Here is a 71501-nt window from a genome sequence, read left to right as displayed (position 1 = left end):
TTACATGTTGAGTTTATTGGAAAAAAAATTATGTGGGCTAAGACAAAGAACGAGAAATCATATAGGAAAGGTAACACATATTAAGAAAAAAAGATACAACAATTTTGAAGAAGCTTAAGAGACTTCCAAAGAAAATTGAGTATCCTTTCGACAAGAGATTAATAAAGCAAAGAGAATGTAAATCTAAGTCGTGCTATATTTATTTGAGACCTACTCACCAAACTCGTATCTTATCAGGATCGTTATTCCACGTCAAGGCCATGATAGTATGATACTACTGATTACTGAAATGGAAAAAGGAAACATAATCGTCCTCATTTACGAGAAACTATAAATTGACTAAAAGAAACTAAAAGTGAGGGGGCAGCGAAAGCAGTAGACACGTCAAATGAGTTCACGAGGGATAAGGAAAAGAGTGTCTTACCTTATTAGACACATTTTTCTCTTTTTTGTCATGATAAGGCACTTGTAACTGGAGGTACACTTTATTTTCTTTCTCTCTTTGTATTTGTACATAACTACCTCTTTCGCTTGGTCAAGGGAAACAAGAGATTAGTTAACGGTGGGCCATTTTTTCTTTTTTTTTAATATTATTAAATAACTGTATCACCCATGTATTTGTTTGTTGATTTTTTCTTTTATAATAAACATTTAGCTTATTTTCTCTCGTATAATAAATTATATAAAAAAATATTTATATTTTAACATCCATTTTGATATATTTTACATAATTTGTAAATCAAACTTGTGAATACAAAAAAAACGTGGACAAGAAAAACTAACAAGAAAAAGTAAAAAAATATGGACAAACAAACCGTAGAGAATAAAAAAAAGTACACACTTGAGTCTTAGACAGAATGAATACCCACTTGAGTCTTAGACATAGAATGACTAGTATTGTGAATATGAATGGATGTGGATATCGATCTGTGGACAGTAGAACAAACATACCAAACTAAAAGTTTGAACCCTTCGAATTGCAACCCACAATTGACTAAATTAACCAAACTAAACCAAGCAATAAATAACAAAATTTGAAAACAAACCCGAATCTCCAATAACGAACACATTCCTTGAATCTTTGAACCTTGACAAAAGAGAATATGTCTATGAGTTACCGTATTGAAGCGAGTCTCTCTGATATGCATATGTGTATATGTGTTTGTGGATGCTGAAAATGGTTATCGTTTGTGGATGTGGACGAAACTTCACAGTTGCCATTTGTGGATGTGAAAAACTGATAGAATATCAAGAAACTATAATCGTTCAGTTAAGAATTGACATATCCAACTAATAGAAGGTACACAAACTGCTTCTCCATTTCCTGTTTGATCTCTTGATCATCACCTCCACAATCTGTTCAAATCACAAGTCAGACAAGGAACATCTTCACAGGAGAATACAAGAGCCATAAATATATAACTAGATACATAAAGGGAGTGGTAGCGTGTTTGATCAGATATAACTATCAAAGAAACAATGAGAAAGTGACAAAATCAGGCTTATAAACCTACTCCAAATGGGATAAACTCATAAAAGTCTAGACTCAGAAGACAGAGATGGATCTTCACGGTGGCCGTGGTTGACAGAGACGAGGCGGAACGACAACATGGTAGAATCTTCAAATCGACTTGAAGACAAAGATGGCTCTTCACGGTGGTCGTGGTTGACAGAGACGATGCGGAACGGCAACATGGCAGGATCTTCAAATCGACTTTGAAGAACAGACCCATACTGCCATAAACAAAAATAATGTTTATCAGATCCAACATTCAGTAAACCAATTGAAGAATCAGCGGAAACAAAATCTATATCTTATTGAAAAAATCTTCACCTCTGCTCTCGTGAATATCGCAAGGAAAGTTTGCAAGAATAGTTCGACTTGAATGGTTGCCTATCTTTTCCATTAAATCCAAAACCAGAAAAAGTGACTCAAACGAAAGAGCCGCAATTGAGACCTTGGATTTCTTCTTCGCTTTCGATTTCGACATTGTTCGTCAGTTTTGTGTGATATCTCTCCGTCGCACTTGAGAGGTATATGAAATTAGGGTTGGAGATTTGGTAAAGTTAAAGTGGATCTACGTTTTGAATTGAAGAGAAAGATATCGTGTTTTGATTTCTCCGAGAGAAATTGAATTTTGATTAAAAAAAATGTAATCATGGTTAATTGTTTCTGGTTAGGTTAGTTTGGTCTGGTTAAGAATGAGGGTATGAAAGACAATACACAGACATAAAGTGTCTGGCCAGAAAGTGTTTTATTGTGCAATACATAAGACGTAAAGTGTAAAAAAATCTAAGGAAAATGTTACATATGTAAGTCTTAACTGGTAACGCAATGCGGGCCGACTCATTCTATTACTGCGGGCCGCCGGCCCATCCTGACAATCGATTGTCACAATCTGCGGTGAACTAGAGGAAGCCAATTCAACATTAAATATCTCCACAAGCACAATGCACAACGCCTTTCATTTGGGTACTAATACTATTATGATTGAAATGTCATAAATGTAACCATGGATAAAAAGAGGTTTCGAAAATGTATTTTTCTTTTTCATTTGGCTCTCAACTTCTCACAATAGAATCAATATCCAATTAAATTTTCAATTAGAATCTCCAATATGGACTTCAATAATATTAAATACAAAGACTTTCTACTAGTTTATTAAAATCCGTTAATAGTAGTACAATATAAAACATTATTACTATATTGATATTGTTTATAGTACTCATTCTATTATCTCTCTATGTATTATTGTAAATCCCCTCATCCACTAATTTCAAGACCATGAGTGTATGTAAATGTTCAAATCATCAAGTACGTCGACTGAATAAGATTCACTAATCTCGGCCAATAGAGACAACTTGTTACAACATTAGACGGTTAGACCCCAAAAACTTTACAACATGAAGAAAAGTAAAACAGTGAACCGGGTCTCGGTGGTATAGGAACCTCGGCTGAGGTGCCCGCCATCACGAATTCGAGCCCCGGCCACAGCGGATTTAACATCCCTTCCGTTGGGGCGCTGGACCACCTACGGGGGATAGTTGGAAATGTGGCTGCCCAGATACCAGAATTACAAAAAAAAAAAAAAAAAAAGTAAAACAGTGTTATTATTACAAGATGGGATATAAATTTAAACCCGTGCCATATTGAACCAATAAACTTTTGATTATTTACTCATGGAAATTTTTTGGTAACGCGAAAAACGTAATTTAAAAAAAAATAAAATAAAAAAGAATATATAAAGTCCCTGAACAATGGTCTCTACCTCGTGGAAATTTCGTATCATAATACAGTCAGAAAAAAAATGTACTAAACTTTTTAAAATTGAAAAAGGAATCTAATCTAACGAAGACTATCAATGGCCAACGCCCGGACTTGGAACGGATTGAAGAAACCGGTCAACGGTGGAAAGATGTCGAGATCGGGGCTTCACGGCTGAGATGGCGGCGTGACCCTTTTTGCTCGGCGTCGAGTTTGGGATTTTGCCCTTTGGCAGAGCTGCTAGCGTAGTGGTGTTAGTCACGTGAGGTACGTGACTCTTCTCTTCTTCTCTTACCGTCAAGTTCTCTTGTTTTTTCATCTCCAACAGCTTTCTTGAAGAAACCGGTGACGGCAAGGCCACGAAGATGACGGCAAAGACAATGAAAATCCCGATGGTTACTAGACGAACGGCCATGAAAATCTTTGGGGATAAATTCAGAGAAATAGAAAGAGACAGAGAGATGAATTCTATATAATTCAAAGACTTAAGGTTGGTCTAAAAGCATGAAGTATTATTTATGTATATATATATAGCCAATATAATAGAGAGAGAAAGACAATTCCTATTTTAGAATGTTGCTTAATGTATGAATTGGTAGAGTCACTATTTGTCTTTTGTGTTTGTTTTTCTTTCTTTTGAATAGAAGAAGTCTAACGTGAGACTCTACCACATGCATGCATAGCAAATTAGTATAACTTGGTTATAATTTTCAACAATATGTTTTCCATGAAATTTCATTATATTGTCATTTGGAAAAAGTGAATTGAGAAATACAGATCAAACGTTCCAAGAGTCATGTAAAAAACTAATAAAAAAATATTCTTGGAGGTTTCAATTGTACATAGAAAAATGAATTAGATTCTCAAAAGTCAAAGAGGAAATTTTAGACAGCAGCCTGAATAGGAAAAAGTGAAGTTATCATTCGCAAAAAGATGAATATTACCAAACAATTGTTATCCTTTTTTTTTTTTTTTTTTTTTTTTTGTCACGGACGGTCTCCGGAATCCCAGAAGACTCGAACCCAGGTGCCTTGGGATCCAGTTCACTCTAGTGTTATCCAAAATGTGAAATGTACTTAATTTGTAAGGAGGCTAAAGTCAAAGATCAAATAAAAACTATAAGAAACGAAGACGATCATTTTGACTTGAAAAGAGAGGGATTAGTCATCAACGAGAGTACAAATAGTTTAATCAGTATGCAATAATCAGAATAATCTTTAGTGAATCAAGTTGAGTCCTAAGTACGTATAGTGAATCAATTAAATACTGTAGACTTATTTAGTTAATTAGTTAGGTAGGCTAATTAAATCTCCGGGGATACGGTATTACGTACGATGTAACACGTGGGATGAGTTTGGTACGTGATGAAGTTGATGTTTTTCAAAATTCAGAAGCCGCCAGCCACCATTTTCAACGGTGGTCTTCACGCCACCGCCAAATGTTAGGCTCACAAGCTTCACACTTTCCGGTTGATGTTGTTATCCCAACTTTTTTGGAGTTTTCTTTTTCTCTAATCTGAGTTTTGACGACTATTAAAATCAATTTTACTAAAAATGGCTTATTAACACATTAATGTTAGTTACTCACATTCTCAAGCTTCTTGTTTAATATTATTTTGATTGATACAAAATATCATAAAACAAAACATTGAAAACACGAAATCTAATTAAATATTGGATGTTTTTCAAAACCAACCCACAATTTCTAGTCAAACCCAAAGTCAACCTTTTTTTTTTGTCATTACTATTTATCAATAAAATTTTCATACTATCCCTATGTTTTTGAATTATTCACAAAATTGCCATTTTTATTTAATTTTTTATTAATTTTGAAATTAACAAAAAACCAAATACACTCTAACCATTTCTTCTTATTTACAAAAATGTCATCATCATCAATTTTTCCAACCACCATGAACCACAATTTCTGAGCTCTAAAGCTCAAGAATTCAATTTACAACCACTTTTTTTCTCATTCTAACCCAAAAAACTTCATTTCCTCTCATCTCCTCTACATTTCAATCTAAAAAACTCTCATAACTTTCATTTTCATAATCACAAACTTCATATTTTTGAGTTTCTTCATTAGTGAATAGTCAAAGATGTTTCTTTTTGCTCATATTTGGAGTTTGGACGGTTGAAAAGGTTGGAAACGAGCTTTACACAGGAAAAATGTAACTATTTACATGGTTTTCGTTCTTTTTCAGATCTGTGTCGCGACGGTAGACTGTTTTGTATGTCTACGCCTCCGTGGAGACTTACGATGCAGTCTATTTGTCAACGCACGGGTTAGTTTTGGAATTGACTAAACAAATTTTTTTTCTAACGCAGACTTCCCTAGTAGTCTCCGTCTTTACCTTTGACAACAAAAATAAAACTTTCGGTAGACTTACTAAGACGTCTACCTAAAAGAGGTTAGTTTTTCATTTGACCGAACTTTTGACTTTTCAAAATAGACTTCAACGGAAGTCTACAAAATGTAGACTGCCAACAAAGTCTATAAAAGGTCAGTTCTGCATTTGACCAAAACTTTGACTTCGTTGAATAGGTTAGTTTTGTGTTTGACCAAAAAGTTTAAAAAGCAATCAAAAATTTATTAAATTGTAGACTTCATATGCAGTCTTCTTATCTTAGAAAAAAAATGTAGACTGCATATAAAGTCTATTTTTTTTTTTTTGGTCAAATGCAAAACCAACCCGTCGGATTTGAGAGTAGACTTCACAAGAAGTCTACACACCCGTAGACGTTCATTTCAATCTACTGATTGGAAGTCAAACTTGGTCAATTGCAAAACTAACCTCTTTCAAAAAAATTCAAACATGTAGACTGCATATGAAGTCTGGTTCTGAAAGTCAAATCTTAGATGAATTCTGGTCAATTGCAAAAACTAACCTTTTAAATTGTAGACTGAAATGAAAGTCTACATGTACAAAATCACAGTTTTTTTCAACTATAGAAAGCAACCCGTAAAATGGTCAATTGCAAAAACCAACCCAAAGAGTAAACCTATTTGACAGTCCACGTCTGTAAACTGAAACGAACGTCTAGATCTTCAGAGACTGAATATTAAGTCTGCATAGAAAAATCTATAAAAATGTGAATTTGTGTATTATTCATTAAGTTTTTTTTTAGTTTTTTTTTGTTTGACAGTGTGTGTTAGTTAATCCTAATGGGTTTGAGTGATTTTGAAAAGAAAATGTTTTATAATTATGAAAGTGTAATTCATTTGATTTGACAATATTGTTAGCTAATAATTGTAGACGTATTTGTAAGTCTTCGTTTATAGTTTTATGAAACATGAAATATTTCTTTGCTGATTATGTAAACCTGTATTTTTTTGCAGGAAATGGCTCAGATACCTGTTGTGTACGGAGAATGGGTGGTGAAAGGCTCTTTGCGGGAGTTTGTGGTCAATAATCGGAAATGAGGGAGAATGTTTCTTATGTGAACTTCTTGAAAAGGTTTTACACATGGTGAACTTCTTGAAATGGAACTAGAAGATTATGGTCTGGACAAGAAAATCGAGAAGGTGGTGCTAACATATTCCTTACCAGACGTCATTTTACAACAAATGGCTCTGGATACTCCACCTATGCATATCACGAATGATAGACAAGTGCGGAACTTGATCGAGTTAGCTAAGACACACTTTGTACGCCTTTGTGTATCAAGTCAGAGCCAACTAGAAATTTTTGGTGTTAGATAATAAGTGTAGACGCCTTTGTAAATCTACAAAGGTAGACTGCAGTTGAAGTCTACGTCGTAAATTCTATTAAAAGTGCAATTGTGTATTATTCATCATATTTTTTTTCATGATTTAATTATTTTACAGTGTATGTTAGTAATTTAATGGTCTTGGGTGAATTTCAAAAGTTAATGTGTTATAATTATACACTTGGAACTTATTGCAAAAAAAAAATTGATTAGTTTTAGTCTTGAAACTTTTTGAGAATTTTGTATAGATTTTCTTCTTTTCACATGTGTGTTAGTTATTATTTTAGCCTATGGTGGTTTTACTTGTTTGGTTGATTAGATCTTGTGAAAAAATTGATATCTAACAAAAAATTAATAATATCATACAAGTGAAACACAACTAAAAATGAATACAATCTTTATAGATTATGCATTAAACAATTATTTAAAAATTAATATTTTATTATGAGAAATTATTACAGAGCAATATATTAAAAAGTATTCTTGAGTATGTTTGATTTTTCATAATCTTGATGCCTCAAATAAAGTCTTGAAAAAAGTACCTGCAAAATAAGATAGAGTTATGAGAAAAACATAAGATAAAAAAATAAATCATATTTTAGTAGACTTTTTATTAAGTCTACGTAAAGTTATTGTTTAGTAGACTTTAGTTGAAGTCTACACTGACGTAAAGTTTTCATATCTAAAAGTGTACATTTAGAAAATTTGAAAATATTCTGTTCTGGAAGATATTTCAAAAATAATTTTTTTTGTCATCCTTGTAACAAAGCAAAAACATAAAGTATGAATCTTTAAATTTAGTTCATTATAAACACAAAATATCTTATAATGAATATATGTAAAGCTTACATTTTTGGGAAGATGATTTTAAAACTTTGGAAGAGAATACCTGCAAAAAAAGATTAAAAATTAAAATCTTATTTTGAGTAAGCTTCTAATGAAATATGCTTAAAATTCAAGGTTTGTAGACTTCTTTTCAAGTCTACCAGCTCTAACTTTTAAGTAGACTTCATTTGAAGTCTACTCTATCAAAAAAAATTTAGATCTGAAAAAAGTTAAATTCTAAAAAACTTTTAAAAATATAATTTAATAGATAAAATAGTAATAATTAAAGACATAGAATTTGAATATGTAACTTTATTTTAATATAAATACTAGAACACATATTTAAAATCTATAGATGTAAACCTTACATTTTTGGGAGGAGAAGAAAACAACTATGGAAAAAAATAACTGCAAAACAAGATAAAATTATTAAAAAACATAGAAAAGAATTAAAGTCATATTTTTGTAAGCTTCCAATGAAGTCTGCTTAAACTTTGTGGTTTAGTAAACTTCATATGAAGTCTACTAGCTTTAGTAAACTTCTTTGGAAGTCTACATTGTCTGATAATTTTCAGATCTGAAAAAATCTATACATTTTGAAATTTGAAAATAATTTTAAATCTGAAAATACTTTTCAAAATAGAATTTATAAGATAAACTAGTAGCAAATTAATGCACAGAGCTTGATCTATAAATTTATTTGAATATAAACATATAAATACATATTTAAAATCTATTAATGTAAAACTTACATTTTTAGAGGAGAAATGAAATCCATGAGTGATAATACCTACAAAAAAAGATAATATTGTTAGAAATAAATAACATAAAAATACACATTTAAAATCTATAGATCTAAAACTTACATTTTTTAAAGGAGAAGATGAAAACCATGAATCATAATATCTAAAATGACAAGATAACATTGTGAGAAAGACTTGAGAAAATTTTAGAGAGAAAGAAGAGAAATGAGAGAGTTTTTGAAAGAATTGAGAGAATTTTAGGGAGAAGGAAGATAGTTTTAGAGAGAAGGGAGAGAGTTTTAAAAACTTGTGCAGCCACTTTAGAGAGAGACTGTATTAATTTTGTTTATATAGGGAGACAAAAATGTAACTAGGTTAAAATTTACGATACTGTAGACTTCTTTTACTATAAAATTAAAATTTTGGAGTAGATTTTACTATAACATAGTAGACCTTTTAAGAAGTCTACTATAATAATTTCATTATTGTTGCTTATTCTTTATTATTTTAATAATTTTAATATATTATTTACTAAATTTATTTCTTTATTTTTTAATAGTTATAGTTTATGATTTCATTTTTTATTTTTAAGGAAATTAACTTAGTTTAAATATAATGATTTTTTTGTAAAAAAAATTGAAAAATATAGACTAAAAAGACGTCTTCAAATAAATAGACTTTATTGTAGGTCTACGATACCCTAAACCACAAATTTCAAACCCTAAATGTTTTGCTTGATAATCAAAAAGTTTCAATTATACAAAATATAAACTACTAAACATTAATATGCAGATTTAAGTTAATAAAACAAAATCAAAACAAAATCTAAAATCTAACTCTATGAAATCAACCACTAAAAGACATAACATGTTAGAACCTTTTGTTTCTAAACTATGAACATTGTCTAACACATGATAACCAAATTAGTATATATTCTTCAAAATTGTTCAATTATATGAAATTTTAATTTATTTACTTCATATTATCCATTATATTGATGATTAGTTAAAAATATCACAATAATTATTTTTATACATTTTCAAAATTAAATTATTAGATCAAATTAGAGTGTAGACTCCAAAATAAGTCTATAAGGTAGACTTTGTAGGAAGTTTATATATATGTAGATTTCTTTTATTACGTGTAGACTTCCGAAGGATAAAAACGTAAAATATATTTCTGTTTTTTTGTTTGCTCATAAGGGTTAAATAGTACTTTCACTATCCCTTTAGGTTGGCTTTGCATTTGACTGAAAGTATGGTACACTTTTAGGTTTGACTTGAATATTTAGGTTGCTTTTAGCAAATGTCCCTTAAATATTAGATGGCTTGCGAATGTATAGCTAGTGCTTACTATAATCATGGGCTAAAAACTATGAACAAACGCGAATCAGATTGAAAAAAGCAAAGAGGAAAACGAATTGAGGCAAATACTCGTTTATGATTTGTATATTATTATGTGAATAATTAATTTTACAATCCTATAGATCCCATATTTATATCAATCTCAAAACTTGATTTTTTCTCTCTTTTTAGAATATGTACTTATCTATTAAAAATCCAGCACCATGCACATATCTCAAATAAATAAATTTAGTTAATAATTAATTCTGTGAAACCCTATGAAAGTTTTTTTTGTGAAAAAATCCCTATGAAAGTTAATCATGGCATTTTGACCGATAGAACGGAACTAACCAGCAGCACCCTAGAGTTTAGAATATGAATTAACGAAGTGCTTCGAGCGATGATCAGTCATGGTTATATAGAGCTAACTAAATACAGAATGTCTATATGACTATATTAATCTTTTTACAACTGATCAATAATCCATTTGAAGTAGGGCCATTTGGATAAGTGGCTTTTCGTCAAGTGAATTTACTAAAATATAGAATTTGCAAAATTTTAACAAGAAAATATTTAGACAAAACTAGACATGCATTAAGAGAAATTTATAATGTATTATTTCTGGCTATTACACATCTAAAAAACGCTGGTGCACATTACCTATCAGTATCACATGATAATGGTGATGCAATTGTTTAAATTGCGATTTTTTCACAATTTTGGAATTTTTTTATTAATATTAATTATAAAAAAAACTGTTTGCCATATATTGATTTCACAAACATATAACACACTGTGTCTATGGTGATGCAATAATATATAGAGTTGCTACAACTTTTAAAAACGTCACAAGCTAGCTTTCTGTTATATTTATAAGATATTGTTTATAGGATATTGAATTCACATATATCTTCAGGCAAGACGAAAAATATTTTTAATAAAATAAAAAATTTGTAACAATTTTACGTTTTGGAAGAAATCCACGAATTTTTAAAATAAAAATGCTGGTGAAAACTGTAAATAATAATATTGTAAAAATCCGTCCTGTGGAAATTACCCGCTCTGTGGATTCCATGCTGGTTTTGCAGGACACCTGATCCTAACCTTTCACATGTGAATTTTCACTGATTCTTCCATGTAGGTTATTGATTTGTTTGGCGTTCTTCGAATCCAAAACTTCACTCTTTAACAATTTTTTCACAAGATAAGTTGTCACCAATTGATATAAAGATATTATTTTGATAATTTTGTTGTATTGTCTAAACCACTTCATCCTACAAAAGTAACAAAATATCTGCTTTTATTTTTGCAACTTTTCTACCAAAATACTTTTTCTCAATAAGATATCTAGTGATAGAAATCGTTCTCTTTTATATATATTATATTATAAGACCATTAAATTTGTTGACTTATATGATTTTGTCACTGTTTTATCGGTAGAACTATGCCAACTTTGCCAAGCGTGTTCGTGACATTAATGAGGTAAACACAAAATCGTGGAGGCAGAGAAAAGTCAAGAGCATGGCCGGTGCCTAAGAACATATTAACGGGAAATTCTTAGGGTGAAATTTTTATCGGAATATAAGAATCCAACCCACTCTTAGATAAGATAATATAACACCTATGGGCCTCCACTGCTCTTCCACCTTCACGTATAATCCTTTCTTTTTTTGTAACTTATAATCCTAAACCCTTGCAATCTTAGTAAATGATAATTCTGTACCGAACAAATATTATATACATCTTAATTTTTTCTAAATAATTTTTGAACAAAAATGTCAAGAAAATGGTATTATCTATATATATATAATTCCTTGTATTATAAGCATATTTACTGGTAAGCTCTCCGACTAATGTTAAGTAAAATAAGATGATAATTTTATAAATTTACTATCAAATAAAAGAAAATTGCGTCAAAATTTAGAATATAATATAATAAAATTTCTCACTGAAATCAGAGAAATAAAAATCGAATTTCAGAAATTTTTAGTTATTGGTAGTCCGTAAGATTGTTAAAAGTCTCCAAAATTAAATAAGAAACAATTCAGTGTGGATTATTCTATGATGATTTTGCAAATTTCAAAATGACTTAAAACAATATACGTATACTTAGCCAATCCATACATATAGCAATATATGTATACTTAAGACTATCGGTGGATCAAAGCAAATAAATGCGATGTCCAATACTGTTAATTAATGGGAAAGTCCTTTGGAAAAAAAGATGAATCATGCTTTCATCAATTAAAAGTTAAAACAGACGAAAAAGAAGTGTAGAAATGACAAAAAGAAGAAAAAAGAATGGGTGGGTCACATGGCCATGTTCTGGTGTCGCCGATCAACAGAGAAACATTGGCGCGTTCTGCCGTCTCCTGAACACGTCCGGCCCCATGCATCCTCTCTGCTGTATCCTCGTTTATATACATTTGATCTCTTTGTATGTAATATATGCCAACACATAATGAGTGTAGTAAATTATTACTCTTATTTACTGTAGTTACTACTTGAACAAAAGAAAACATACATTCATTATTGGGCTATTTGCAAATATAATATAACACTTAAAGTCAATCCTAAAACCAACCTATGTTTTTTTTGGATTTTTCTTTTGTCTTATTCATCATACAAGTTCATATTATTCACAAAAATATCATTAATTTTTTTTCTTTTCGAAAATAGCATTTTTACCCTCTCAACCTCATCATCTTCAAGTATTTACAAGATTGTCATTGCCATCAATACACCAACCACCATGAACAACCAATTTGAATCTCTTAATGCACATAAATCGATTTACACTCATTCTTTCTCAATTCTTACGAACTAAAATCAACATCTCTTTCACTTTCTCTCCATATTCATCCAAAATCCAAGATTTTGATTCTAATTTTTTTTTATGGTTCATAGAGCCACTAAAGCTTACGATTCTTGGCGGATCACTTTTATTTGAGATTCTAGGTGTTTGGACAAGACTTATATTTGCTAAACAAGTTATCTCACTGGTTGAAACTATGAAATCAGTTTTTTTTTTCCAGATATGTTCGCCTAGAAGACTTCCGGGTAAGTCTTCTGGCTGTACACGACTTACATGGAAGTCTTCTCTGGTCAATGCAGAGGTTAGTTTTGCAATTGAATTTTAAATGTGTTTTTAGAGACGACTTACATGGAAGTTGTCCATCTTTGTTTGTTAAAAAGAAAATGCGAGACGACTTCCATGTAAGTCGTCTAGGGTAAACGGGTTAGTTTTGCATTTGACTGGATTGTGTCAGAAATTTGAGTTTTCCTGGACGACTTACCCATAAGTTGTCCAGTAGAACATAAAAAAAATCAATATTTTGTTATACATAGACGACTTCCATGTAAGTCGTTTCATGTTAGTTTTGCAATTGAAAAATAAAACTTAAAATTTTATTTTTTTCTAGACGACTTACATGGAAGTCTGATGTCTTGAGATTTTGCATGGTTTTAAGCATCATTTCCATACTCATTTAGATCATTTAAGATGCATTTAGAGTCATATTAGGTACATAGCATATGCATGCGTAGTATGTTAGGTTTGGAAAAGCTCAAGTTGAAGTTTGGAGAATTTCATGGGCAAGCATGAAGAAAAATGGCAAAGGCATGATGATGGACCAGGCCGCAGACGACCAGGTCGGACTGGACCAGGCCGCGGAATCTCTCCCAAGAGATCAGCTGAGACGGACCATTCCGCGGACGGAAACCGCGTACAACACCAATCCGCGGAATTGGACCAGAGAGCTCGAGCCAGCGTGGATAGGCCGCGGATGTCATCCGCGGGTGAAGGCAGTTCGAGGGTCTGGACGAGACGAGCAACGCGGACGATGGGAGCGGACCAAACCAGGCAGCGGATTCTCTCCCGAGAGGTCGAGTTTTGACGGGACAGACCGCGGACCACAGCCGCGGGTTGGAGCCGTCCGCGGTCGATGCCAAGACCATCTCACTCATTTGCCTTTCGGGTCAAACCCGAGTTTGTCGGGTCGACCCAGTTCGAGTTTTAAGCTACTATAAATACATTCTAGACCTATTCTTAGGAATTATCTTATTTTCTCTAAAAATACATTGATATTTTGGAGAAAGTTGAAATCTTTAGTAATCTAATCTTTTTTTCTTGAGTAATCTGAGTCTATCTCATCTTCTTAACATGATTTTTCTTGAATCTATTATGGGTTTAAGGTTAATCATGAAGATTAGTGAGTAGACTCATTTTGGATTCATGGGTTAGAATGATTATGATGATTAAGTGATGATCTAGAATGTTTAAAGTAGATTAATATGTCTCCTTGCTTGATTGAGTGATCTTAATGCTAATCTAGAGTTGGCCAGTTAAGATTAGAAATCTAGACATTTCATTGCCCGAAAGGTGTTCGATGAAATGTCTGAGCCAAGTCAACATGCTCTTAGCTTGCCCTACCAAAGACATTTGATGTTAGGGGAGTTTAGATAGTTGAAAGATCTGTTTTTAATGATTGCTTGATTGACACAAACCAAAGACATTTGATGTTTGATCAATGAGAGTAAATGAGCATTTGTCTTGACAAAGAACGTGCTTAGGATTGTTGTCTAGACTTAGGGAAATATGTTGAATGAAACCTTGCCATTCTAGATTGAATCTTAGTCATTTGAAATCAAACTCCTATACCCATGATTCCTCATTTATCTATTTGCTTGAAAGTTTGCTAGTTAATTGTGTTAGAGTCTTGTTAGTTTAATCAAATCACTTCATTACACTGAATGCACTTAGATTAAGTTTGAACTTGTATTCTCTTTGCATTGAAACACTTAGAAATAAATTGACATCTAAAATAGTACATTGATTTGGCTTAGGATAGAAACATCCTCGGACGACTTACACGAAAGTCGTCCATGATTTTATTCCGAGATTCTGGTCAAACCTTGCTTATCTTGGACGACTTTCGTATAAGTCGTCGGAAGGAGGACTTCCATGTAAGTCGTCTAGAAAAAAATAAATTTTTAAGTTTTATTTTTTAATTGCAAAGCTAACCTGAAATGACTTACATGGAAGTCGTCTACGTATAACGAAATATTGATTTTTTAATTTTCTACTGGACGATTATGTGTAAGTCGTCCAGGAAAAGTCAAATTTCTGACACAATCTGGTCAAATGCAAAACTAACCCGTTTACCCTAAACGACTTACATGGAAGTCGTCTCGAGATTTTTTTTTAACAAACAAAGACAGACGACTTCCATGTAAGTCGTCTAGGTTAAAAGTCAACTGCAAAACTAACTTTAATGGACGACTTCCTTGAAGTCTATCAGACAACCTCCGTGGATGTCGTATGCGTCAATGTTTAATAAACTTTCATTTTCTCTAAGACTATAAAGACTTTTTTTTAACATTTTCTTATTAATTCATGTATATTAGTCGATATTTGAGCTCCTGAATGAAATTTATAACTTAATTGGTTTTAATTATGAGTTTACCAATATTCATGTGTATTAATATTTCCAGAAGACTTCCATGGAAGTCTTCTACATTAGTTTTTGTAAATTTGTTAAGTGACTTTAAGATATGTTTATTTAATTTTCAAAATTGTTAAGTAACTTCAAGAATGTCAAGTAACATGGTTTAATGTGTCTTCTTAGATCATAAGATACACTTTTTAACATTCATGAAATTTGAAATTTCAATTTTCACTTAAAATTGTGAGTTTCCCGCTTAAATTTTAATTTCCCGCATAAATTTTCCGCTTATATTTCAATTTGCCGCTTTAAATTTAAGTCTTCCGAGAAGATTTCCCAGAAGATTTCTAATGAAAGTTTTCTATCTTTGAACTTATGTAATGTTTTATCTTTTGTGAAGTTGACTAAATTTTCTTGAGAATTCTTCTCCCTTAGTTGTAATAAATTTGATTTTTTTTTTTTGTGTTATTGTGTTTTGCTATTGAAGTTGTATCAATAATTTCAATTATGTCAAGTAATTTTGGCAAGATAATATTGTGGAAAATGAACATATTTACCAAATTTTTTCGCTAATATCTCTTCAAATTTTCAAAAAAAAATCACAACTAAAGTAGTACACATACAAATCACAAAACATACCACAAACAAAACTATTATAGATCATTCCCCTACAAAGACAAGCTGGGACTCCACTTGATATGAAAGAAGACTCCGTCATAAGACTTCCAAGAAGTCTTCTATCGCATTATATTTTAGAAGACTTCCCAGAAGTCTTCCAGATCTGAAAAACCTGCATATCCAAATCCAGATCTAAAAAACTTGCATATCAAAAAACGTTAAAATGACTTAAAAACAAAGAAAATTAGTGGAAAATTAGATAGATATACTTTTATGGAATACACAACGTACATATCCAAGTGGAAGATGGGAACCATCTGATTAAAAACCTGCAACAAAAAGATAGATTAGTGGAAAAGACATGAGACAAAAATAAAAAATTCATATAAAGTTTGGTGTTTTCAAATCAAAGAGATTAGAGTGGGTTTGGAGAGTTTTTCTTTGGGAAAAAGATAAGAACTTTATGCAACAGGAGGTTACCAGGAAGTCTTCTGAAAGTCGTCGGGAAGACTTCCTTGAAGTTTTCTAGCCCATTATATTTTAGAAGACTTCCGAGAAGACTTCCCAAAATTAAAGTCTTCTAGATCTAAAAAACGTGCATATCCAAAAACGTTCAAATGACTTAAAAACAGAGAAAATGAATGGAATATTAGATATATCTACCTTTATAGAACACACAAAAAATACATATCTAAAATTAATAGATCTACCTTTAAATGAGTGGAATATGAGAACCATGTGATGAAAAACCTGCAAAAGCATGATAAATTAGTGAGAAAAACATGAGACAAAAACAATAAATTGATATAAAGTATGGTGTTTATAAGTTAAAAGAGATTAGAGAGAGGTTGGAGAGTTTTAGAAAGAGGAACATTACATTTTTGTTGCAGCCATTTGAGAGGAGGAGAGAAAATGTGTAAATTTTTCTTTATATAGGGAGACAAAAAATCTAATTAGGTTAAATATTTTTGATTCAGAAGACTTTCAAGTAAGTCTTCGAATAGAAGACTTCCTACACGACTTACTTGTATGTCTCCCAAAAGACTTCAATATTTTTACCGGGAAACTAAAACATTTTTAGCGGGAGTTAGAAGACTTTCAGAGAAGTCTTTTAACAAATAATATTAATCGCCAGACGACTTACCTGTTAGTCGTCTAGACCCTAAACATAATCCCGAAACTAAATTAACTAACTAAACACTTCATAAAAGTGGAGCTTTTTCAGCAAGCTTTACATCAAAAAGTAACGAAAAAACGGGTTTGAGCAACTTTTTCATACAGTTTTGCCCTCTGATATAGAATGAACTAACTTACGCAAATAGTAAACGTTTTATAAGTCACTTAAAAATGAATGGGCGGATAGGACCACTCCTGCTTGCTCTTGGCCTTGGCTGCTTAGAGACATCCCCTTTTTTCCGAAGGAAAGATAGATAAGGAGTTTCATCCATATTTTTCTCCCATTCGTTGTCCGCTCTTTCCGTTTTTTTTTCGTACAAAACAAAAGACATTCCACTTGCGGAATGGAATAAAGGCTGGTGCTAGTCTAAAAGACGAATCCGAACAGAATCCCCTTAGTAATAAGCGTTCCTCAGTCGAGAGACTGGCGTTCCTCGAGAACAGAATCAGGAAGACTAGCTATCTATCGATTGTAAATGGTATGCGGATACAGGTCGAAGAAGATGAACTATGAATTGGCTGCGTTAATTAGCTGCCTGCTTCTTGAACAGATCACTTCTCTAAGCAGCTTTCTTCTTATATACATATTATTATGTCATGGGTTGTTAGCTGTGTTCTATCGTAGCTATCTCTGTTCAACACTTGGAGGGAGCGAGCAACGGCCTGCGAGCGATCGTAGCTACTTCCCTTAGTTTTGTTTCAAACTCTTCTCTTTTTTCCTTTTTTCTTACTTTTCCATCTATATAAAAAGAAAGTTTTGGATTCCTGATGTGCTCCGTAGAGCTAAAATAGGGTTTCATCAAATCCTCGCTATATAAAGAAAAAGTTTTGGATTTCTGATGTGCTCTTACGAAGGAAAATTGGATTGCTAACTTTTGCATCTATATAAAATGAAAAGAAAGATTTGTGTGTAGCTCGCCGAGGTTCGGAGTGACTCTTACTCAACTTCGATGAAATCAATCTCATATGCCGAGATTAAGGTTCAAACAAAAACAAGAACATAAATAGATGAAAGTTAAAGGGAAAGAAGGGATGTTGTTCATGCGGGGAAGAAGGACATTTTTAGAAGAATTGTCCCAGTAGAAAGGCTTATCATGATAAGACAAAAGACCAGAACACAATAAGAGGAGAGTCTGCTATGGTAAAAGGAACAGAGGTCAAGCGTGTGGATGTCCTATATGCAGCTGAAGCCTTGAATATTACTGATCTTGTTGAACAAGAGTGGATCATGGACACAGGTTGTTCTTACCACATGACACCCAAGAAAGAGTGGTTTGATGAATTGGATGAAGAGATCACAGGGATAATCAAGATGGGAAATGACACAACATCATCAGTGAAAGGAATAGGAAGTATAAAGATCCTAAATGAGGATGGAACAGTGGTGATTCTGACATAAGTGAGGTATGTACCAGATTTAAAGAGAAACCTTATCTCACTAGGAACACTGGATTCACAGGGTTGTGCATATAGAGGTGAAAATTGAATCTTGAAAGTGCTAAAGGGTTGCAACAACTAGAGTTAACCTCCGAGGAACGCCTCATGCTAGCCAAACTTAGGTAATTGGTCTATGGCAAAGAGGTTCCTCCTTCCTTCACCTGATGGCAAATACAAGAAGAATTTGGCAACGCAAAAGCGGGCTTAATAATCAAATAATAAGATCAAATTAAGAGGCTCGTCCCCTGGACTATCTAGTTAACGGCGACATGATCTTCCTGTAGGGTCAGAGCTGCACCGAAGAACAGTTATTATCGACTCGATGGCTCTGATCCGCGTGAATAAGACGGTGAGTTACTGGTTCTTGAATGAGAATCCCGAGCACCAAAGAGCAGAGTGATCATGCTCAAGATAGGACCGGGTAAAGGGAAAAAGATAGAAAAGACCATAAAATAGCAATAGGAATCACTGCTATCCGACAACTTTCTCCGTGGAGCCCTAAAGGTTAACAAAAGATTGTAGAACCCATGGACTTACTATCTAAACGATACGAGTCAGTCAAGGGCCACCAGAGGCACAAAGCAGGCGAATATCCGTGAGAGCTGAAGATATCAAAGGTATAGGTAAGTAAGGCTTGCACCTCTTTTAATATCAAGGGCAATAAGACGAGCGAAGATTTTTTTCTTTAATCAGCATGTCGTCGTCAGAGACTTTCTTTAGATGACATTTCTCTCACTACCAATAGTCTTCGCTTCAAAGAAAAGCTTTGAAGCCGTCGGTTCAGGCACCATTTTTTTGAATAGGTGGAACTTCGGTGATAGGTTGTTTTTGATCCCATGAGGGATCTAGCGATCCCCCCCCCCCCCCCCCCCCCCCCCCCCCCCAAAAGGAGATTGGTTAGGAACAGGATGGGCAACTTCAGCCGGTGCAGGCACATGCGTAAGCGGCTCTTGAGCCGCTAAAGAGAACCAATAGACACGACAGCTGGGCCAGCACCTGAAGTGGATTTACTAAATCCCCCTTATCTATTTCTGGGTAAATAAGTTGGTGACTAACAACAAAGACAAAAAAACTTGCTACCAAGAAGATGATGGATAAGAGAAAAATTAGGGTCTTTTCTCCTTTTGGGTTGACTTGAGAAAAGAAAAAGAAAAAAAAGGAATAATTAACACCGACTAAGATCAAAGAAACTAGCAGACAGTTGAGAGAGTTTTCAATCGAATTTCAATTTTTCCGATATTCATAGGAATCAATGGGACAATCTCAAATTGGTCAAGTGGGGACTGCGCCACCAGCCCTATTTGATTCATAGCCTCCTTTAAGGCTGAACTTTGTGCTCCGTTTTCGCTCAAATCATCCAAAATGTGCCGAAGAAAAGCGGTATTGTCACTTCCCGCTTCGGCCGCTTCAAAAACCTTGCGAGGTCGAGAACGACGGGGAGAGTGATGCAGAATGAAACCCTTACTTAGTGCGGAGATAGGATTTGAACCTACGACATCAAGGAGGAATCTAGCTTCTTCAGCGAAGCTGGAGGAACGGAGTTGGCTTCTCCCGTTGGTCAAGCTGGCTTCGCTCCTTGCGAGCTACCAAGCTGCTCTACTGTACTCGCACTGCGTTTTTCCTCTCCAATATCTGATTTGTTTAATACGACACCCCTCCTATTCATGTTACAAGTGATAGACAAGTTCGAAACTTGCTCGAGATAACCAAAACGCATGGAGTACGGCTTTGTGTAGCAAGGTGGAAACGGTTTCAGAGTTCAGGGAAGAAGATGATGAAACTGATGAATGTTTTGAAGATGATGATGATGATTTGGTTGAAGATGAAAATCATGATGGGGAGGAGGACGATGGGGAGGAGGACGATGGGGAAGAGGATGCTGATATCTCTATTGTTGCTGAAGCGGACGAGAATGGTGAGGATTACAGTGTTTATGGAAAGGTTGAAGATGAGGATGAGGAAGATGATGATATGTGTTTTGAAGATTTCAAAAAGATTGAAAGAGGAAGATCAAATGGTAACAGTATCTATGTCAGCCAGAGTTTTGTTAGCAAGGATGCACTGCTTTCAAAGCTGCGGTTGACAGCAGTGAGGTTTAGGTTCTCCTTCAGAATATACAAGTCAACGAAAACTCTCCTTACGACAACATGTCCGGTTAGTGGTTGTCAATGGAAGATCAGAGCGAGTGTGAAACATGGGACAAACATGTTTTGGGTAACAAAGTATGTGGAAAAACATACATGCTCAGTGGGAGACCGACTCGCTCAGCGGAGACACTGTACTCCGAAGTATGTTGGTAGGCTTTTCATTGATCGTGTTGGAATCATTGATGGGTTGAATTCGCAGCATATCATTGATGCAATGAAGAACATGTTTGGCATGATGCTTGATTACACCACTTCATACAGAGCACTTTTATATGCACAAACATTGGTGAGAGGATCATCAAAAGATGGGTATTTGCGTATGACATCATATCTCGAGCAAATCTCCTTAGCAAATCCTGATTCTATCACGGCTATAGAACTTGATTCTATCAATAGATTTAAGTATCTATTTCTCTCTTTTAGAGCTTCTATCAAAGGTTTTAAGTATCAGAGAAGGGTCATTGTGGTGGATAGGACTCACCTAAGTGGGAAGTATGGAGGTGTTATGTTAGTTGCAGCCGCACAAGATGAGAATTTTCAGATATTTCCATTGGCTTTTGGGATCGTAGATGCTGAAGATGAACCTTCTTGGGAATGGTTTTTCACAAAATTGGCTAGTTGTGTATATGATGAGCAGCCTCTGGTGATAGTCTCCGACCGGCACACGGCCATTAAAAGTGTGTGTGATAAGGTGTTTCCTTGGGCAACCCGAGGAATATGTTATTATCACCTTCAAGATAACATTGTCAAAAAGTATAAAGGGAAACATCTCTTGTACTTGGTGAAAGATGCTGCTTATGCTCATACGGTTTCAGATTTTGACCGGTACATGGCTGAGATACGGAGTGCAAAGCCAGACCTTGCAACGTATTTGGAGAATGCCGACGTCAGTTTATGGTCAAGGGTTTATTGTCAGGGGGACATGTACAACAGAAAGACAATCAACATCGCTGAATCTATTAATTCCGCTCTGAAGCGAGCTAGAGGATTTCCAGTTCAGTTCCTGTTGGATTTTATAAGGGAGAAGCTAGGAAAGTGGTTTTGGAAAAGGAGAGAAGATGCTTTGAGTCTCCCAACTCAACATAGTCGAGGTGTTGAATACTTGCTTGCTGTTCGATCGGAGATAGCGGATACGATGATGGTACAACCAATTGATGGATGGCGATTCTTTGTGAAAGGTGGCAAAATGGACTGTGTGGTTGATTTGGAACATGGAAAGTGTGATTGTGGTGTCTATGCAGTGGAGAAAATACCTTGCTCTCATGCTATATCTGCTGGAACATCTGCTGGTTTGCATATCTCCACACTTGTATGTCCAGTGTCCTCAAAGGATTTTCTGTTTGCAGGATACTCAGAGAATATATATCCTTGTGTTGGACAACAAGTTGAGGAACGCACATGCTTTCCTCCGGATGTAAAGCGTGGTCCGGGAAGACAGAAGAAATCAAGATGGCAATCAATCTTGGTTGGAGTTATCCAGGATGAGAGGACGCAAACCCCGGAAGCAACACAGGGTTTATAGATGCTCAAAATGCAAGGAAACTGGCCATACGAAACCACAATGTAAGAAATGACGTGGACGACCTTCAAGTAAGTCGTCCAGAAGGTCGTCCAGTTAGTCGTCCAGGGTTTTTTCTTCCAGAAGACCTTCAAGTTAATCGTCCTGTGTTTAGTCTTCCAGAAGACCTTCGAGTAAGTCGTCCAGAAGACCTTAAAGTTAGTCATCCAGTGTTTTTTCTTCCAGATGACCTTCAAGTTAGTCGGCCAGGGTTTTTTTTTTCAGAAGACCTCCAAGTTAGTCGTCCAGGGTTTTTTCTTCCAGAAGACCTTCAAGTTAGTCGTCCAGTGTTTAGTCTTCCAAAAGACCTTCAAGTAAGTCGTCCAGAAGGTCGTCCAGAAGGTCGTCCAGTTAGTCGTCCAGTGTTTAGTCTATGTATTAAAAATTTGTGTTATGAACTTATCTGTGTCAACTTCTTTGACAAATTGCACGACCAAACAAATTTAAGAAGGTCTTGCCCTTTATATTATCCGAAAGGTTACAAAAGGTCACTGCACAGAAGACTTTCCAGACTACTTATAGGTTACAAAATTGGGATCAAGTTCAAATACACACATCAGTCTAATCTATCATACAAATAATCTAACGTAGTCTGTTTATCACCCCTCATACGCACCTAGGTTGGCATCATTGTCCTTGTTTTCGAACTCATGCGCGTCATGAAGCTCTTGAAATATATCCACCGCCATCTTATCCCTCATAGTCTTCCCGTTGGGCTTAGCAAAGTCTTTTTTACTAAACTCTATCCAAAGAGCATGACATTCAATGTACTTTAGAGGGTACACGCCACAATCACCAGCTCGGGCCGGAGGTATATTGGTCGGTCTCTCATATGTGAATGGCTCGAGGCTGTATTGGGCACGTTGTTCATCTGAGGAAGCGCACTCAACAAGCAGATAAGGGACCATGTAGAGAAAAGACTCCATTACCACATCGAGTTCTTCTGGGGAGATACTGGAACAAATGCTGTCCCAGACGACTATGTGCCTCTTAGGGATCGATATCCACATAGCAATCCAATGAGTGTCATTTTAGTTCACTGACGCATAGACATCATCAATATTAGTCCCCCAAACCTTTTTCGATTGGCAAAATGATGGTATAGTGCCTGCATAATAATTCCACGCCCCACCAGGGAGTCTTCTTCCTAAACTGTTCTGATCGAGCTCCGAGTCCTTAAAATCCTTGTAGTTGAATCTCCATTGCTGAGCAAAGAGATGATCAAATAAGCACATTCTCTCACTCCTGAAATGTGTTGGGTTAGTGTCGTACCTCTTCCTCAGCACATTAATCCAGGCATCAATATGCTGCATATAAAATAGAGTACAAGTCAGAAGATATCAGACGACTTACTGGTAAGTCGTCTACGTAGAAGACTTACCAGACGACTTACTGGTAAGTCGTCTACAAAGAAAACTTATCAGTAAGTCGTCTACAAAGAAAACTTATCAGTAAGTCATCTAAGTCATAGCAGAAGACTTACACAGTCCTCCAGCTAGTCTAAGGAGGTCCGGAGGATTTGATACCACCAAGTTCTACTTGTACATGGTTTTTTATCGAGAGGTGTTCTATAATGAATGCAAACACAAAATGTTGAAAAGCAATCAGTTTTTGTAGACTAAAACAAGCAATTATGAGAAAAGCAAACACTTACGGACAAGTTTTCAACCAATCAGCGAGCTCCTTCAACTTCTTCTTGTCAATTGGTACAAAATGATTATAGCCTGGATAAAGCTTTTTGTTTGGAATGATCACTTTGGCCGTGCTGTTTGCCGTATAAGGAGATTGCTGTGAGGCAGCAAGTTTCCTTGTTCGATCACTCTTTGCACGTCAAAGTGCCAAAGCAGCATCCCTCTTTTCCAGATATATAGCATCCTCCTTATGTAAATCCGAAACAGTGGATTTATTTTTGTCCAATATAACAATCCCCGGTTATGGAGCTTTATCTTTCGAGGAACTAGCATCTGCGGGCACATCTGGACCTTTATCCTTCGGCAAGCTCTTCCTTCCCGCGTTCGTCCCATTAACACTTTCACTCTGCAATATACAAGATGGGTTTATACAATAATAACCAAAGTTCCATTTCAAACAATAATAACCAATGACTTTGTCCAAAGATCCATTTCATACACTATAAACAAAGCACACATGTTCTGACATACAAGAAACAAAGCAAATGCAACTTTTCAGTTCTTATTCTTAAGACTTTGTCTAGTCAATCTCTTGTTGGGAGAGGATTCATTACTAACCCCGGGTTCGAGCGTCGGTTTAGGTGGAGGGGTAGTGTTTTGAGCTGATGTCCCTTTCCGTTTTGTGGTGATACCAACCTTCTTCTCCACAACTTCCACCCTTTCCGACAGATACTTGATCTCCTTAAGGCACATCCCAAACCCTTCCCTCATGGCATCAACTATGTCCTTGAACATGGTTTTAATATCCTCTTTGGTCAACCCACCAACAGTCGTATGAACCTCTTCACTAGCCTCTGCAGCTGCCTCTTCACTAGCCACTGCAGCTGCCTCTTCACTAGCCTCTTTACGAGCTTTCTTTCGAGGTCTTGGACTGTCTTCCTTCACTACCTTTTTCTTCGCTAGACTCACAGCCGCCGGCTTTGTATTGACCCAAGTACCGGTGACTTCCCAGCAATCCATGGTCCACTTCCACGGTTTCTTCACAAACATGAGTTTAATTATGTTCTCTGCGGGCGTGTCCTCAACATCAAACTCCCATTTTGGAAACATTTCACCAATGTCCTTTTGAACAAAGTTGATCACCCTAGTCTGCACTAAATAGAAGATATGAACTTAGATATTTGACGGATTAAAAAAGATGGAAACAAAAGACTTCGCAGACGACTTATAATTAAGTCGTCTGGAAAGTCTTCCAGCTGGACGACTTAGTAGACGACTTATAATTAAGTAGTCTGGATAGTCTTCCCAGACGACTTAATTATAAGTCTTCTACTAAGTCATCCAGCTGGAAGACTTTCCAGACGACTTAATTATAAGTCTTCTACTAAGTCGTCTAGTTGGATGACTTATCAGACGACTTAATTATAAGTTTTCTGCGAAGTCGTCCAGATTGCAGTAAATACCTGACTGAGGATAGCCTCTTTAAACTATTTGCGTCCTTTGCGACCTTTGTAAGCAAGTATCGGTGGAGACGGATTGCTTGGGAGAGGATTACCATAATTAGCACCCAATTCCGGCAGAGCTGTGTACACCCAGATCTGGAGAGCTTGTGTAAACCCATTAATAGTGTAACAGCCCGAAATATCTCTGCCCTTCACAGAGTCCATCAGCACCTTAAACGCGACTCTCCCCCATGGATAATTCTCAAATCGTTCTAGCTCCATCACTAGCCTTGCCAGACTAACCCGTGTAGGGGTTGAATATTTTCTCCCTTCAATGTATCCAGTGAAGATGGCAAGGTACGCGAGCCGCTTGCGATCATCCCAAGACCACCCTTCGCATCTCTCAAATGCTGCTATTATCTCCTGAGTAGATGGCTCAGCTTCGACATGAACTCCCAACATCTCCCAGAAAGAAGTCAACACCTTTGTAACAACACAGTGAGGTCTCCCAAGGTCCTCGATGTACTCGCAGTTTAGACCAGTGAGATTTTCAAACTCTAACAGTGAAAATCTCACAGGTTCTGGACCAACGAGACTCCACAGCTCATACTTCTTCTTTATGTCCAGCTGGAAACCGAGCATGTAGTGAACCATCCTTGAAGCCCAATCAAATCCCAGCTCTTGGAACTTGATGAAAACTCCCAACTTCGACTCCTTCAGCTCTTCATATTCGTCATCATGAAGAGCTTTCTTTAAAGCAGTATGCAACGTCCAACAAGTATGATACGAAATGCTATGCACTGCGGGGGGTTCTTCCCCTAATGTATGTATTTTACGGGGGAGTTCTGGTATATCCATTTTTTTTCCTGCAAAACAATCAAAGACAACCATCTCAAAACAATCAAAGACTTATAATTAAGTCAACCATCTCAAAACAATCAAAGACTTATAATTAACTCGTCTGGCAAGTTTTCCAGCTGAAAGAGAGTGGAGAGGAATCGAACCTTTGAAGACTGAGCGGGTCCTCGGAGAGAAGAGAGGATGAAGTAGAGAAGCTGTTCTCCGAGCTTCGGGTTGGAATGGCGGAATAACCCCACCCGAGGCGTGCCGTTGGAGGATCCGAGTCCGATCACGTTCGGATCCAAACCTAAGAGTAAGCAGTTGGTGTACATTGCACTCTCGAGCTCTAGGTCCCTCTCCTTCTCTCTGTCCATCGTCATCACTGATCTTCCTCTCTCTCTTCCCTTTTCGATTTATTGAATCTCGATCGAAATGTGTTTTTTCCGGCGATGTTTTTAAATTTAAGTCCCTGAACATAACTAATTTAAGGAAACTGTCCCTACATTTTTCTAACTATCTGAATAGTGGTGATAGGCGAGAATGACAGTAACTTTACCTCGAGTTTTATTTTATTTTTTCAAATTTACTTTTGAATAATAATTGTTTTCATTAATATAAAATTAACTCTTTAAATCATTTATAAATGTTAAAAGATTATTTATATAAGTTTGTAAACTTAATCTTATCCCCAAAATATTAATTCTAAATAATAATCATTAAACTTTAAAAATAATGTTATGTTATTTTTGAAAGTTGGTATCCAATTTAGGGTATTTCAAAAAAAATCTTTTGAATAATTTGTTTCTTGAAATAATAGTGCTCAATACAAAATATTCAATACAAAAACCAAATTATATACTAACATAGTTTAAAAGATTTCATTAACCAAATTTAAATCTGAATCAAATCTCAACAATTTTAAAATTAAAAAAAAAATCATATATGACTAAAATTAGAATTTAAATTGAAGCCAAAATCAAACTAAATCAAATTATGCATGATATATCATGTTTTACTTTGGATATTATCATCTGTATGTACAAAAACACAATTAAAAATTTGAAACCAAACCAAAATTCGAATTTAATATTGCTAAAGTTATTGTAGCATGGTTTGTAGACATATTTTTAACATAATAGTATAGATTTGAAACGATAGAAATATGGTTTAAAAAACAAATTTCCCAAAACATATAAAAGATGGGAATCCAACATGGTTGTTAATAAAATAAAAAAGAATCACGGGGTATCACTATAACAAAATAAAATTGGGGGATATAATCTGAGTTTAAGAAACTAGAGTGCTCATTTTCTAAAATGTTTTTGACTTTATCCCAACGACACGTCAATTAATCATCGGCATTTTTTCGTTTACGTGCGCGACCTGCGACTTGCGATTACGTTCGTTTACGTATCGCGCGACCTGTAACTTGCGACCTGCGACTAAAACTATGTTCGTTTACGTATCGCGCGACCTGCGATCTGCGACCTGCGACCAGTCGGAAAAAAGGGGATGTCTCTAAGCAGCCAAGGCCAAGAGTAAGCAGGAGTGGTCCTATCCGCGCATTCATTTTTAAGTGACTTATAAGACGCGAAAGACGACAATCAAACAACACCAAATAGTTACTTTCCAGACGACTTAATTATAAGTCTTCCAAGACTTCCAGTAGAACATTTTAAAGCCGACCTGAAAATTCGGAGAAGATATAGTCGACTTCGACATAGCGGTTATATATCTGCAAAAATAGACGTGAAAAAAAGAACGAGTGTATAAATTGATAGAGACAACGTTTTCTGTTCATCTTTTTCTCAATCAATCACTCGACAGTAAGAGATATAACTTACCGGCGGCGGAGTTCAACGAGACGCCTCTGAGAGAATGCGCGCTAGGATTTCCTCTCAGATCTTATATAGAGGAAGCGACTGTGAGAACGGTGGTGAGAACGACGGTGATAACGGCGGAGAGATAACCGGCGGTGAGAACGATGGATTAGAGAGAATCGACGGAAATCACCTTCGAAATCGCCTTTGAGAGAAACGGCGTTAGGGTTTTCTGAATTTCGCGAAACAGTGGATAAAAAAACACCTTATATATGTCCGGTAAATAATTCGGTTAGGTTTAAAAGTACATTGAAAAATTAAAGGTTCGGTCCGGTTTGGACGACTTACTAGTAAGTCGTCTGTTGAATATTGTACATTAGACGAATTACTAATAAGTTGTCCCAGACCCTAAATTTAACCCCTAAACTAAATTGACTAAATTAACTAACTAACCACGTTATAAAGCCGTAGTTATACTTAAATAGTGTTTACTATACACAGAAATAAACACACTTAGGTAAATTTTAAAGTTTTCAAAAAAACATTTATGCATTCCAAAATCTAACCCTAAGACCACATACAATACTACAACATATGTTGGCAAAACCTAAACCAAAGAATATCACGACTCGCTACTTTCACTCATCTATGTTGAAAACAATTAACTTTTGTTATATCTTAATTTATATCTCTTAAAACATATGTTAATTACATGATTTCAATTTTTCACTTATCAAAATATTTTTTACAAAATTTTTAAATTTTTTCTAAGTAGAACTAGTCCAAACGACTTACGGGGGTTACAAACGTAAAAGAATTTCGTTTTTTTTGTTTGTTTCTAAAGGGCTGGTTGTAATTTCCATTGCATTTTAGGTTACTTTTGCATTTGATTCAAGTTTGAGTTTACTTTTGCATTTGAAATCAAGTTGTGAGTTATATTTGGTAATTTTCCCATTTTTTTTTGGTAAAAGTAATACTATTTTTTTTTCTCTCCTTCCATTTCAAGGTTTTAATTGGTAACCATATTTTATGAAAAAAATAATGATAAAATTCTTATTCTTCCATTTTTGACCAATCACGTTGATTTTTTTTTGTCAAATTAGAGACGTATATGGATCCTACTCAATTCCTCTCATTTCTTTAAAAATGAAAAAAAATTATGAAATTTTTTTTCTTCTCTAATTTTGGTGGAGAATGAATTGAACATAAATTCTTATATTTCTGTTTACTCATTTTTCAATTAAATTTTTGTTCATTATTTTATTCATTTTTCCGGCCAGTGAACAGTGATCAGTTGGCCTAAATTTTCCTCTCTCTTCTTTGTTGATCTCTTCTTTGTTGACAAAGAATATTTTCCTCTCATTTTTTGTTGACAAAGAATATTTTCCTCTCGTTTTTACTTTTAATATCTCTCTCGTTTACTCTATAAATTACCAGTCCCAGCAATGTGTTTAAAACTAGTACCACACACAAGAGATGATGTATACTGTTTACCAAAAAAGTAGAACTGTTAGAAGTCGAATGATGAAAAAAGCAAAACTATCAGTTCAAAAAAAAAAAAAAAAAAGCAAAACTATCACACGAAAATTATAGTGAACATAAAATCGTTTTGATGTATGTGCATATCTAGTGAAACGACGTTTAAAATGTTAGAAGTGATACCATTGACAAAATAAACGCTTATATATCTTTGCTTAATTACACACGACAATTACGTATTAATATCCAAATTCTTCCCCCATATATATGGAAGAGTCGAATTCAAGATAAATTATTCAACTACTAAATCACCGCTTATCACTTTCTTTCAGTCCTCTTCACAAAATCTCAGCGACAAGAAATCTATATAGGTGATGCCAATCTTAATTATCTTTATACTTTCTATAATGGGGGTATCATTTCTAATGCATAAACCCCACATCCCAAACCTTTTTGGGTAAGATTTGTCTTTATTGATTTATTAGACGGAATAATATATGTTTTAGACTTTGGCAAAGTATAGTAAATAGTCGAATTGTCTTGTGCAACAAATATTCTCGTTTTAATTATTTTCCTTTTCATATATTAAATTTAATGTTTTTTTTGGTGCAAATTAAATTTAATGTTAAAGGCTTAAAGCTTGGAACTGAGTAAAAGTCTCAATTGTTTTACAAAGTCATACTAATTGACATAACGAATATTTCTCTTTTTCATGATGTATATTTGACTTCGGAGCTTCTAAAATACAAGAGACGACGTGTTTGATCTCGCTTTGCACAACCTATCACACACTGTTACACGATATACATATAAAAAGGTGAATTAAGCAAACAAGTTATGGGCTGCCGACAATAGTTGCTTCGCAGATATTGTAATTTATATGGTCTAGTCTAATAGTAAATATTGCGCCATTTTAAAGAAATATCATGTTGACAAAAAAAAAAGAAATATCATGAATAATTTATAGCCCTTTGTCTTCGAAAATGAAAACAATGTCAAATAATGAAAATAAGGTAGTCGAGTTCGATCTCAACCTACGTGTAGTATTTTTAATTATTACTCTTTCTTTTTTAAAATACTTGATGTTTTGGATATTTGTATAAGAAATAAGATATACATATTTTTTTTAAAAGTAACATTAAAAATATAAACAAAAAATTAATTTAACCAATCATTAAAATAAGTATAAAACATCACTAGCAGTCTAGCACACAGTTTTTTATAAAATTAAGATTAATATAAGAATATCAAAACATTATCTATTTTAAAACATCAAAAATTCTCTAAAACATCGTATGTTCTAGAATGAATAGAGTATAAGAATTGGTGGCACAATTTTTCTCAACTACTAAGAACACATAACGGTCTCTCACTGTAGCATTTGCTGACTTTAGGTGAGAAAAATGGGACCTGAATTGGTGATTGATGTCGGTGGCTAAGGTATCTCTGATTTCTGACATGAAATATTAGTTTGTGCCTTTTGTCACAAAAAAACTTTCATTTCCAAGCATTTTGTTTCTCTTCTGGTTAAACACGTACGAGTAATTTCTCCCAAAAAAACGTACGGGTGTTGGTCGATGAAAGAAATGGAAAAAATAAAATCAAAACACTAGTTTTTGTAAAGGTATTGTCAAATTTTCATTTTAACTAAAACAAAATGACGTTTTTCATTTTTATTTTGTTGTGTCGTCTCGTCTCGTCCCATCATTTGCTCAATTGGATAATGGATAGTACTAACCGTACGTGCATGTGCACTTTCATAGAAGAGTAAACAAAATTCAATCTCTGGCTGGGCCGAAAGATCTATTCTTGTTTAATAACGATGATGACATTTTTGGACGGCGGTTATAGTAAACAAATGAAAGAATTTAAATACTTTGTTGACAAAAAAAAATTTAAAATTCAATTAACGTAGTTTAGGCCCAACACACAAGAGCCGAAAGATAAAAAAGAGTCTCAATACTCCCTCACTGCACTGATTTATATTGAATCAATTTTCATAAAGTAAAATACCCAAAATATAGCCCCAAACTTGGCATTCATTTCTTTGTACAACTTGTAGTCGTATAGATGTTCTCCGTTGCAGCAATTTATTAGGGATACATATATATACCGTATCGAAAATTTTAAGGTACATTAAATAATATATCCCCTATATATTATTTGAGAAACATTACAACTTTTTTTTGTAGCCACATGTCATCACTAGAATGATTCTTAGAATCATTAGAGAAATATGTTGGTCCATCTAATTATATAATAAGTTTTTTATTAAACTAACAATAAATTCATCATTAATGTACTTTATTATTTCGTTAAATAAAATTTACGGAATTGCCTAATGTGGCTAAAATATATATGGCAATTAATGATTTTGAATAATAGAAATTTGATAAAAAATAGTGTATCTTCTATCATATTTGTTTAATTTTAAGCTATTAAATAAATTAAACAACCACAATAACCATATAATAAAAATTTAGATTTTTATGTATATGTTATATTTTGAATTTTTACAAACGGCCATAAATTACTAAAACTGTTAAAAGTCTCACATTCAAATTTTATGATCCATGGTTTAAAATTTTTGTTATAACAAAATACAAATGATTACAAAAATTATATAAGTAAAAAGTCTAATTTAATTAATTAATAAGATTAATATATATATCGTTTTAAATTAAACTATAAACCATATAAAATACAATATTTTAGTTTCAAAATTTACTTTGAACAATTTTTTTGATAAAATTTTTGAACGATCATTGACAACTTATTTTTTTTTTAAATTATAAATTACTAAAACTATTAATCCCACAATGAAAATTTTGTTATCAGTAATTTAAATTTTTTTTTATAAAAGATACAAATGATCAAAAAACTATATGAGTAGAAATCATCATTTAATAGACATTAATATTAAAAATATACTAAAATATATTATCTATGTTAGTATCATTTAAATTTAATAACATATCCTATCAAATAAAAAAAAATTGGATTAATACAATTGATTTATATGTTCGCACCAATTTAATTATATTTTTAATAGTTACTGACTTTTAATTATTTAAAATATATTTATTATTTTATAATATGTAAAAATATTTAATACATATAATAATTTATATATATAATGTTGATCCCGCGCAAGGCGCGGGTCTTAACCTAGTAACTAGTTATAATCAAACCACTGATTACTAATTTGTTTTAAGTTAGAAATTTATAACAAATCCGAATTTAACATGGTAACATAACTCATATCCTAAAACCCTAAACCTTTAATTAATATAACTTCTCTATTTAACCCTTTCGACCGGGTATAAATGTCGTATTAAACTCGCTCGACCGAGTATAGATGTCCTAAATTTTCGAGATTTCCGGTCGATAAGAACCATCGTCTCGATAAGAGTAATCGTAATAACTAGTAAAGTTTTGATACAAAACCAATGGGCTAGTATTAAAAATTACGTATATATATAGATATTAACTTATAATGTCAGATTTTAAACATGTATACATAATATTTAGTGTTTTTTTGCTTTTTTATTTCAGACCAAATGCCATTTCTTTAACTGGCCTGGATAGATGGCATGTATATATTATGCAAAATTCCAGCTCAAAATCAATCGGTTGAAAAGATGAAAATGTTGCATGCGGTTTGAACTTTTATGGCTTGGCTTACGATCATAATAAATCTAATCTTATGTAAATTAAGATCGCTGATCTAGTGTACATTTAATATCATTGAACTTTAATATCAAGAAGAGAAATTTCTCCAATATTGTTGTTTTCTTAGTATATGATATAAGCGCCAACAATCCTATATAAAATAATAGAATGTTTACAAAATTCATACTTTCTTGTGATATAGTCTACAAATAAGATCATGGGAAACATTGATGAAAATAAAGGTTCGTGGGGGTCGGGCAGGGGTGGTGAAAAAGACGACAAAGAAAGCGGTGTAAACGATGATGACTAAAGCAAGAAAAAGTTGTTCTAAAAGTCATCGGTGGTTCCTGGGGTTTGGCTAAGAATTTTCGATTTTCTTTCCATTTAATTGATTTTTCTTCGAATGGAAGTTTGTGTTCTTTTGATACAAGTTTATCTGTGTTACTTGCCAAGGAGGTTGGAAAGGATATTAGAATGTATTAACACCTTAATCTGTTCTAAAACCCATATAATTTTCACGGTATATATATATATGCTTAAATCATTACCAAAATGTAGATCTCTTTAGTATAGTAGTCATCACAATATATTCTATTATAGTTTCGTAATCCTGCATTTTAAAATGCACACCATTATCTTCCTCTACGTAGACTACTACGCTTAAATATACATACTACAAAATTATGTAGAGGTTGGACTGCCGCAATTTTTTAAAATAAAAAAAACCCTCTAAAGTCAGAACTACAGTTAATGTGAACATATAAAAGCTCTATTATACAGACTTTAATAATAGTAATTACAGAGAGTTTGGCAGGCAAAGTAACGTGAATCATATAACAACTAATCAATTCTTTTGTTCAGCTGTGCTATTATTCTTCGCGTAAAGTTTATTAAAATCACGTATGTAATCATGTACCAACAATTCTTAAGTTTCAAGATGAAGTTCCGAAAAATATGTTTGTTTTAATCTCTACTATGATATCAAATTTATTAGCATTTTCTCTCGTTAAGTGGTATCTCATGATCTAAGTACGTAAAATCATATAAATAGAGAAAAAGACAATATTCAAAGAGTAGAGTGGAAATTACAAAATCGAATCATACTTTTTTTTAACGACAAGTGTATAGAGACTGGAGACAGTCTTATGATGAGTTATTGTTTACCGTTGAGAAGCTTAAAAAAACAACAAAAACCGCCGTGCGTACAACGCTTCCCATGTGAGCAACGATAATATCCAATAAAATACCAACACGTGTCAAAAGATCTCCACTTGTGACCCCACTACCCTACTCCGGTGACTAAACACCGCCGAACACTCCGGTAACTCGCCGAGATCGGCGAACAAAGACTCATCCTCTTCCCCCATCGGGAAAAACACCGCCACCTTATCCGCCGACGCCGAGACAGCTGTCTTTTTCTCTGCTGAAAATATCGGACTCTCAAGAATGGTCGAAGACGTGGTCTCCATCTCACTAAACCAAGCAAACTCATCAACGACGCAAGACGGCGTTGTTTGGATCTCTCTCCCAAGAACCATAAACTTATTATTATCATCATCCTCCTCCTCCTGCTCCACCTCGGGCAGTACTTCTGGTTCAAGTTTTGGCTCGGTTTTAGGTTTGGGTCCGTTTCTAGAAGAGGAAGCGAGAGGCCAAGGATGGTTATGCTCAGAGGTGTAAGTGATGAGAATCATCGTTGGATCGTCTCTGCTTCTCTCGACTTGCTTCCTTGCCGGACAACCTTTTGTGCTACTACAACGGTAATAACCTCTAGGGTAAGGAGATCCCTTAATGGGCTTTTGGCCGTACTTACGCCAAGACCACGAATCTGACGGTGGAGTTGTGTCGCCTTTGTGCCGAGAACCCTCTATGTCTTTCATCGGTATGTTCACTACTCTCTTCTCTATGGATCTCCTACTGTAGTTAATTAACAAGTACATCAATATATGAAATATACTTTTAATGCTAAGCTTTTTCATTAAATTATTTGTAATTTGAATCAAAGATGTGTTTATTGATTTACCTTCGTTTATGTGACTGAGAAGAGATGGTAGCGTTGAAGGTTAGAGAATTTGGTGATTCGGGTCCTGTTTCTTGACTGCTTTCGTGATCATTGTAGCTTCTCGCCATATCTAGACCTCGCTTCATGTTTATATTTTCTATATACTATATATTGTACTATATTTACAAGTAGTTAAAAGAGGAAAGAAGTGTCGGTCAATGATATCGACCAAGAATCAGATATTTCGTTGATCTTGATCGCTTTTGAAAATATCTGAGTTGCAGAAGGAAAAAGAGGAGTAGAAGTAGAGAGAGATAAGAGAAGGTGGAGTCGTGGAGACGAAGAGGGGTTGTGTATGAAAGAGGACGTGCGAGCATATGTCAAGTTAATCTCTAGTACTTGTTATTTTAACAATAATAATATTTATATCCCTATCATTGAGAGATGGACCCCTATCGATTGTTATTTTAATAGCTAATAATTTGACTATAAGGCAATGGTTACATATGATCACACCCTTTGTTTATGATATATAATTTTTCTATTAAGTGTTTTCAACTTTGAAGATGGGGTTAGGTAAATTATTAGTATACACTTGTTTTATTTATTTTTTGTCTTTATTCACCAATGTTCAAAAACCTTCTTTACAATGTATTCAAATGATTGGAAGATGATTAGGTTCATTGGGTGGTGTAGTGTGTGAACAAGCAAATGGGAACGTATATGATCAAACCCTTCATTTCAAAATTTGTTTTGGTTCTAAAGTTTATCTCCATCCTTTTCAAGAACTTTTCCATTCATAAAAACTAAAAAGTGTATTAGTGTCGCATGCATGAAAATCAGATTAGGTCTTATATATGCAAAATTAAACTCCAGTTCAAGTTTTATGCCAAATTTAATTCAGTTTTTAATATATTTGTCAAATATGTAATACTAATGTACATCTATCTTATTCATCGTATTTGTCAATTTGAATAGGTTATAGATCTTGATTTCTCAGCTATTGAATCTAGATACAACTTTTATGATCATCTTAACATGGTACTACATATATGTTTGCTATGTATATTGATTGTTTAGATTATTGAGTCAATTAGCTTAAAAACCACAAAAAAAATTGGAAATTAGGTAAATACACATGATGTGATAAGTTGTGTGTCTATGAACAAAGATATCATGGTGTGGAATTTAGGATATTGAGTTAATTATGGGAAAAATTGTGTATATGGGATGCAATTTCACTAGATTATTAGCTATAACATTTTATTGCTGTATATATCCAGGGCCGGCCCTGGGCCAAGCCCAATGAAACATTCGCCTTGGGCCCCCAAAATTTTTGAAAATTTTTATATGTAAATTTCTAATTTGTAAAAAAAAAGTTTTTAGGCCCCCAAAATTTTAAACTCTTTACTAAATGGTCTTGGGCCTCAAAATTCTCAGGGTCGGCCCTGTATATATCATGTATATATGAGTATTGAAAAGGGATATTATACCACTGTTAAAAGAGCTGCCACTTATCTAATTCATAAGATACATATCCACTTCTTCTTTTCTTCTTTATTTATGTTTATAACTTTATGGATGTTTAGGCATCTTGGTGTGCATATGCATATGTTGTATGTACATGCATATAGTGCATTGTTTTCGATGCAATTCGAAAGACTCTCAATAATTAAGTACACCAAAGTACGAGCCGGAACTATGTCCAATATTAAAATTAAAGTTATTAGGAGTTATGAGTCGACCTTATTGGGAGTTCTCGGAGCGAAATTTTTAGCGCAATATAAGAACCCGTCTCTTAACTTTTAACTAAAAAAGCTAAGAACCGACTCTCTTAAATAAGAGTTTTAAGAGCCAGTTTTTAACTTTTTTAGTTAAAAGTTAAGAGACGGGTTCTTATATTCCGCTAAAAAACTCACTCTAAAAACCCCCAATAATCATGCTCTTATCACCCTTTTCCTTCACCAACAAAAGCAGCATCAATAACGCATATATAATAATTTAAATTCTGATTTCTAATCATGTTTTTTTTTTTATTGTTCAAATCTGATTTCTAATCATGTAGATAATCTTATTTATGTGTGATGGTTATCGTTTACTGATCAAAGTTTACCCTTTCGTTGCGCTGATCTTATCAACTAGAGACAACACAAGTTAAATGGGATATATGGACTGAACATCCAATCAGTGTTACGCAAACGAAATATTTAATAAGGAAAAAAAGTAAAAGATTTATATCATTATCACGATTTTCTTTATTTTTCTCTTCTATCGAAAATATTTTGTACAACATATGCATAGTATTCTTTCTTTTCCATAGGAAAACGTTTTTTTTTTCGGTTCAAATAGGAGTTTTTTGTCATTTGAAGAAATATACTCATATAAGAAAAATGCTCACAAACACCATACGGTGTAATTTAAACACACATTTGAAAACAAAAGCTGGCTTACATAATCGGATCAAAGATGGAACCAAAGTCGCAAACGTTATAATTAATTAATTGTTGTAGAAGTTATAAAAAGTGTGTAACAAAAAAAAAAACAAGTTATAGAAAAAGTACCCGTTACATTAAGTAATAATTTGATAAGTTTCAATAAAATTTTTGATATACACCAACTATCTAATTGTTTTGACAAGGAAAGCTATAATTTTCCTACTTTGGATTTGATATTGGTTGAATACATTGAAATGTATTGCTGCGTGAAGCAATGTGGCTACAATATTCCATTCAACAGAATTATAGCCACAATTTGGCAAACTATATTTATATATTATTGGCTGACTGCATTTAAATATCTTATTGGTGGCTCATATCATTTAATATTATGTTATTAAAATTGAGACTAATAATTTGGCATCTCTGACTTTTCCTAAAACCTCGGCGTGGTTCTTGTACAACACGACATAAATTATTTTTATTTCAACTAGATCCTTTCTCCGCGCATAGCGCGGATAATATATTTAAATTTGTTACATTTATCATTTTTATTTCTATGTAAATTTTTGTATATTAAATTATATATAACTAATTTTTAAATTTGATTTTTTTTTTTTAGTTTGAAGTAAGTATTTATATTATATGTAACACAATTAACTAATAAAATATGAAGAATAAAGTCCGAAATTTTAGAGTTATATACAAAAAATATAATTATGTATAGAACGTAAATTATCTTAATTTAAAAGATTGGAATCTCATCTCGAATAAATTAACGAAAATAAAAAGTACTCCAATAACCTGCTTAAAATATAAATCCCCCTTTTCAAAAAAAAAAACGTACTTAATAATATTTTTTACGTGTAATAGTTGAAAACTAACAATTGAATATCGATCTAGAATATTATTTTAATATATCTAATGGTAAAATATTAATTGTAATAAACAAATTTTGAATTTTGTAATATTACATGAATTAAAATTCTTTAAAATCTAAAATCTATTTTATTAACCTAATATATTTTTTTATTCATTTATTATTTTGACATTACCAAATATTGCTTTAGTTTTATTTGTATATTAATTTTTAATAATTTAGTTTCTTTTTAAGTAATTTTAATATTATCAAGAATATAATATATTTAAAATTATTTATTTAAATATATCCAAATACGATGTCTCATTTTTATGTGTGTTTGCGTTGAGCATATTTAATTTGTAGCTTGTATATTTAATAACACCTTGTTGTGTGCCGTTCTATGGTTTTAATAAATGTGTTGTCATTTCATTTTTATTACTACTAACATGATTTTTTTAGTGATCAGTGATAATGTATTTTTAACGTTATGTATTATATTTTATCGTATAGTTTCTGACTCTTCATGCTGACACTTTTCTTAGAATCATTTTAATTAGATAATATGTTTAAAGATGTAAATAAAACTGTGTATGTTGTAAATTTAGACTTTTTAGTGTAACTGAGCACTATCAATTGTGGAAATTATATTACGATTTTATTTTACTAAATCTTTATTTATGTGTATATTTTTTATTTTATTTTGTATTTTTACAATTTTATTGCTTTATTCTTTAATTGCATAGAATTGATATTTTAAATTTTTGTTTCATATACCTTAAAAGTATTCGGTTGATTTTTGTTTGTTTTTTTCTCCAATTACAATGTACAGTTCGACCATTTTCTTTTTTTGGGATCAAACTACTAATATCATCAGATAGAAAAGCTTAAACTCCAAGAATGAAGTGAGTATTTGTGTTAGAGAAAACTGATTTAGCCACTAATATAGTGAGATATTATAATATTAGAAGGTATGAAAACTCTTCTCTGTTGTCCTACGCTGGACATAATTAAGTTGTTGTCAATTGATTCTATATTTGTGATAACTGAAAATACATATTTATGTATTCCTTACATCATCCTTAATTGGTTTACGGTTCGACCATTTCTAATATACTGAGAGTAACATAATATTAGATGTTGATTATCTCCTTCCAATTAGGAATTCACGTAATGAGAGAAATTCAAGGTGATATCACTTTACAATTTTTTCCTCATATATATATATATAGTTAGTTTATAGATGATTCTATTTGTTTCAAAATGTAATCAGTTTTAATTAAAATCTGTAATATTTAAAAATTATTATTTTAGAAAACTGTCATTTAATATATAAATTTAATCAATTACACAGTAATTTACATAATTTAATTGGCCACACAATATCTAATAAATATAAAGTTACGTTGAAATATAAAAACAATTTATATAGTGAAACAAAAAATACTTTTAAACCATTATATTATAAAACAAAGGAAATATTCAAATTATATTGAAACATTAGAATAGTAAGTCTACAGTAAAATTATTTTATATTAAAATACATTTTTATTTTATAAATATTTTTAAAAAACTACTTAAAATTAAAAATAATAAACCATATGTTTTAAAATTCAAAGATCGTGTTGTAATTTTTGTTAAATTTTGTTGGTCGGAGTTGAAAAACCACTAACTAAGCTCAAGACTCGCAGATATATTTAGACAAACATAGAACCATAACCAGAGAAGAAGATACGAACAACTAAAACACTTGAACCAATTATTCAAACACGAGCTCCAATTACTATATTCGATAATAAAAAAAAGGATTTTAGAATTAGTTGACTAAGCTCCATAAGCTTGGTGATTAGCTGCACCTTCTCCCTGTTCTTTTCGTTGAATGCTTCAAGAGCTTCTTTGTACTCTCGTTCCTACACACCAGGTTAGCATCTTAATAATAATCCTCAACCAGACATATAATGGATTTGGTTATGTGCAATGGCCATACCTTTTTCTGAACAGTATGACCCAAAGGCTTTAACTCTTTGTTGACAGAATCAATCTTCTTCCTGACCAAAGCAACTTCTTTCCTCATGGGGTCAGCTAAACCTTCAAGTTCCTAAATATACAATTCAAACCATTAAACTTCTTAATCATGGTAGTTTTCATAAAAAGGAAAGAACTTTGATCCACAAATCTCATTTTTACCAAATGGGTTTTACAATTAGTGATACAAAAGTGGAAACACTCACAAAAGTCCCAATCTTTACTTATAATTAAAAAAAAAAACAAAAAAGAAGCTATTTTTTGTTCAATGTAAATGTCAGATCTTGAAAATTTCAATACTTGGGGTCCTACAAATCTCCCCCTAAACATGAATCAAAACCACATAGCTTCACTGCAATAAACCCCCATATGTCCAATTTTTATATCTTAATTTGTTTTTTTTCTATGTCAGAAACAAAATTAAAGCACAATTCTCAAAAAAAAAAAAGATTAGGAAGAGAAAGATGCTATACCTCACGGATCAAAGCGAGACGCTTAGTCTCCTCTTCGACACGACCAAGCTGAGCTTGAACCCTTTCCCTAATCTCCATCTTATTCTTCTCGATCTCCTCTTCTTTCGCCCTGAAAGCAGACAAAGCCGTCCTCGACATCTCTTCGTCTTCCTTCGTCATTTGGCTGCTAAAACTCATGCTTCCCGACAGCTGAGCTCCTAGCTGTCGGCTGTGCACCGCCGGAGGAGCCACCGTCGGCTGTGACGTCTCTATTGCCTGCATCTCCTTCATCTTCACTCGAAACCCCTTTAGAACCCAGAAACAGTGTTGTGATATGAACGAAATTGGGATAATAATTGATATTAAAGCCCTAAATTAGATCGAATCGCATATCCAATTTAGTTATGAAAACAATCAAGAAGTAAGAGAGAGGGAAAAAAAAAGAGGAAGCACCTTCAATTTTCCAGGGAAGAAGTAGAATCCGATATATCTTAAGGAAGCCGACTGACATGGAAGCAATCAAACAAAGCAGGAGGTTAGAATACTATGATTGATTTTCGTAGTATATACCGTTAAGGAGAGAGGTGGAGACGATAATGAAGCAAGTCAAAAGTTTATGTTATTAGAGGTTCAATTTATGGCTTAGATAGACTGGGGAAGAAACATAGAAAACTGGCGAAGGTGAGAAAGAGGAAAAGACGATGTTTATGAGTTTTGGTCGGTTTATTTTGAATCAAATGCTGAGATTGACCAAATGGGCACACAAAAATTTGGAATAGGACACTTCTATTTCTAATTCTTTAATGAATTAATAATAAATAGAAATTCTGCTGAAAATACCAGAAAACCTAAAATTTCAATATATTTACAAACCCAACCACTCTACCCACCCAATTACTAATAACCCGACCCGACCCATCTGTTTTCCCCTAAATCCCTAATTTTTTTTCTTCGACGTAACCAAGAAACACAAATCCAAACACAATCGACAATCTCAAATCACTATCTCCCTCAATCTCCCCTCACTAATCAAACTCTGTAACAATCATCTTGAAGCTGGTCCCTTGAATCTCATCTATTTCTCTGTTTCGTGTCACTCATTGAAAAACTATGGCTCCTAAGACTCGCTTCGCCGGAAAAACAAACAAGGAAGGTGCGCCGGAGAAGAAGAAGAAGAACAGGTCTGCGGCGGAGAAGAAGAAAGCTGCGGCGGTGAAGAGGAGGAGAGAAGCCGTGAAAAAAAAAAGAGATGCAGCAAAGAAGAAGACTGAAACCGCAGAAAAGAAGAGGAAGCAAGACTCGTCTTCGTCGGAGTCTTCATCCAATCCAACCAAGCGGCGTCGGACCGCATCTTCACCAGAACAACATTCCGATCCCGATCATTCCCCGGCACCATCAGCGGAATTGCTTTCTCAGGATGATAGAGAGGGTACGCCAAGCCCATCATTTCCGATTGAGCCACAAAAAGCACCTACTCAAACACCCAGTGAGGCGGAGAATCCACTGCAAGCTCCAATAACTTCTAACAACAGAGAGGATCCCAACAGAGAGTCACACTCACCAGAGGCTGCCATTAACAATGAAGCGCAAAGAACGGTAAACAAATCAATTTAAAATAGTTTTGAAATTTTTATGATAATATTGAACTAACAAATAGGAACCGTGAGCAGATTGGATCTAACAACAGTGATTCAAACCCACCTGAGGCCGCCATTGGATCTGCTACCATTGACAATGACGCGCCAAGAACGGTAAACAAGTCAACTTGAAATGGTTTTAGAAATATTTATCATAGCTAGAGTTGAACTAACAAATAAAAGAATGAAACTAGTTCAACTGGTAATAATATGTTGTAAAACACATTCACTGGAATTTATAACTGGTACAACTATGAAAAGTATAACTAGTTTAACTTATACAACTGAGTATCGTATAATTAGTATAACTAAAAGAGTGAAAAATGAGGAACTGGTAAGTGATACAACTATTAACAATATAACTAGGTTAACTAATTAAACTGAGTATTGTTTAAGTATATGGTTTTATTGATGTATAACTGGTTTAACAAATGTCGTATAACTAGGTTTACTAGTACAACTAGTAATATTATTTTTAGTACAACTAATTTAACTGGTACAACTAAGTGATTTTGTGTTGTGTAACTCGGATATTTATTCAGTGTATTTAGTGTTCTTATTTGTGTTTTCAGGATGGGGAGGAGAATATGGCCGTAGAACCAATGAGACCTGTTGGTTTTTTCTTCAAGCCGAGTGATTATTGGACGGCTTGCAAGCTCTCCTCAAGGTGCCACCAACACGATTTTCTGGAGACGATTAAAGACTTTAAGGAGTCAGAGAAGAGTTGGTTTGAGAATCACCCTCAGTTCAAGCATTTATTCCACATGGATTGTTGCGAGAAAAGAAAGGTTCAGGGATTGTGGATGTTGCTACTTCGTTGTATGCATACAGGAAAGGAGCGACAAGCTTGGTTTGGGGTAAACGGTGTTCCAATTAGATACTGTATCAGGGAACATGCCCTCCTCTCTGGTTTATACTGCGGATCATACCCTGAAAACTATCCGAGAAAAGGGAAGATGAAGTTTGCAACAAAGCATTTTAAGCACTTGCAGAAGAAGACTAAGGAGAAGAATAGGAAGAAACAGGGTCTGAGAGTGACAGAAGCGAATGTCTTAGAGAAGCTTGATAAGATGGAAGCTGATGATGGTAGTGATGAGCGTCTGAAGATGGCGGTTCTTTATTTTTTGACCAGAGTAATAAGAGGAAGGACAAGAAATGCATACTTCATTGAGCCTTTCATTCTCCAGGCAGTAGATGATCTGGATTTTTGCAACAAGTTTCCATGGGGCCGTTACACATTTGATGATTGCATGAAGGAGATTTTCCACTTGAGGGATCATTTCGCTAAAGGGCTCCCAAAGAATAATATGCAGTGGACATTTCCTGGGTTTGTCATCCCTTTGGAGGTATATGAATTATGTTTTCCATAAGCATATTAGTTATTATATAAGTAATTAATTATTATATAACTAATATGATTGTGTGAAATGATGTGCAGATATTGGCTTTTGAATGTATCCCTGTCCTTAGGGAAAGTTTCAGAGATCCTGATCCAAACTGTCTCCCAGATTGCCCAAGAATGTGCAAATGGAAGTACAAGAGGACCGGGACAACAGGATTTGCATTAGAAGAGATTTATAAGGCGCTTGGAAACACAAAGGTAAAAGATTTTAATTTTTAAGTATTGTTCTATCTTTATCTTCAAGTTCATAGTTAATTTTAAGTGTGATATGTTGTTGGTCATATTTCAGGTGATTTCAAGTACGCTGAAACCACAGGGAGATGAACTAGACCTCTTGTATGAAATCATGGATGAAGGGAGTGTGGAAGACGTGGAGCTGCAAGATGATTCAGATAAGGCAGACATAGCCGTTGACGGTTGGAACCGGATCCTTATAGAACCGGAAGGAAAAATATTTTGGGAGGATCTATTCGAGATGGATATGAGAACCCGGCCTACCACACCAGAAACAATCTGAGCCTCATGGTATATTCGAAGGACAGGAGGAAGAAAGGGTATGTGAGGAACCCGAGGCAGGGGGCGAGGCAGGCCGTGAAAGTGTAAAAGAGTTGGAATTGAGATTGAACAAGAGAATGGATGACGGATTTGCATTGAGGGACGAAACAATTCGCCTCTTGGCAGCACGAGTAAAGGAGTTGGAACAAGACAAGATTCAAAGAGAAAATTGGTCATTCCAATTTGGTGAATATGAAACATGTGAGGCTTCAGGAGGCAAAGGAAGAGGTAATTGATTTTAAAATTAGTTTTGTTTTGATGTCAAATTTGCATTGGAATTGTTTTGATGAGGTATTCATTTCTATTATGTTGTAGATAATATGGGCAATGGCAATGAGGATGGTGAGGAAGTGGCTGAGAAGGATGGTGAGAAACAGGTCGAAGAAGAGGCTGAGAAGGATGGCGCGAAAGAGGCTGAGAAGGATGGCGCGAAAGAGGCTGAGACAACACCTGAAGGTATTTGTTGTTGGCTTTTTTTTTCATGTGCTATCGGTTTAGATTTGCTTCAGTGATATAAATTTTGCTGTGTGGTGGTTTTGTTGTAATTTGTTTTGTTGTAGATGCTGAGGGTGAGGAAGAGGCTGCGAAAGAGGCTTATGAGGTCGCTGGCAATGAGGATGAAGTAGGTCAGAAGGAGGGCGAGACAGAGGCTGACAAGGAGGGTGAAACTGAGGAAGGCAAGACAGATGTGGAGGACTCGCCATCTACTCTTCAAGTGATGGCAGAAGCTGCGGAGAAACTCGAGAAAGAGGTTGATGATAAGGCTGCTGCAGAGAAGGCTGGTGATGAGTTAGCTGCTGCTGAAAAGGCAGCTAGTGATAAGGAAAAAGTTGGTGATGAGGAGGAGACCAGGCCAAAGAGGACCCATAAACCTTCTCGTCCGCTCAGGTCTCCGTATCAGAAAAACTAATAGCTATTTGGAATAGCTTTTAAGAACTAAAACTTATGTTCCAACTAAAACTTATGACTTATGTTTCTTTTGATGCTAAAACTTATGACTTATGTGGATGCTGTGTTAAAACTTATGATATATGTTTCTGTTCCTGTTTCTGTTGTATTAGGACCGTTGTATTATGCTAAAACAGGTATTATGGAATCACTAATACAAGTATGACAATCCAATAACATTTAAGAATGGTACAATTAGTACAACTACGTAATAATATTAGTTTTACATAGTTCAAAATAACGTGTTGCAAATTTAAAATGTGTTGAACATTTAAAACGTGATACACATTTAAAATGTTGTAGTTTCACATAGTTGTACTAGTTTATTAGTTGTACCAATTTGTACATAGTTATACTTTGGCAGTGAAATCGGAAAATATTAGTTGTACCATATAAAAAATACAATTACCTTAGTTGTACCACTGTTGTATGTTTACATATGCTTGCCCGGATACAATGAAATCATCACTATTGTGAAAATACTTGTCATGTATGTTTTGAAAAAAATAAGTGACAAACAAGTTAACAAACCTTAAAAGTATAAGGTAGATCAAACAAGCTTTTGTGATGGAGTTAGAAATCTAAAAAAAAAAAAGAACACAATACAAAACACAAAGAAACCTTTCCAAACACTTAAAAATTAGACTATTTGATTGGTTTTTTAATAGGGAACACCCAAAAGAATATTTAAATTTTACAACCTGCACAGTTGTACTAGTTATACTAGTAGATCCTATTTTAGTAAATTAGACATAGTTGTACTAGATTTACCAGTCGAACCTATTTGAGTTTTACGAGTTGTACCAGTAAGACAACACAAATATATGAGTGTTATATTTTATCAAGTTTTACCATGTTGCACCTGTATTACCTGATTGAAACAACATAATGCATAAATAAAGTTCCACAACACATAAATAAATTCTACAACACAAATAAGTTCCACAACACACAAATAAATTCTACAACACAAATGAGACTCATTCATCATTTTTTTCGTTACCACTTCCTTCGTTGTCACCTCCTTCGTTCCCATTTCCACTGCTGTCACTGCTGTCACTACCACTGCTATCACTGTCACTGCCATCACTGCCACTTTCTTCGTTTTCACCAATCAATGGTGGAAACTTCTTCTTTCTCTTCCTCCGATATTCTCCGGCAGATGGGAATCTAGTAACTTGTAGTCTTCCTTTTTTTTTCTCCACATACGGAGGGAGGACAACCTGATATCGGATTTCCTCAGGAATTTCAGAACTTTCCCATGTTGAATGATGAGGCACTGGATATATTGTCCTGTAATATGCCAAAGTCCACTGCTCCATCCAGTAATACCTAGAACAATAATGTTCAGCCATTTCTCCACGCGCCATGATGGCAGCAAGTGCATGCACACAAGGATACCTATCAATATCAAAACACCTACAATAGCATGTTTTGTTGCTCAGATCAACCAAATAACCATGACCATCCTCGCCAAGCACATTGTAGTGACCTTCAAATATATTTAGCTCGGTCACCTTCAGCTTTTTAGCCGAAGGATATATGTGATGCAATATCCCATGCACATGTGGGATTAGTATCTGCCTCTCTGGTACGCGCAGAGATAATAGACGGTATTTGTTGAACCATTCTGTTATCTTTTCCACGATCACATCAAGCATTGGCAACAACGCATATTTCCTTGGTTCCTTCAAAACACCATTGATAGATTCAACAGTGTTGGTTGTGTCTATGTTGTACCTTTCTCCCGGAAATTTACATCTTGCCCATTTTGTCTCATGAACACTGTCATCTAGATACTCGGCCGCTTGAGGATATATTTTCCTGAAATCGTTGTAGCATTTGATGAACTCCACCTCACTGTAAATACCAGCAATACTTCTAAATTTTTTGGCAACCCCTTTCTTGTTAACATTGCTGCAAGCTCCGCTGACATTATTAGACAAGTGATAATTGCAATATCCATGGACCGCCAATGGGTATACCTCGTGTACTTTCTTGATGATGCTTTTGTTTTTATCAGTACAAAATACAAGCTGAGGATCATCTGGTATCAAAGTTTTTAATATAGTTAAAAACCACTCACAGCTTGCATTTTTCTCACCATCTACTACTGCAAAAGCAAGGGGATAATGATGATGATCTGGATCTTGAGCAGTGGCAATGAGAAGCACTCCTTTGCACACACCCTTCAGGTGAGTTCCATCCATTATTATCACTTGCCTCATCGCCTTGAACCCTTCGATGCAAGCTCCGAGCGCAAAGAACATATACTTAAACTGGTTCTTCTCATCCACTTCTAATCGTGTAATGGTATCAGGATTCATCCTTTGTAACATGTACAAGTAAGATGGCAGCCTAGCAAAACTCTCCTCCGGGTTACCACGTAAATCACTCAAAGCTTTATTTTTCCCTCTCAAAGCCGTAGAATATGAAACCTTAACACCCAGCTTGTTCTGCACCAAATCTATGAGAGTCTTTGGATCCGGAGTCTTGTATTTGCCGGGATAATCAGAGTGCACCACTGATGCGACCAAGCTTGGCGTGCCTCTTTTCTTCTTCTTCATGACACTTGCATCTCCACGAGAGCACGTATGAATCTTTCTATACGTTCTGATAGAGAAAAAATCAGAGTTCTTCAGCTTTGCAGCTCGTAAATACCATCTGCATCCAGCCCCACGACATTTCAATATGTAAACCCGAGGATTCAACTTCTGTATATCAACCTCAAAACAATTGGAATGCACACCTTTGTCCACTAAATCCCTCACTTCTTCTCTAGTCGCAAATTCTTGATGAAGACTAATATCAATGCCATCATCCCATTCTGAATTGACAACAGGAGGTTCAACTGCTGTAACAGCCGGCAACTCCTCCCTATCATCCATTTCATCACCCTCTTCACTGATTTTCTCATGCTCAAACTCATCCTCCTGAATATGAGGAACAATTTCCAACTCTCCAACTCCAACCATGCCATCATTAGCTCTGGCATCACTCAGATTTTCCTCATTCATAGAAAACATCTCATTGCTCTGATTTTCTGAGACGATTTTGGCAAGTTCCACATGCAAGACACAACGTCGGTTCTTCTTATCTACCATCATCAAATATCCTAAAACATCTTCATCATCCAAGATATAACAAGAATTTTTATTATTCAAGACCAGCGGAAAGTAACTCAGTTGAAGCTTGGTGGCATCTACATCAATCTTCAGTTTTTTGCCTATTCTATCAACCAAGTGGGAATAAGTAATCTCCTGATATCTTCCTTTCATCACCAAAGTAGAAATATGTCGGTCTACACCATGTTCAAAGTGTATCACCACAGATCCATTGCTATCCATACTTCCTGAAATGAGTAAAAAACAACAATATTATTGAGTAGTTGTACAAGTTATATGAGTTTTACGGTTGTAAAAAATATATGTTATATTATCACTTTGACGGGTTTACATATCAAACTAGTTATAAGTTATACAAGTAATACCAGTTATCCGACGTTCATTTTGCACATGACTATTACAAGTTATATTAGGTGTATCAATACCACCTATTCAATGTGTTACACTTAGTTGTACCAGATTTACTAATGATACATTTTCTATAAAAATGTTAGTAATACTACATCAATTGTACCAGTGAAACTAGTTGTTAAAAAATTTTGAGTTACAAGTTGTACCGGCTGTACCATACACAAAAACGATTTCTTTTACAAGTTTATGTTTCATACTCTAACAAAATTCTATCAACCAACCTTATAATCTGACTAAAACGTAACATGTATTTTATATGACTTAACCGAAACAAATAACAATAAAAATATAAGAGAGAAAGACAAAAAAAGAGAGGAAGAGAGTTTACACTTACCAATAGATTTCAGAACCAAGGACGACGCAAATGGGATGTTTCACGGTGTCATAACCTGTAAAAATACCCTAAGAAACAGAGGTAAAGGTTTGTGGGTGAAGAGTTGAAGAATAGAGGTTTGGTTGGTGAAGGAAATGAATTTTCGTGGTTGGGTATGGTTGAAGAAGAAATGGAGAAGAAGAAGAGTGATTAAATTTTCAGTGGGACCCAGACAAAATCTGATGGCTAAGATTAAAACAGACTCATAAGATCCAGCGGCTGAGAGACAAGTTTCATTAATGACATTATTGTAAATATTTCATCTTTAAAGATCGGACGGCTCAGATTATAACGTGAAGAATCAGATCCAATGGTTGATGTTGAGCTTTCATTAAGGGTATAATCATAACTTACACTCATTTGTCCCATAAGAGATTAGTTTTGGTGGTTATAGATTTTTTTTTTGTCCTTTGTCCCTTTGTAGATTAAAATCCGTTTATTTTGGATTGGGCTTTTGGGCCAAATTTTACATCTTACGGATCAAGGAAACAAAACAGCCCATCCCCCGCGTGACGTGGATAAAAAACGGCTCCCCATTGGATGATTTTCTTGGCCTACGTGGACAGGCTATCTGATGCTCTTATTCTCCTTTTAATTATTGTATGATATTGTTTTATCCTCTTGTATTTGTATATTTCTTTTTCTTTCCAACCAATATTTCTAGACTAATAATAAGAGTGTTATTGCAATATATATATATATGCTTAATGTTACGTGAATCATTTTTTTTTTTTGATAAGTATGTTACATGAATCATGTATGCTGGCATAATGGACTAGGGATCTCAACGTTTGATAGTATGAGATAAAGACACACAGAAAGAATTAAGGAAATAGTATACAAAAGAAAAAAAATTCAAATCCACTCCATCACACCTTCATTACAAGAATTCATCAAATTAGCTACGGATTGGCAAAGACGTTTCCGTAGCTAAATGTATTAGCTACAAAAATAGCGAGAGAATATATAATTTCATTTTTGTAGCTAAATTTGTAGCTAACTTTAGCAATCTCTAGCTAGATAAATTCTGTTAGTCTCTGTAACTAGATAGCAATGTCTTAAGTAGGGATAAATTGTCTCTATAATTATTATACTTATCAATAGATAACCACAAAAATACGTAACTAAATAACAATAACATATGTATCATAACCAATCCCTAAAACTTAAAACTTAAACTCCAAATCCCTAATTTTATATACTTTAACCTAAACTTACAAATTTTGTGTGTATTATCATCAACCCCTAAAACCTAATCAATGAAAACTTAAACTTCAAACCCAAACTCCATATACTTTAAACTTAACCTACAAATGTATGTATATGAGCGCCAATCCCTAAACCTTAAAACCCAAACCCCAAATTCTACACACTCGACCTAAAACCTACAAGCATACACCCTAAACCCTAAGTTATCAAATTATAATGAAGTCATATGTATATAATTTATTAGAATGTAGCTTTTTTTTTGTAACACATAATGTAGCTTTATATACGATTTATTAAAATATGCTATAAGTCTGTCTAGTAAACATTATTACTCTAATATACAACTAAAAATTTATAGTTTTAAATTTTTTTTTTTGAAAATTCAAACTCATAACTTGTATTTAAACCTTAAACCTTAAACACTAATTCTAAACTCTAAATCTTAATGGCAAAAAACTTTAAGTTTAATCTCAAATCTTAGTCTCCAACTTTTAATTTCAAACCCCAAACTCCAAAACAAATAACATATAAATGAATATCTTATTAGCTAATCTACATTCACTTAAACAATTTAACACGCTTGGATGAGATTTGATCCAAGAGATGAAATTAATTCTTTTTTTTCTTTTTCTTTTATCTCATTTCTCTTCCTTCGACAGATTCTCTTTCTCTCTTTCTATTGGTCAATTTGTTCCTTTCTCTCTCTTTCTATTGGTCAATCCATTAGCTGATGGATTACAAATACTAACCGTTGATAAAAAATAATCAGATGGTTCTGGTTAGTTCATTTGTGTTTCTTCCTTTCTCTCGCATGTTTCATCTCTTTCTTCCACCGTTTTTAAAACCAGACCGGAAGCTGAACCGAAATTTTTTTGGATCACGGTTCAATATGATTCGATCAGGTCAAACCTGGTTCAATACTTTGGTTCAATATATTTTTAGTATATAAATTTTAAAGTAATATTATTAAATATGATACATAATTAAAATATAAATAAATTTAAAACATAAAACATTATAAATATAAACTAGTTTTATGTTTAATGGATGGTTTATAGATTTTTGATAGTTTTAGTGATTTTTATCGGTTTAATAACTTTGAAATCCAATCCATCGACGTGGTCGGTTCATGGTCGAACCAATTACTAGACCCAACCCGACTATATAACCGGTTCATGGTCGAACCCGGTCCAACCATCGGGTCGGTCCGGGTTTAAAAACACTAGTTTCTTCTTACTCTTTCTCTCGCTCAGATGTAATTCTTTGTACCTTCTTCTGATAACTAATAATCTTTGTCTTTCTTCTTCATTTATGGATTTATTATTTAGCATCATAGTTGTTCCGTAGGACTAGGGATGTCAATTGGGCTGTCCATGTCCAAATGGGTTTGTCGAGTTGGACAATCTCGTTTATTGGACATGAATTGTCAAAGCCCAAATCCAAATAGGACCATAACCAGATGGATTATCCATGGGGCCCAAAAATATGATTTATATATTTTTGTCAGATAAATATTTTTTAGTTATTTTACAATAAATGTAACTTCATAGTTTTATAAAAAAAAAATATGATTTTACGGTTTGACAAAAAACATGATTTTAATAAATTTTACGGTTTTGGGAAGAAAAACATAATTTACAAATTTGGCGGAATTTTTTTTTTTTGCGGTTTTGGCGAGAAAAACGTGATTTTGCGGTTTTGACAAAAAAACATGATTTTTCGGTTTTGGCAAAAAAGCTTGAATTTGCGGTTTTGGCAAAAACGTAAATTTGTGGATTTGGCGGGAAAATGTGATTTCGCACTTTTGGCCGGAAACATGATTTTTTTTTGTTTTGACGGGAAAATGTAATTTTTTTGGTTCTGGTGAGAAAACGTGATTTTGCGATTTTGGCGAGAAAACGTAATTTTACGGTTTTGGCGGGAAAACGTGATTTCGCGCTTTTGGCGGGAAAACGTGATTTTGTCCTTTTGGCGGAAAAACATGATTTTACGGTTTTGGCGGGAAAACGTGATTTTGCGCTTTTGGCGGGAAAACGTGATTTTGCGCTTTTGGCGGAAAAACATGATTTTGTGGTTTTAGCAGAAAAACGTGATTTGCGATTTTGGTGGTAAAATATGATATATTCCCAAAATTAGAAAACCCTAGATTTTTGTGTTTATTGGACTGTCCATGTCCAAGTGGTTAAGCCCATCTAATTTGGGTTTAATGGAGTTTTGTCCAATTGGACAGTTTTAATTTTTGGGTCTAATATGGTAAGACCATATGGGTTTGGTCTTGGATAACCCATGGTCACTAAGCCCATTTGACATCTCTACGAGGCTTCGATGGTTTAGCTCGCTGGAGATGAATAAAGGGGGAAGTTCTTAGCCTCTCTCTGCCACGAACCTCGCCGGGAAAGCTCTCTCTCTCTCTCTCTCACTCACTATCTCTCTCTCACTGATTTTGTTTTTGTTTTTGGTTCAGGAAGGGTTGTCGTGAGCAGAGTTGGTGGTCGTGAGCTTGAACACAGAGGAGGTACGGCGTGGTGGTGGTGGTGCTAGCCGCCTCTGCTCACCGGAGAGTGAAGACAAAACTTCATGGTGGTGCGGCGGATGATGACGAAGACGTTTAGATTTAGATTTAGGCTTAGGTTTAATTTTTTTTCGGTTTAGTGATTTTTTTTGCTTCGGTTTAGTGTATTTTTTTAAAAAACATTTTTGGTTTAGTTCTGTAAACCAATTTTAATATATAAATAAATTTTAATTTTATAATTCAACTAGTGGTATTCCGGCGCTACGCGCCGGGTTCGTATGTTTTATTTTTACATGAATTTATAATTCATTTTATAGTTTTACTAAAGAAAATATGTTAAAATATGAAAATGAAAATATGTTGAAAGAAAATAATATTTTTTTCGGATTCATTTGATAGTGGTTCAATTACGTCCTGATTTCTTGGATATGTTGTGGTAATGTTTGTTTTAATTTATATAACATGCTATGGATTATTGGTATTCTATTAGTCAGGAAAAAGTTATTGGTATTCTATTATACAAGATGGGTAAACATAATTTTAGATTAAATGATAGTAGTATAATGTTTAATTTTTACATAAATTATGTATATATTTTTAATATCATATATACCTGATGAATTTTCATAGTTTTCTTGTAATAAAATAACACTACATAATAATGAACCGCTAAACCAGAAAATATCTATAAAAAAAAAAGATATGTTGGAGCTTTATGTTGCCATTATTGTCTCGTTGAATTTGACTTAGCACTGCTCTCATCTAAAGTGTTTTTATACTGCTTTTGTGTAGTTTATTTCGCTAAATTTGTTCGTCTGATGCAAGTATGACAGAGGTTCTTAAGCAAAAAAAAAAAAAAAAGTATGACAGAGGTTGGAGAAAAGAAAACTTCATATCACCATTATTAATCAAAACTTTATCTTTACGGTACTATGCGTCTTCTGCGCGTGTTTGTGGACTTTAAAAAAAAAATATTGTGTCTGTGTCTGATTACTTCAATATGTTACGAAGTATATGCAGGTATGGCCGTTTGCTAACACGGGTGTGGGAGAGTGGTATCTTTATTTTCGGCTACATCTTGAACAGTCATAAGGTTTGAAATGTTGTGCTCGCGGTGGAGTGATAAGTTGTTTGTTATATGTTGCTGAGATTTGATTTATTTGCAGGTTTGTGAATTTGTGTTTTCGGGTATGCGCTTGGCTCCGTAATTTGACCTTGTTAAAGGTAATTTTTTTTTGTTTACTCGATGTTGACCACTTTTATACAGAAAAGCTTTGTAAGCGCTCTGAAAAAGAGGTAGATGGCATGTGTAACTCTCATATCTTATCTCCAGCCAATCTAAACGATAGCAAGGATCTCCTCATTTGTATGTATTAATAACACTTCTTGCATTGTTTTTTTTATGGTTGTTCGTATTGGATACATAGTTTTTGTGTTTTCTTTTAATTCAGAGTATAATACGTGTGTATTCCCATCAAGCACATCTGATTTTTGTTTGTTCTCCTCCCAGCCAAGTCTATCCAAATAAGTGTTCTCTTCGTTAATCTTTCCAGTGCAGAGCATGAGAAGACCGTAGAGATATGTTGCGTAGGTCTGGTTAAATATAGCGCATGGGTTAAATACTATGATTTGCCCAATGCAATTTTTTTTTACCCTATAATTATTAATATTGAAAAAGAAATAAAAGAAAAAGTTTAATTTCTTTTTTGTTTAAACTTTTAATTTATTATAGTTTATAATTTATTATACATGTACATACATGTATTTTGATATAATGATGTATAAAATATCAAAATATAAAATAAAATAATTAATTAAAATAATTTATTTTTAAAATAATAATAGAAACATTAGGAGAATCTCATATTGTTATAGAATAGATATAAATAATTTGTATACTTTGAAAAATTGAAAATTATGATTTGAAATAAAGATTTTTATTCATTATATTCTTGAAAAGTGTCTGGTTTTTTTTAATAGAACCCCCTAAATTTTCTAAGTCATGCTCTGAGCCTTGTCGATGTTTTTATACAGAAAGTACCCTTCCATGCCTACAATGTACTGAGCTCCAGGTTTGTTGTGGATGAGGCATGTCTTCATAAATGAACTTTTCTGTCTGGTTGTCCGCGTATTTGATGTTTGGCCAGCTCCATCAGGTTCAAGCTTTCTGTAAGCACATCGATTTTTAATGATTTCTTATCACCTTGTGTATACATTGGCTTAGATCGCAGCGTGAGGCTTCTGCAACACGTGACATGAAGCTGAAGGTGTACAGTGCAGTGTTGCATGTGTTCATGTTGTCAGTAGAAGCCAAAGGTGTAGCCTGGAAGGCTGGTAGTAAGCCTGAGATAACAACAAAGTGGAATTTAGAGTGCTCCGGACAGGCGTATAAATGCAGCAGGACGTTGTGTTGGGGACAGAGGTTTAGAATACTGTTTTCTTACTTTCGTTATCAGATTGAGTGATGACTTGTTCGTGTTGGTTATGTGGCTGAAGTCCCATATCTGAATAACAAAAAAAAGTAAATGGTTATGTGGTGTTTAGAATGTGTTCTCTCAGGAAATGAGTGTAATGATTATTTAAGAGAAAATGGGCCTTGGTCAACTTGGTAATGCTGTCTTATACGCCGATGTTCCTTCCTAATTTGACGGGCAAGCTAGCCTGAAACATGTGAATCGGTGAACTGTGAGTTTTTGTTTATGAGCAGAGGACGTGACCATCAATAACTAAATAACGCAACAGTTACTTTATCTCTTCTTCCCCTCTCATCTGTTGTAGGGTGGATAGTGAGATAGTCAGGGTGTAACCAAGGCCTCATTTATCACATAGTGTTTTAGGCAAATAATTTAGGGTCAAAGATGAGCTTTGTTGTGAAGTTGAACTCAGATAGCATCACCTGATGGTTCTTCCCATTAACTCGTCTAGGAATCCTGGCAGTGGTCTCTCATGGGCTTTCTCAGCATATGTGTCCTGAGTATGTGATCCTAATATATAAGAAAACATGTATATTTATCAGGGCACTCACGGTTTAAACTGTATTTAAAACAGAGCTATTACATGTATATGTGCTATCTCTGTAGCAGGACGGATAAAACTTATATGTATTTCTAGACTTAGAAAAAAACAAAATAAAATGTAAGGTCAAGTACCTTCGTACCTTTTCATCAAGCAAAACCAAGTACACACCCATAAGATCACCCCCCCTTCTTGACATTCCTTGCTTCCCAGGAACGTAAAACATGGGTGACCACAGTCTTACGACGCCGGCCTGCCTTCAACTCACCGGAAAGAACCTGTGGATTCATCATAGTTATAACTGGTGAGTTAGAGAGAGATAATATGGTACGAAAATAAAGAACGACAATAAAATGGAAACAACTTTTTGTGGATCTATATATATACAAACTTTTAGTATTGTAGAAGAGGGACAGTGTGATATAGAATTGAAGACGAAGCAGTGGGAGCCATTGCAGACTTCAAATCTTTCCGAAGGAGTTGAGAGGTCACCGTTGTTGTAGGATGTGTTTGCAAGGAGAAGATCTGAATAAATTAGGTGGCTCGTGATATCTTGCATATTTACATTGTTTTATCCATTCACCCATGTGCATTTTGATCATATAGACTAGGATTTAGCCATGTTTAGGTTGCATTTTGCATACATGAGTCTTTATCAGGTATTGGAGTACCACATGGAGTTCTTGGAGACATTTGGGTGCGTTTGGAGCTCAAAAGAGGTGATTAAGATGATCATTGGACGAGCAATGCATGGGAGCGACCTACCGGAGTGACGCCATGAACTCGCTAGCCATTTACGCTTCGGAGCGACCTCCTAGAGCGACAAGGCGAAGTCGCTCCAGCTCCTAGAGCGACCTCACCACAGCGACACCCAGAGGTCGCTCGGGTTGTGTCAATTTGAGAGCGACGAGCAAGCCGGGAGCGACGTCTTCAGAGCGACACAGCCAGGTCGCTCGCGAGGAGACGACCCAGGAGCAACGTCTTCGGAGCGACACAACCAGGTCGCTCGCGAAGAAACGACCCGGGAGCGACCTCTCGCAGCGACGTGCCAAGGTCGCTCCGCGTCAATTTGTTTGGCCGAATTCATGTTTTCTCAAGGGCCTTTTGGTCATTTCATCATGCACGTTTTTTATTTTTCAAAACCTATGTTTTAAGTACCTTTGGTAGCCACCAGGCAAAAGGGGATCTCTTTTCGGGAGAACAACTAGTAAAACTTCTTTTGATTCAGATTTCATTGCTTTCATCTTGTGTTCTTGTTGATTTCTTATCTATTTCTCTAGATGATTAATTTGAAATCCAATATGGGTTTAAGAGGAATCATGGAGATTAGTGAGTAATCATCTTTTGAATTCATGGGCTAGGGAGATTAAGGGTGATTAGGTTAGTTCTAGGATGTTTTAGTGTAGATCATTCTTGTTCCTTGCTAGTAGAGTATTCATAATGCATCTTCTGAGTTGGCCACTCAAAAGTTGATCAATAGGCATTTCTCACCCAAAAGGTGTTTGATGAAATGCATGAGACAACTCTCCTAGGCTTTTAGTATACTTTGCCAAAGACATTTGTTGTTAAAGGTGCTAAGATAGCTAATAGACTTGTTAGTAATAATTGCTTTCACATTATTGAACCAAAGACATTTGATGTTTGAGATATGTTAGCAAATGAGCATTCATCTAGACATATAGCTTGCTTAGAATTGTGTCTAGGCTTAAGGTCGATAGTTTGATTGATCATTTGCCATCCTTAGTTCGATACTTGATCACCCAAGGTCTAATCCCTATGCCCATGAGTTCTCTTTTCCCTTAGTCAAGAAAATATCATTCTGTAATTGCTTTCTAGTATTAGTAGTAGTTTAAAACCCATCTAAATCATTGGTTGCACTTAGATTAAATGAGTACTTGCATTCTCGGTGCTTTGATATCCCTCAGAACTGGTTCAACAATCATTTATACTACAACATTTAGTTTAGGAGTCTTGAAAACTCCTAACATCAAATTGGCGCCGTTTCCAAATTCTGAGTAGATTTGAACATTGAGATTTAGTCACTTACTTGAGACTAAGTCATTTTTATTTTATTTTGTTACTGATTCTCCTTCTTCACCTCCCTTTCATCTACAGGTGTATGAACTTGCGGAGCAGGGGTCCATCAAACCTAGTTCCAAGAGCAGCAGACATCAGAGCTTTAGAGAGAGAGTGTGCTAGAAAGAGAAGATAAGAAGATCAACAAACTCACTTGCAAAGATTGAATACTGATATGGGAGACATACCTCAAAATGATGCGAATGCCAATGGAGCTAACAACGTTCCACCACAGCGAGCAGCTCGACCCATTGGCACTTATGACCGCCCCAACATTCATGGTCATAGATTGGGAATCCGAGCACCCGCTGTGGCAGCCAACAACTTTGAGATCAAATCAGGACTCCTCAACGTGATCGAGAACAACAAGTATCATGGCTTGGCTCTAGAGGACCCATTTGATCACTTGGACAAGTTTGACAGCTACTGTGGGTTGTCAAAAACCAATGGTGTGTCCGAAGATGCCTTAAAGCTAAAGCTATTCTCTTTCTCTTTGGGGGATAAAGCACGTCAGTGGGAGAAGTCTCTACCCAGCGACTCTATCACCACTTGGGATGACTGCAAGAAAGCATTCTTGGAGAAGTTCTTCTCTACTTCAAGAACTGCTAAGCTATGAAATGAGATTTCCAGCTTTCAACAGAAGAACTTGGAAGGCTTCAGTGAAGCCTGAGAGAGATTCAAGGGCTACCAAGCTCAATGCCCACACCATGGTTTCTCTAAGGAGAGCTTGCTGAGCACATTCTACCGTGGTGCTCTTCCTAAGTACAGGGCCAGACTGGATACAACTAGCAATGAGTTCTTCTTGGGGAGAACTGAGGAAGATGCAGAGAAGCTGGTTGACAACATGGTAAAGAGTGATGCAGTCTACAGTGGAGACCACGACAGAGGCAGTCGAACAGATGATAAGCAGACGAGGAAGAAGTTGAAAGCTCTACAGGATAAGGTAGACATCCTCATTGCTGATAAAGCCACCCAAGAGCAGCTGCACTTTGTTGGTAACCCAAGCCAAGAGACACCACCTGTTGTCCATGAGGTTGAGGGTTTGGAAGGTCAGGAAGAGCTGTGTTTCATAAACAACAATGGTAGCTGGTACAAAAAAGAGCCCAACTTTCAGTACAACAACTACCAACAGAAATCCTATCCCAACAACCAACAGAGTGGTTATACGCCTAGAAACAATCAGCAAGGCAGCTATCAACCTCAGCAAAACCCCTCGTCTGGTTCCTCTGCTCCTCAAGAGAGTAGCACTGATACCTTACTGAAACAAATCTTGGAGTCTCAGACTAGAAGTGAGAAGCATGTTGGTTATGAGTTGGAGAACCTTCATTCCAAGATTGATGGGAGCTACAATGAGCTCAACAACAAATTCTCACATCTTGCTTCTACAGTCAAGAATTTAGAGAATCAGTTTGCTTCCATGAACACTCACCAGAATCGCCAGCAAGGATCTCTACCTGGAAAATCTGACCAAAACCCCAAGGAGGCCAAAGCTATCACCCTTAGGAGTGGTAAGCAGTTACCCCATACAACCCTCACCAGGGATGCTGATAAACTAGGTGAGGAGGTGGCCATCAACTTAGATGATGATGTGGTAATTGTTGATGAGAAGACCAATGATGAGATTTTGGAGAAGATTATGGAAGCTAAAGGTAAAGGAAAGGTTGGAGAAGAGAAGAAAACAATACAAGATGATGAAGCTGCTGTTCCAGCAAGTGAGAATTCTTCTGTTCCTCCCCCCTATGAACCCAAACTTTCATTCTCTGGTAGATTCAAGAAGCAACTTTTAGAGAAGTACAAGGCTCTGTTTGAGAAGCAAATGAGTGAAGCTCAGGTTGCAATGCCCATCATCGATGCTTTCATGTTGATTCCTCAATACAACAAGTTCCTGAAAGATGTTGTAGCTGCAAAGAAGAAGGAGATGGAAGGCATGATGATTCTTACCCATGAGTGCAGTGCCATCATCCAGAGGCATGATGTTCCAGAGAAGTTAGAGGATCCAGGATGCTTCACACTACCTTGTGCTCTTGGACCTATGGTATTTGAGAAATGTCTCTGCGATTTGGGAGCTAGTGTCAGCGTGATGCCTTTGTCTGTTGCAAAGAAGCTTGGATTCACTCAGTACAAGAAGTGTAGACTCTCTCTGGTGTTAGTTGATCATTCAGTGAAGTACCCTGTGGGCATCTTAGAGGACCTCCCTGTGAAGGTTAGAAGGTATGAGATACCTACAGATTTTGTGGTGCTTGAGATGGGTGAGGAGCCTCAAGACCCATTGATTCTAGGAAGACCATTCTTAGCTACAGCAGGAGCTATTGTTAATGTGAAGGAAGACACGATTGATCTCCATTTGGGTAAAGAGAACATCCTCCACTTTGACATCAAGGGGAAAATGAGAAAACCAACTGTGTTCGGGCAAACCTTCTACATTGAAGAGATGAGCACTCCTGCTGATGAGCACCTTGAAGAGTTACCACCTGAGGACGAGGAGGAGGGAGCATCTCCCTTTACTCATTCCTCATAGAAGGTAACCCACTACTTTCCCTTGTATATACCATTTCGTTTTTTTATGCATATTAGTTTTCTCTTTTTGGGTATCTTTCTCTCCTTGACAACACAGAGACTGTGTCATTTAAGTTTGGGGGAGGTACCAAGTATTTGATCATGTTTGCTTTGATGTTGTTTCATTGAGTCATGCATTGCATACCTATTTGCATAAAAAAATTGAAAAAAAATTTGAAAAAAAAAAAAAAAATCATTTAGTTTGCATCATTTGCATTTCTAGGAGAGTCTAGAGCATATAGGTTGCATTTACTTACATTGGGAGCAATGATTTGAAATGCCTTGCAAAGAACATTACTTTGCACCTGAGTAGCTTATGCACCTCTCAAAAAGACTTGTATGCTTCGAGCCTTGAAAGCTCTTCCTGAAACTTGTTGATTGCTGAAACTCAACCTTTGAAGCCAACTACAACCTTGTTTGAACTGAATGAACTTAATGCTTCTTGCTTATGGTCCCTTGTGTACTGAGTCATGGATATACACACTTGAGTTGTCACATCCTTTATGACAATCTTTTTGACAAACTCGAGTGGTACACCATTACCAAAACCCTTCCCTTCTTTTGAGCTTTCATTATTTGATGAGTGAGGTCTTTTTGGAAAGCCTTACATGTGCATAATGTTGAGAGTATCGGGAACGACAATGCTTGGTCTTCATTCTTGCAAGATTAGACACTCTATTGTCTAGCTATAGGTGGGGGTGAGTGTTGTGACTATGGTTTGAAAGCATGAAAAGTTCGAAGGAAAAGAATAGACTCTTTGTGTTTAAATGGATAATCTTATTGGAATTAATAGATAAACGTCTAGCTCGAGTTTATGAAAAGTCTTGGCCCCCGAAAAAAGAGAAAAAAAAAAAAAAAATGGGGGCTAACAAAGTTGTTTAGAGCTAAGATTTGTTTTGAAGTTGAGAAAATCCTTTATAGATTTCAAAGAAAAAGAGTTTTATGTGCAAAGTGTTCTTGAGATCTTTTGGTGAGAGATGGGAGTTGGGTTTGACATTATGAAGTGATTGTGTAACTTGTATGTTTGGGAAAATGGTAGAACAATAGAGATTGAGCATTGTATGCATGAGTTGGTCCCTTTCTTAGATATATTATGTGCAATGTCAAGGCTACTTGTCTTGAGAGTAAACCGCCCTTAAAGATCATGTGTTTTGAACCTCTTGACTCACTTGAATAAAAGCCTTCCCTTTACTCAACCAAATGATTTGGACCAATTGACCATTTGCAAGAATTCACTTGATGCTATGCTTAATGAACTTGAGAGTTGGCTGATTTGCATGTGTGAATGCATGATGATGAGTGTAGGGATGAAAAGAGTTGAGATAGGCCTAGAGAAGTTAGAGTATAATAAGGGAGGGTGTACTAATGCTGAATATAGATGTTGATTTGAGTGCTTTGTGTGTTCCTTTTGGCTATAAGCTCCCACCTTCAAACCTCTCTCCCTATGAGTTCTAGAAAGTTTACTTGAGGACAAGTAAAAGAATAAGTTTGAGGGAGTTGATATCTTGCATATTTACATTATTTTATCCATTCACCCATGTGCATTTTGATCATATAGACTAGGATTTAGCCATGTTTAGGTTGCATTTTGCATACATGAGTCTTTATCAGGTATTGGAGTACCACATGGAGTTCTTGGAGACATTTGGGTGCGTTTGGAGCTCAAAAGAGGTGATTAAGGTGATCATTGGACGAGCAATGCATGGGAGCGACCTACCGGAGCGACGCCATGAACTCACTCGCCATTTATGCTTCAGAGCGACCTCCTAGAGCGACAAGGCGAAGTCGCTCCAGCTCCTAGAGCGACCTCACCACAGCGACACCCAGAGGTCGCTCGGGTTGTGTCGATTTGAGAGCGACGAGCAAGCGGGGACCGACGTCTTCAGAGCGACACAGCCAGGTCGCTCGCGAGGAGACGACCCGGGAGCAACGTCTTCGGAGCGACCCAGCCAGGTCGGTCGCGAAGAAACGACTCGGGAGCGACCTCTTGCAGCGACGTGCCGAGGTCGCTCCGCATCTATTTGTTTGGCCGAATTCATGTTTTCTCAAGGGCCTTTTGATCATTTCATCATGCACGTTTTTATTTTTCAAAACCTATGTTTTAAGTACCTTTGGTAGCCACCAGGCAAAAGATGATCTCTTTTCGGGAGAACAACTAGTAAAACTTCTTTTGATTCAGATTTCATTGCTTTCATCTTGTGTTCTTGTTGATTTCTTATCTATTTCTCTAGTTGATTAATCTGAAATCCAATATGAGTTTAAGAGGAATCATGGAGATTAGTGAGTAATCACCTTTTGAATTCATGGGCTAGGGAGATTAAGGGTGATTAGGTTAGTTCTAGGATGTTTTAGTGTAGATCATTCTTGTTCCTTGCTAGTAGAGTATTCATAATGCATCTTCTGAGTTGGCCACTCAAAAGTTGATCAATAGGCATTTCCCACCCAAAAGGTGTTTGATGAAATGCCTGGGACAACTCTCCTAGGCTTTTAGTATACTTTGCCAAAGACATTTGTTGTTAAAGGTGCTAAGATAGCTAATAGACTTGTTAGTAATGATTGCTTTCACATTATTCAACCAAAGACATTTGATGTTTGAGATATGTTAGCAAATGAGCATTCATCTAGACATAGAGCTTGCTTAGAATTGTGTCAAGGCTTAAGGTCGATAGTTTGATTGATCATTTGCCATCCTTAGTTCGATACTTGATCACCCAAGGTCTAATCCCTATGCCCATGAGTTCTCTTTTCCCTTAGTCAAGAAAATATCATTCTGTAATTGCTTTCTAGTATTAGTAGTAGTTTAAAACCCATCTAAATCATTGGTTGCACTTAGATTAAGTGAGTACTTGCATTCTCGGTGCTTTGATATCCCTCAGAACTGGTTAGACAATCATTTATACTACAACATTTGTTTTAGGAGCCTTGAAAACTCCTAACATCAGCTCAATGAGATTTGGCAAGTTCATCCGCACTATTTATAGTATCGATTCCTCAGAAGTTGAAAAGAGATTAAGAAAGGGGAAATCAAAGATGTCGTAGTGGGAGAGATGGTAGTGGGAGAGATGGGTTGAAAAAATTAATGGTGAAGCGTTATGACTTGGTTTCGGTGTTGAGGTAATGTGTTACGTTAATGGCGATTCAATGTTTAGCTTTGGCGGATACGACGAAGAAGGTGATTCTGGTCGACTGAAGTGTTGGCCCGACAACATCTATTTTAAGGCCCAGTTTAAGGAATCGCTGATTGAAGAAAAAACATTCTCTTCAAAAAAAAGAGACGCGTGAACAAAAGAGATAACCAGTCGCGAGCCGCCAAGTGTCCAAAAACGCCCCATCCTCTTTGGTGACGTGAAATGCTGTGAGCAGAGCACAAACCTACTTTATATATATAAGATTCTCAGATTAATTTTTATTTTTATTTATTTTATTTAGAATTGATTTAATTTGTGATTATTTAATATAGCTACATAAATTCATTAGCTAAAATTGTCACTAATTAGCAAAGGAACAAGTCGTAGCTACATTATTGCTATTGGCTACGATTGTTTTAGCTAATTTGTTGCTAGTTGGCTACGGATTGGCTACAGATTGAGCTTAGCGTTGGTGCTGAGGCCAAGGAATCAATCCGTCGCTATCCGTCGTCTTCTTAATTCTAGCTACAGATTATGTCTAATAGCTACAAATTAATCGGTAGCTATATTAGCAAATTCTTGTAAACATACATTCATTCTCAAAAATAAAAAGTTCATTTCCATTTAGCTTCACCGTATATTATATGAACTTTTGTTTTTGGTAGGTGCATTATATGAACATTTAGAATATGTTTATGCATGTTTGAGCATCATTTGTCCGTCCATATATGATCCTCTTAGAGTCCAAGTAGGTCATTTGCATTTATAAGTATTTTGGAGTTATTTGGGAGAAGATTGAAATGGATTTTTTTCCAGAAAATTAGAGATTGAGCATGGAAAGAGGCGTCGGCAGAAAAATCATTATTTATAGCAAAATCACAAAATATGTCCGTTATAAAAGAGTCATCTCCTTCCATGCCCTCATATGTCAAAGAGCAATCTCCTATGAGCCTCTCAAATCTCCTATACCTTTATGACTTTAATGAAGTATGAATATTCGATTTTATCATTTTCTAGTTTTTTTTATGTTTTTATAAAATCATTTTCAAAATTTCAAAATTTCAAATTACAAAATTCTGAATTTCAAAATTCCGAATTTCAAAATTATAATGATAAATTTTTAAGTTGTTATACTGAGTTCTATTTCGTTATTACTAAGTTAATTATACTGCGTTTTACTAGTTATATTGAGTTATATTAGTTATACTGTGTATTACTAATGAGTTAGTTATAAAGTTATTGTAATTTTATTGAGTTTTACTAGTTATACTAAATTATACTTGTAACACTGCGTGTATTACTAGTGAGCTAGATATACCGAATTATACTACATGAGTTTTACTAGTTATACTTGTAATATTGCGTACTACTAATGTGTTAGGTATACATCGTTATACAGAGTTATACTAGTTATATTAATTAAGTACTACTGAATTCAGATATGAAGATGAAATGAATAACACACGAATTATACTTTGCACAGCGTTTTATAACCGCTTCTCATGTAAATTTTATTTCAAGATAATCAAGTTTGTAAATCATAAACCGTATTATAAAACGTATCTTTTCATATAAAATGTATGGGTCATTAGCTGATTTACCCTTAATTCTGTTTCCATTCGGGGTTCCTATTTAAATCTACCTACAAGTGGCATTTCCCTACCAGTAAATCAGTAAGTAAACAAAATCATAGATTCAATTAAAGTTTAAGACTTACGTAATTACATAACTAATAATTAAGTGATGAGCAGCCAATATCACATTTTAAAATACCACCTTCTACATTGATTCAAATACGAAGAGATATTGTTTATCCAAAAAGACAAAGCGATGATCTCCACATCTCCATGCATAAAATATCACCTTCTACATTGATTCAACAATGTCTCCTGACCAAAAAAGAAGAAGAAAAAAAGAACATCAACCAATGTCCGCACGAAGACAAGAAAAACGGAATTTCTTAATTGTAGATTGTGTGAAAAAAATCTTCCGAATAATCACATATTCACATCTAACCTTTTTTTGAAATATTGGTGCAGAAGAATTACCGGGCAAATCTCCTTTGGCAGAGAACTCACTACAAATCAATGCAGAAAGAGATGCAAAGATCTAAGTAATGGTTTTCTGCCAATAGAGATCTTGCCCTGTAATGCATTTCCACCTTTGATATATCTCACCTCTTTACATTTGTAACCTACAAATTTTATGTTAGCATATATACAATTTTGAATACAAGCATATTCCACGGTACAATGCTATACTGCATTGTAAATAAGACTGAGGTTTTCGTCTGAGAATGGTCTCTTCTCCGTATAATTTCTAAGGAATAATCTTCCCTACCACACGAATATTGTGCTTAGACATTCCTAAAATAAAGTGCATCACCACTTTTTTCTTACGGTATCCGAATCCTTGGGGACATCTTCTATATAAACGCAACAAATTAAAACATATTGTTTATGTATCATTTCATTTAAAAATAATTAATCATCTCTAGCTTCTCACCTAAAGAGTCAATACCAATTTATATTACATAGCATGTGGTGGAACTTGTTGTAAAACATTGTGACCAATAAAATTATAGTCTTACAGACATTAAAGCTCTAGTTTTTATTCCACTATATAACATATACCATTTGTTATATTTAGAACTCCCAACCTTATTATTCTTCTTCTTTTGGCTTATTTAAAAGACTAACTCATATTAAAAAAGATAGTATATATAAAACTAATAATTGGGATGATTCAGACTTAACAAAAGGGGTTTGAGACGTACTTGTTTATAAATTTTATACGAAGTAATGCTAAGAAAATAAAATAACTCTACATGTGGAAAAGGAAAAAGGTGGTAAATAATTAGCTATATAAAATAAAAAGTGATTCTTGTAACACATATTAAGCTTACAACCAGCTTTCAAAAGAAAAAACATATTAAGCTTCCACACGAAGACGTATAAAATGCAGCACCTCGAAACTGCAATTTATTTACGCAATTAGAATATTTTATACATATTTACATATATACATATATGTTCTGCCATTCAATAGAGATGTTTAACTTTGAAAAGACCAAAAAAATGGTGTTTCAAAAAAAAAATGTGTTTCAAAGAAAAAAGAAAAGACCAAAAAATAAATTCCAAAAGGCTGAAGTTCGAATTTTACAACATCAAGTGTACATTAATAAAAGTACTTGACTTTATATATATGGAGTCATTACATTAGTTTTTTCTTATAGAAAAGAAGTTAGGCCTAATAAAACTGGCATACTTTGTATCATATTCGCGTATCATTTTTTAAGATTTGAGATTTTGTTTGAACAATGACTCGACAGAAAGTTCTTCGTAGCAGGTACGTACAGGATATTCTCGAGGATATCCAAGTATACCGAAGATTAGAACAGTCATGCAGAAAAACAAAATACTTAGTCATAATTAATTTTTTTTTCTTTTTTTTGAAACACTAATTAATTTATATCCAAGTATCCAACCATACCGAAGATATAAAGTAGTTAACGAGAATGATTGGTAAGGACTGTAGCTTTATATTTTTTTTGCTGTAGAATTTAATCTGTAGATTTATTTGATGTAGCTGATCATTGTTGTAACTTTCTAAAGCACTAATTTTTTGCTCTGAAAATAAAGCTCTCTACAACTATATTTTGATTTTGCAGAATATTTTTGTCTTTGAATTTTTTAAAGGAAATAAAAAATCGATTGGTTGACATATATAGCTCTAGACTAAATTTTGGCTGTCGAGAACATCTACATCCATAACCGATCATCCCCAACGTTACATACTGATCGAGACTATTTCACAATAAAGTTAAAAAAAAGACTATTTTACAATAGTAATGTATTGCTCCAAGATACTAATCGGTAAGTAGATCAAACTACAAAATATATAAATATTGACATATAAATGTAATTGATTTTCTCTACACTATGGAATAGGGCTCTTCCACGCTTTCATATTAATTAGCAGATTACAGTGACCCCTAAAGAAGAATGCTTAAATAGACGACGTTTTGGAGATAAAATGGCATTTCGTCATGTACATCAATACTAGAAGAAAAACTTTACGCGCAGTGAAATTTGTTGTCATGCGGTCTACCTTCATCTATATTAAGTGTTACCATAATTATCAAACAACGCCGCATCGTGTTTAATTTCGTAATGAATAAATTAAAAATTATAACTATAAATAATCTGTGTTTATATTAAAATTTTAAGAATTTCTGTTATCTAGTTTTGAAAATCAAAATTAATACAAGGCTAGCTTTGAACTCGGTCCTTGGGACATTTGTTTTTATTGGCTTTAGGAGCCTCTTAAACTAAAAATAGTCATTAGTCTACTTGGTCAAGAGTCAATATGATTTCGCTTGTGGTTACTGGTCTGTGTTATATGTGTATGGTCTGACGGATTGACAGAAGCACAAAACGTAGCTAAAATAGTTACTGTGACACATTGCTAACATATTTTGTACGAAGTTCCGAGCTGGAGTTGACGTACAAGGAGAAGGTCCCGTTAAATTGCGTTTAGGATACTTGGATCCATATGTGCTCTATGAAACATGGGATGTGCCACCGAATATGCTAATATCTAAGACATACGTGCATGAAATGAAACCACATACACTCTATATAAGCTATTACTCAAAATAATTTGAAATAAAAGTATAGAATGATCAATAGTTTGAAAGAAGAAGATGCATGGTTGGGTTACAGGGCAAATACTCCATTGGCAGATAATTTCCGCTACATATATATATCATTTGAATATTAGTTGCCTTATATATATGTATGAAAGAAACACTTTACTGCCAAAGGAGATTTGCCCCGCAATCCATCCCATGCAAAAGAACTACATACAAGAATCATCTTGCAAAACACAGAATAAAGCTGCTACGGTAAATATTTTAGTGTCGTAATGTTTAGTATGGAAATATTTTAGTGACGTTCGAGTGAGTTTCAATAGTTGACTAAAGATGTCATTGGCTCTTCGACTATCACAGCATCTCTAGTCTCTACCGAGCGCGTGCGTAACGCGTCCGTCATGGGTCCAGCTTCAGTCTTCGGATATTATTCGTTACTAGTTTACTACTAACCAATAGAAGGTAATAGTAATGCCAAGGGATTTGTTTTTGTTTTTGTAAAATAGGTCAATACAGCCAAATAAAGAATTTACTATATACTTTGAATTTTCCGAAACCAATTTCTTAATGTAATAAACACTTAGAGCATCATTATCCAAGACTCTTAATAGAGTCTCTTAGTTTAATTAGGAATAAAAAAAATAGCAACTAACACAAGAGACGACTCTTAATTAGGGTACAGAAGAGACGGTTCTTGTAACTCTCTCTTCTCCTTCGCTGTAGCTTCTTCAACCACTCTCATCTCCTTTGCTTTCCATCTCCCTCCCTCTCTCACGAAGATTGATCCTAGTTTCGGAGGGGATAGATGGAATTCGTTGTCGGAGAGTGTTTCGGGTCGTCTTCTGCTCCGATGGAGCTGATTTGGGTTGGGATTGATCGGGTTTTGTTGTTGGAGAAGGTCGCTTAAGAGCAGCCATGGAGGATCAAATTGCCAGTTCCAAGTCCATTCAGACAAGGTTCTGTTTTTAAGCTCCTTGTGTGAATGCTTATGTATGTGTGTGAAGTTCTTGAAAAAGTTTATGGCATTAGTTATGCTAATGTATCAACCTACTGATTATAGGAAAGTAGTGGATTGTTTTGCTGATTTGAGTTGTTTAATAAGACAGCGAGGATGTAGAACCGCAGAGGATAACCGTATCGTTAGGTTGAGAACAAAGATGCAACTTGAGCAGAATAGAGAAGAGGTAACACACACATTTGGTGATGTTTTGAGCCACCTACTACTGCTGATACACTTTTTTTAAGATGGATGCACAAGATAGATTTTTCTCAGAGTCAATCAAGCAGATACATGACAATAGAGATGCAAAGGAGGAGGATTTCGAGATGTTGCAGCAGCAGGAGCATGCCAAAGTTGTCGAGCAGCAGCAGAAGAAGAACACTAATCTCTCTAGTAAAGATGAATTACGAAAGATGTATGTAAACATATTTACATAAAGAGTAACTAAATTGTTCTGGTTTGATTATTTTTTGTAGAGCTGAGGAGGTTTCAGGTTTCATAGAGTTACAAGAGAAAGATATGGAGGAGTTTGATAGCTGCCCTGGAGGTAATAATTCATTAAGTGGCACTAGTATACCATTTGCTGAAAATGCATTTGTAGCTGTAAAATTATACCATTTGAATTTTGAACAAAACAAGAGGTAAGTAGAGCTTGTATGGAGTTCATGTCTGTGTGGACTATTACATATAACTGCTTTGCATTGACAGAGTTATTATGGTTTTTGTATATGCTGACTTCTGTTGTAATGTTACAGCATAATTATAATCCGAGAACATGCTCAATCAAATTCCCATAAAGTTCGTTACTTTGGTCTCTGTTTTTTTATCTTGTGGATCTGCTCATATCTCCTTTGCATCATATTCAGTTACTTAAATCTATTTCAGGAGCCAAAAGGTTGTGTAACATCTCTTATTGAACAAGGATGCGCAAGTCGATCTGTTGTACATGTCAGATACAAGACTCCAATGAAGATGAACACTTGAAGTCTTCTCAGCAGCAATCCGATGGTATTTTGTTGTTATATACAATGCCACCAATCAAATGAGTTGACATTTGGTCGAATGCTTTGCACATTTTTGTAAGTACATTTGGTCGAATGCTTTGAATTTTTTTTTTAAGAATCCCTAAATAAGAGACTTCTATTGGAGCACAAAAATGTTGGTGTGTTTTAACTAGGTCTCTTAAGTAACATTTAATACTTAAAAATGATTAAAAACCCCAAAGTGGGTTTTTGGGTTAATGATGCTCTTACGTTCTCGGCAACACAAATAACACTTATGTCTGAACCTCTTTAATAAACATGTTTGTTACTTTTTTAAAAAACTACTCCCTCCGTTTTATATTAAATGTCGTTTTAGAGAATTTTTTTCGTACAAAATAAGTGTCGTTTTTCGATTTTCAATGCAAAATTTATTTTTCTATTGGTTGAAATATGGTTAGGTGTATAGGTAATAGTGTTTTTTATAGGAAATGTACAAAATTAATTGTTTGCTTAATCCGTGTGCCGAAACCTAAAACGACACTTATAATGAAACGGAGGAAGTATATATTTATTAATTTGATTTTAAAATGGCAGACAAAATTACATATATCCAAAATTTATCACTATGTATTTTAATAAAATAAATCATAAATTATATATTCTTCTCTTAATCTTTACAAACAAAAAAAAAGAAATCAAATTACGTGCGCAATTTTTTTGTAAAAAATATTGAAAAATCAGTTTTTTAATACAGAAATATATTTACTGTTACATAGCCAACATGAGTTAACTATTGAAAGTTGAACAAAAAAAAAAAAGAGTTAACTATTGAAAGTTGTCATTTTAGCATTTTATTCGTCATTATTTTGTCCTTTTTACTTCGAAAAAATGTTCAAATTTTAGTCCTTTTACCTTAGCTCAATGTGAATCATGATGAAAATCCCCCATGTTATGTTTCGAAAAAATAAAAATCTCCGATGTTTAAAATAGTAAC

The 71501-nt window shown here is 34.6% G+C and overlaps 6 protein-coding genes, 2 long non-coding RNA genes and 1 other non-coding gene across 10 annotated transcripts; 3 read left to right on the top strand and 6 right to left on the bottom strand.

The window, feature by feature from the left end:
- Positions 1-1226: 1226 nt before the first annotated feature.
- On the bottom strand, positions 1227-5344 carry LOC106397367 (precursor of CEP14-like). The gene is made up of 2 exons (XM_048758916.1): positions 1835-5344; positions 1227-1734 (listed from the first exon to the last, which is right to left on the bottom strand). The coding sequence occupies exon 1, from the start codon at positions 3678-3680 to the stop codon at positions 3360-3362; it is 321 nt and encodes a 106-aa protein (XP_048614873.1). The 5' UTR covers positions 3681-5344; the 3' UTR covers positions 1227-1734; positions 1835-3359.
- A 28830-nt stretch (positions 5345-34174) lies between these two features.
- On the bottom strand, positions 34175-35559 carry LOC106400642 (probable WRKY transcription factor 65). Of its 2 annotated transcripts, none has more exons than XM_048758914.1 (2): positions 35177-35559; positions 34175-35067 (listed from the first exon to the last, which is right to left on the bottom strand). In XM_048758914.1, the coding sequence occupies exons 1-2, from the start codon at positions 35299-35301 to the stop codon at positions 34410-34412; spliced, it is 783 nt and encodes a 260-aa protein (XP_048614871.1). In that variant the 5' UTR covers positions 35302-35559; the 3' UTR covers positions 34175-34409. The 2 variants fall into 2 exon arrangements, with proteins under 2 accessions (XP_048614871.1, XP_013696453.1); XM_013840999.3 differs by having other exon boundaries at positions 34175-35070; positions 35177-35558.
- Positions 35560-40113: 4554 nt separating this feature from the next.
- LOC106398083 (syncoilin-like) lies at positions 40114-41257 on the bottom strand. The gene is made up of 3 exons (XM_022701689.2): positions 40948-41257; positions 40437-40547; positions 40114-40359 (listed from the first exon to the last, which is right to left on the bottom strand). Exons 1-3 carry the CDS (start codon positions 41215-41217, stop codon positions 40213-40215), a joined length of 528 nt encoding a protein of 175 aa, XP_022557410.1. The 5' UTR covers positions 41218-41257; the 3' UTR covers positions 40114-40212.
- Positions 41258-41365: 108 nt separating this feature from the next.
- On the top strand, positions 41366-45522 carry LOC111205594. Its single transcript, XM_048758913.1, has 6 exons — positions 41366-42522; positions 42597-42677; positions 43136-43909; positions 44002-44163; positions 44255-44976; positions 45081-45522. Exons 1-5 carry the CDS (start codon positions 42037-42039, stop codon positions 44480-44482), a joined length of 1731 nt encoding a protein of 576 aa, XP_048614870.1. The 5' UTR covers positions 41366-42036; the 3' UTR covers positions 44483-44976; positions 45081-45522.
- LOC111205595 (tol-Pal system protein TolA-like) lies at positions 44598-45430 on the top strand. The gene is made up of 3 exons (XM_048757309.1): positions 44598-44748; positions 44836-44976; positions 45081-45430. The coding sequence occupies exons 1-3, from the start codon at positions 44598-44600 to the stop codon at positions 45428-45430; spliced, it is 642 nt and encodes a 213-aa protein (XP_048613266.1).
- Positions 45523-45769: 247 nt separating the features above from the next.
- LOC125587782 lies at positions 45770-52134 on the bottom strand. Its single transcript, XM_048758912.1, has 2 exons — positions 49339-52134; positions 45770-48820 (listed from the first exon to the last, which is right to left on the bottom strand). The coding sequence occupies exon 2, from the start codon at positions 48813-48815 to the stop codon at positions 46449-46451; it is 2367 nt and encodes a 788-aa protein (XP_048614869.1). The 5' UTR covers positions 48816-48820; positions 49339-52134; the 3' UTR covers positions 45770-46448.
- Positions 52135-55016: 2882 nt separating this feature from the next.
- On the bottom strand, positions 55017-57492 carry LOC125587753. Its single transcript, XR_007324094.1, has 2 exons — positions 55543-57492; positions 55017-55441 (listed from the first exon to the last, which is right to left on the bottom strand). It is a non-coding gene; the product is annotated as an uncharacterized LOC125587753 (long non-coding RNA).
- A 1304-nt stretch (positions 57493-58796) lies between these two features.
- Positions 58797-58903, bottom strand: LOC125588074. The gene has a single exon (XR_007324469.1). It is a non-coding gene; the product is annotated as a small nucleolar RNA R71 (small nucleolar RNA).
- A 9882-nt stretch (positions 58904-68785) lies between these two features.
- LOC106399585 lies at positions 68786-70681 on the top strand. Its single transcript, XR_007324275.1, has 6 exons — positions 68786-69480; positions 69631-69708; positions 69770-69917; positions 70001-70071; positions 70280-70322; positions 70410-70681. It is a non-coding gene; the product is annotated as an uncharacterized LOC106399585 (long non-coding RNA).
- The last annotated feature ends 820 nt before the right edge of the window (positions 70682-71501 follow it).

This window comes from Brassica napus, chromosome C5 (genome assembly GCF_020379485.1).
Source record: "Brassica napus cultivar Da-Ae chromosome C5, Da-Ae, whole genome shotgun sequence".
Taxonomy (NCBI): domain Eukaryota; kingdom Viridiplantae; phylum Streptophyta; class Magnoliopsida; order Brassicales; family Brassicaceae; genus Brassica; species Brassica napus.
The sequence above is the reverse complement of the archived record's forward strand: the minus strand, read 5'-3'. Positions and strand labels throughout refer to the sequence as shown.

What these genes read in the sequence shown, in the direction of transcription:
- LOC106397367 (XM_048758916.1), bottom strand. Translation starts at nt 3,680, where the DNA reads ATGGCCGTTCGTCTAGTAACCATCGGGATTTTCATTGTCTTTGCCGTC.
- LOC106400642 (XM_013840999.3), bottom strand. Translation starts at nt 35,301, where the DNA reads ATGAAGCGAGGTCTAGATATGGCGAGAAGCTACAATGATCACGAAAGC. An exon ending in TCTCAGTCACATAAACGAAG is followed by an intron (nt 35,071 to 35,176) that starts GTAAATCAATAA and finishes AATTAACTACAG; the next exon opens with TAGGAGATCCATAGAGAAGA.
- LOC106398083 (XM_022701689.2), bottom strand. Translation starts at nt 41,217, where the DNA reads ATGAAGGAGATGCAGGCAATAGAGACGTCACAGCCGACGGTGGCTCCT. An exon ending in GTCTCGCTTTGATCCGTGAG is followed by an intron (nt 40,548 to 40,947) that starts GTATAGCATCTT and finishes TTGTATATTTAG; the next exon opens with GAACTTGAAGGTTTAGCTGA. An exon ending in GTCATACTGTTCAGAAAAAG is followed by an intron (nt 40,360 to 40,436) that starts GTATGGCCATTG and finishes CCTGGTGTGTAG; the next exon opens with GAACGAGAGTACAAAGAAGC.
- LOC111205594 (XM_048758913.1), top strand. Translation starts at nt 42,037, where the DNA reads ATGGCTCCTAAGACTCGCTTCGCCGGAAAAACAAACAAGGAAGGTGCG. An exon ending in ACAATGACGCGCCAAGAACG is followed by an intron (nt 42,678 to 43,135) that starts GTAAACAAGTCA and finishes TTGTGTTTTCAG; the next exon opens with GATGGGGAGGAGAATATGGC. An exon ending in AGGCGCTTGGAAACACAAAG is followed by an intron (nt 44,164 to 44,254) that starts GTAAAAGATTTT and finishes GTCATATTTCAG; the next exon opens with GTGATTTCAAGTACGCTGAA.
- LOC111205595 (XM_048757309.1), top strand. Translation starts at nt 44,598, where the DNA reads ATGGATGACGGATTTGCATTGAGGGACGAAACAATTCGCCTCTTGGCA. An exon ending in TTCAGGAGGCAAAGGAAGAG is followed by an intron (nt 44,749 to 44,835) that starts GTAATTGATTTT and finishes ATTATGTTGTAG; the next exon opens with ATAATATGGGCAATGGCAAT. An exon ending in GGCTGAGACAACACCTGAAG is followed by an intron (nt 44,977 to 45,080) that starts GTATTTGTTGTT and finishes GTTTTGTTGTAG; the next exon opens with ATGCTGAGGGTGAGGAAGAG.
- LOC125587782 (XM_048758912.1), bottom strand. Translation starts at nt 48,815, where the DNA reads ATGGATAGCAATGGATCTGTGGTGATACACTTTGAACATGGTGTAGAC.